The sequence below is a fragment of the Lycorma delicatula genome, chromosome 7 (assembly GCF_047948215.1).
Source record: "Lycorma delicatula isolate Av1 chromosome 7, ASM4794821v1, whole genome shotgun sequence".
Taxonomy (NCBI): domain Eukaryota; kingdom Metazoa; phylum Arthropoda; class Insecta; order Hemiptera; family Fulgoridae; genus Lycorma; species Lycorma delicatula.
Genome location: NC_134461.1, coordinates 122,341,411 through 122,410,745, shown reverse-complemented (window position 1 = coordinate 122,410,745; position 69,335 = coordinate 122,341,411). Strand labels below are relative to the sequence as shown.

Sequence of the window (69,335 nt, the reverse complement as noted above, 5' to 3'; positions counted from 1 at the left end):
CTATTTCTGTAAAAAATGTCTATATAAATAGTTCTACGTCAGGTTAAATATTTACAGACCACCTAATGATTCCTAATAAATATTTTTGTTAGAAAAAGTTCAATGCAATCATAAATGAAATGAATTTAATAACTAAAACAAAACTATATTAATTTCACAACCGTTAATTGAATCTGTCTTATTTTCTTTTGTTTCAGGTAACTCAACGGTTCATTTAATATTCTAAGGGAGAGCTGCCATGTAAGTGGCCCTCCTTACATTGTGGTACTCCCTTTTATTGTAGGATAATTTTCTACTAAAGGTACTTACTTTTGTTATTATTGTTTAATATTATAAATTTGCATGTTAAAAATAAGTTGTGTAGTTTTTAAGTTGATAATATAATATTCTGATAAAATCGCGGTAGGTCCCTAGTCCCAGTAGGGTCCCCTGATAGGAACTTTCCTGTAGGAAATTTTTTATGTCTACTTTTGTGTATGTTTCTGTTTCAGGTTCAACATAAATTTTATATTAAAATTACTTAGATAAGCAGTGTAAATTAAGTTTTATGAAAATAGATTTAAATTTTGTATATGCTGTGTATGTTTTTTCAGGTACAACGTAGATATTATTATTAGTTAAGTCGTGTCTGCAATCCCAATGCCTAGTCCCACTAGGGTCCCCTGATAGGAACTTTCCTGTAGGGAATTTTTATGTCTATTTTTGTGTATGTTTCTGTTTCAGGTTCAATGTAAATTTTACATTAAAATTACTTAGATAAGCAGTGTAAATTAAGTTTTATGAAAATAGATTTAAATTTTGTATATGCTGTGTATTTTTTTTTTCAGGTACAACGTAGATATTATTTTATTATTAGTTAGTTAAGTCGCGTCCGCGATCCCAATCCCTAATAGGGTTCTCCTCCCTAAGGGGGAGGTTTTTAGTCGGTGAGAGCCCGACACTACCGTCTGTTGCGGGCGCAGACGGTGGCTGGTAGAGCTTTTCCTCCTCCTACGCAAAAAAAAAAAAAAAAAAAAAAAAAAAAATTAACAGTTCATATTAAGTGCATTACTAATCTTTTTGCCAAGTGATTTTGAGTTGTAGGTGCTGTACCGGGAGTACGTTTAAATTCATGGAAGCTGTAACAAAAAAAAAATGGTTACTGATTCTCAAATGTAATATTGAAAGCGGAAAATGATTATGGAAGATAAAGAAAATTTTAGTTAAAGTGACTATAAACTGTAGTTTCAAATCTGGATTGAATAAAAAGTAAGTATTGTAAATGTCTAATAGAATTTTTAAAACGCAGCAAAATATAAAAAAACACATCTAGAATTGGGCATGATGATTTTAACAAATATTGGGTGCTGAATTAAAAACTTACAAAATTTTGTGTAATACATTGCATTTTTAGATACATACGATTTATTTACCAATAAATGCATAATCAGTGTCATACCAATATTTAAAAAAAAATATTATTTATGTGTATTCATTTATAATTTGTTTAAATCAGCTAAGTTTTCGTTATTCAAATACAGATGAATTGAAATACATTCAATACAGTTTTTAAACTATTAAATCATTGGAATTAAATTTTTTAAATAAGCTGACAAATGTTTTCTCACTTGTATGATGTTTTATCAGTTTCTCTAAATAAAAATCAACAACAGCCATCGGTGGGACCAGATTACAGTGAGGAAAGTTGTGTAACATGTTAGATACAAATTTTGCATCGACAGTGTTATTTCAACATTTGACAATATGTTTAAATTTTAACAATGTTTTATTTAAATTTTATAAAACATTTAATTATTTAAAACAAATAATTTTAATTAACTATTTTACATCTGCAGTGATAGTAGATCATAAGAATTAATTACATTGCTAGTAAGTAGAAGCAAAGTATATAATGTGCTAACACCAATCGGCTACGCATAATCTAATTACATGTTCATTCACTTCATTCGATTTAATGCTGGTAAAAGAGTAATCGATGCTACTGTTCCCATCTGTGAGGAATGTTTAGCGATTCATTCTCTGTGACCTAGCAGAAGTTGTATCTTAAGTGGTTTAATTACATAATCTGTCGCAATCATAATGCGTAGATGCAAATAAGCACAACAGATGCAAGAGATAACAATTGCTTTCGCTTTCATTAAGAATATTGATTTACATACGCGACCAGTCCCAGTGTTGAACAGAGTGAAAATGTCGCTTGAACAGGTGAAAGATTTCCTGTGTTTTAGTGGGCTTGGCCTACTCTGGGTAGAAGACAATGGGTAATTGCTTCAGCCCTCGTTTTCCTTATTAAGCCCGGCATGAAATGCTTTTTTCTTGAGAACGGCAGTGCTGTTTTGTGGGACTTGTGTCTCAAATCTTGTCGCATTCAATACTTTGTTTATCGCAAATGACATATATAAATGTCATAATTATTTTATTGACTTTTTTCAAACTACAATTTCTTCCTAGGTAAGTAGAAATAAAAAAAAATTACCGTAATAGCTGTGGTGCCTCTATCATGTTCTAAAATAAATATCTAAACTTCAATCAGATTTAATTTCTTAATTACAAAAAATTGTTCAGATCTCCTTATGCAATGTTAGGACAAATGGACAAAAACTGGCAAGTTTTACATTAGTAAAAATCTAAAGCTATTGTGAAAAGTGCATTCTCCACAATGTATAGATAAATATGGCTTTTACATGAATTCTGGTAAGAAAAAAAAAACAGTGTCTAAATATTTTGTTATTTGTATCGCTGTATCTTAAAAACATATCTGCACTAGAGTTTCCTCTAGTCGATTTCCACTCTCGGGCACTTGTACCAAAATACCAACTTTTGTAGAAATGATTTTTAAAATCCACCACCCATCCATTTCTGAGCCCCTTATTAGTTTCATTATACCGATTAACAGACAAATCTATCTTAATAAAGAGAAGGTATTCAAGCAGTATCCAAACAATAGGAGTAACAATAAAAATCTCCATGGTGAACCAACAACTAAAGCCTTTGAGTGGCTTAAAGTGTAAGGTTATGCATTTTCATTCAGAAGAATAACAGCCATTGAGAGCAGCCTGCACAGTTTGAGTTGTCTAACATACTTCAGTTCATAATAAGACTGATATGGCTGCAGTCCCAAGCTCCATCAATTCTGCTAGTAGATTCTTTTGTTCCCAAAATGTTGTGACAATCATTTTTCAGTTCAATAATATCATCTGAATCTGTATGGCTCACTTCTCTCTGATTTTCTGGCATCATGACTATGTCGCTTGCAATATTAGTATAAACATGAGATTATCATCTACAGATTTTAGTTTCACTGTACGCTTGCTCACAAAAAATGAATTACAAGTTGGAAACAGCGATATCATCATGTCTTTCATCAATTGCTGCTTTACCAGCACTAAACAGAATGAAGAAGTGGTTGAACAAGTGATTACATTATAAATTCCTGATCTGTGACTTCTGTGTTATACAAGTCACACAAGATACAAGTGATACCATATAAAGATGATTTCTATACATTTATTATGACACAATATAACCATTCAATGTGATGAACAGAGTAAAAGGACCAATTTCAGGGCTGAATATCAGCTACAGTTTAGTCAACATTGTTCTGGTATGCAATAATTTTGAGGCAACAGCATCAGAAAAACAATTGAAATATCCATTTTCCTCAGCAAGCCTAACTCGTGATGTTGAGTTTTTATTAAGACTGGCTCAGCGTTTTTTTGGGAATAGATATGTGTCATGTCAGGTTATCTGTTAAGTTGTGATACCTTCAGAGACATACAAATATTAATTATTATTATTATTATTATTATTATTGTGAATTAGACTTCTTGAGTCGATTGGAATCCCTTTTCCTCAAATAGATTCCGTGAATATCAATTACATTTTTGAGCTTTGTCCTTGATATAATTCTGGATTTATCTCTTAGACTGAGGCAATAGCTACTTTCTTAATTTCCCCTTAACAGAGTGATATCTGTCTGCTTATGAAACTTATTTCCCTGGAAAATTATTATACTGAAAGCACAACATACTAGACTTTGATATCTTGATGAATTAATTTACATTTCTTATAATTTAATTCACCGAATTTCTTCATAACAGAAAGCATAAAGATAAATTTTATATAATTTATTTGTGGATTGACTTACGCGTGAACTGTATGTCATTAAACAAATAATTATACTAGTACAACTTGTAGATTTGTTTGTTAATTATTTGCAATAATTCAATAATAACTAAACAGGTAAGTTTTCTTTTTCAGCAATGTCAGAAGGAGTACTGAGTTTTTAATTTAATTATTATAATATATAAAATGTGCAAAGCAAAAAGTAAAAACCTTTAAAAAGTTTATGTAGAAAAGTGGTAACATCAACATACATTAAGTGTCCGGAAAGACAGTTGTAACAAAAGATTAGATGGGCTCTTACGAAAAACAAATATTCCACAGGTTTTTTAAGTTCAGAGGAAACATTTAAAAGGATTACGAAAACTTGAGATTAACTCATCGCTTCTTGATTCTATAAATCTTTGTTTATTTTATTATAATATTTAAAGGTTTTGCTCTATATTGAAGCTTATGAATGTAATTAAATTACAATATATGAAAAATAATTTGTCTTGAAGATCAATACAATATTAGTAATGAAGCGATTAATTTGGATAACATCGAAAGTTCCAAGTCTTTTAGATTAGTTCATATAAGAGATGAAGCATATCCTGGCGGGTTTCAATGTATCTACCAAAGAGAGAAACAAACGATCTGCTTAATTTTAAAGGGAAAATTTTTAAGTTTTTTGGGATAAGAGTGACATTTACACTTTCACTGTTGGGAAATTATATTTATAACCACCGATATTCTTTAACAGAATTTACAAAATTTGCTGGAATATTATAATTTTCAAACTAAAACTAAAAAATCACTTATTTTTCTTTGAATAAGTGTTAAGAGAATAAAGCTCGTCAAATGAAAACACCTTTAAATCATTAATTCACTTTCAGGCATGAATTTTATTTGTAAGCTGTAAATTATGGTAGTAAATAATTTACATTGTTATCCACTAAAAATTTCTGTACCTGCCTTAATTTAAAATTATATTTTAATAAATGATGTCATTCTGTCATTAGAGAATTTTTAACAGTTAAGCCCAAAAATATAATACCTATAAATATACCTATAAATATCTTTTGTGAACAAAACCAAAAAAATGTGGATATAGTGGTTGTTATTTTTAAAATATTGTTACTATAAATTTATATGTAAATTATAATACTATCGCAAACTGTAATCCCATTTTACACTTTATAATTTTCACTGTACTTATTCTATCTCTTTTTAGAGCTTATTTATTTTTAAATTTACTACAAAATGAAGCTGTATTTGTCATAGATCTACTAGTTCATCAAATGTAACAAGTACATCACATATTATCAAGATACCTCAGAACTTACTAATGAGAAATAAATTTTTAAAAAACAAAAAAAAGAAGAGAAAAAATTGATTGATAGATAGATAGAGCAGTTGATGGTAATAAATGGACTTTTACTCTGTTTTTCATACACAGAATCTGTTCTTAGTGTTCTGCATTACCTATCCAAATGCTACTTGATCAGAGTAAGATGTGTATTATAACGTACTTAAAATATCATACTCAAATCCATGATAATTAACAGAAAGTGTATACTTATATTACTATGTTTATTCTGGATAGATATTACTGTGCAGTGTACTGACAGGACACTGTCTGTTACTTAACAGGACTGCTGTTACTTAACAGCAAGTGTACTATTATATTTATAAGGTAATTTAATTTTTATATTAGCAAACACGTCTAACAAGACGTCGCCATTTCCCAGTTTCTGGAAAATGTTTTAAATTCTTTAAGATAAAAAATTTCATTTTCTATTTTCTAGAATATTTCTAAAACATTTAGTTATACTGATAAAACAACTTAGTAGCTGTGGTATCAATCAGTATCTGAAAAGAAACTTGCTTTTCAAGCCGTACTTCACAAATTGTATACAAGTAATAGAAATTTTATCATTTGCCAAGAATACACGTGTAAATTTAGGTCCTCGCTTCAAGATGTAGAGTATGCTGGTGCGCCTCGGGGAAAATTTTTTGCTTTCTTTATTGTTTATTAATGATCTGCGCAAAATCTTGATCTTCATTACAACTCTTTTCACAGATGATACCGCTGTAATCATTTCTAAAGATAATTACAAAAATGGATAGAAACTTTCACAATTGCAGCTTTAAAAATTTTTCACTAAATTCATAATTAATTTATTTACCTTAACGTGATTTCATGTGTTTGATTAAATAATTAATATGAACTTTAAATACATCTATTTCGTTTTACAAATTTTATACTCAGTTCCGATCAGAAAAACCATTTATTTATAAAGTAGGAAGTTAGGTTAAATAATCTGTACAAAAATCTACCTTACCAACAGTTTATATTAAATCCCAAACGCTTTGGATCATTTGACTATCCACAGTAGAGAGATTGTTTTGTAATCTAAAACTTAAAACGTAAATAAGAAATTATATATTAACACAACAGGTCTTCTTGGCAGTACAGAATTTAATTGAGTTAGACAACTTGAAAATGATTAATTTAAATAGAAAATCACGATATATAAATTTTTTTTGTTGAGATTCCTGGTTTTATAAAAATTGTTGGAAAATCTAATATTTAAATGAAATTATCCGGGCTGTAATTATGTTTATTTTATAAAATGTGTTTAGCATAATTAGATTTATCGAAACAGCCTTTCTTTATACTATTATTATGTTGTTTAGCTCTAATAGAAACAGAACGGTTGGTCATAACAATATATTTTAGACGGCAGTTTTCGCGTTTTAAACTATACCCATCTTGTCTATCTATGATATTTATTTCATTATTTTAGTAGAATCGCTATTGTGTATAAAATTTATATGTTTTTAAAAAGTTAACTTAAAAAGTAATAGAACTTTAAATACAACTATTTATGTTATTTTTTTTTCTTTAAATTGAGATTATACCAACCGGGTTGGTGAACGTGTCTGCAAATCAGCTGATTACGTAGTCGCTAGTTACAACTTTCAGAGCCTGTTAGTATGATTTGTATTAGTTTGTATTGCTATTATTTCAGAAGTATTACCCTCGGTGATTCACGGAGACTACAGAAAAAAAAAATTAGAAATTGAGATCACGTTATATATGTATATATCAAAGTTTTTTCCGTGATTTGCATAACCTATTCTGCTTCTGAAATGAAAAAAAAAAACATTTTATTAAAAAATGCTAAAATGCTTCGTTTGTAACTAACGGTTAATTAAAGATTTCGCTCGGGTTCAGCAACCCCGGTGAAAGAGGTGGTACTGAAAATTTATAGGACAATAATTAAGGGGCAAAATTAGTGATTTCTGTGGGTTTTTTACCTTTAAAATTGAATAAAATAGCTACCAAAACAGTATCTGCAGTAGTTTTTAAGAAATCTGGGATGAAAATCAATAATTTAGATTAAAAAACCCGTTATTATGTTTGATCTACAACTTTGTTAAATGGGTAATAAACATGTAAAACCTTTAAATAAGACTTTTAGAGAATATAATTCTGAACATAATTGTGCAAGATAAGTCGAATAAACCAAAGAAAGTTTAGAAAAATTAGAATTCAGTTTAGAAACAATACAGTAAATTGTACCTACCAGTTTATAATAAATATTCAAAACCAAGCCCACTAGTTTCATAACTTCCCTTCTGTACTGCTTTTGTAGCTCTTTATAGTACTTCAGGGCTATCCTTAAGTTTCTCAGCAGCATCCGTAATGCAAACAATTAATTTCTCATGAGAATGTATTTTTGTCTTATATACAATATTTTTCACGCGTCCCAGTTGGAAAAATCTAAAGGTATTCTTGGTGGCCAGAAAGGTGGACCTCCACGACTGATCCATTTCTCAGGGAAATGATGGATCCATTAGGTTTATTTATTTTATCAGTTTTTTTTTTAACTGAAGTATTTTAAAGCCCATTTATATCTTTGCAGATTTCATCAAATGTAGGATCATCAAGACAGAAGGAGTACAGCACTTGTCAACTTAAAACCGAAGAATTCAGATTAAATTGCAGCTATTTGAGTCTTACCTTAAATGATGCTACTACTAGCGTCATTACTGGTTGTGTATGCTACTACTCTCATCTGCTGTTGTCAATTGTAAACTGTTCATCCTTCAGTGCTGTATAGTTTCATTCTTTGTAGTTGCATTTTCTAAAATGCCTTATTCAATCAAGCAGTAGATTGATATATAAGCTTAACAATATATAAACTTAAGCGCAATGTGTATAAGCTTACGAGCTTATACACGTTGTGGATCCTTTCAAGAAACACTTCAAATATTCGGTAGAAAAATCTCTGAATGCTAAATTTTATACCAACAGAGTGGTATAGAATACCAGTTTCAAAATTTTTCATGATTTAAATTTGAAACCGTATTGTGCAACAACTTGAGAGAACAGAGGAGTTGAAACATTTTAATTATTGTGACAGGCTTCTCAAAAACAATGTTGAGAGACAGATAGAGCCAAAGCTGTATTTTATCTCAGACAAGGCATGTTTCATTTATCTGGATATGTACAGCTTTGCACAGCATCAGGTATTGGATGACTGAAAATTCTCACAGTTGTTTGAATGTCCTCCTCATGACAAGAAAATTGGTGTATGATGTGCTGTTTTTGGTAATTGTATAATGGGGAGACTAATATTTTTTGATCGGACTGTCATTACAGTAGTGTACTGTACAATTCTGACCGACAGAAGAATGAACTGTCAGCAAAAAGTGGTGGTTTCCCATTTCCCCAGGTTTCTCTTTTTTTTGGAGTTACTTAAAGGATAAAGTTTACAAATAAAATCACTACATTATCAATGAACTGAAGGCATACATTCAACAAGAAAGCATTTTGCAAAAAGTGCTAGGTATGATCACTCGAGCACAAAGATGCAATGCTGCATTAACCATAAAATATAAAACAAATAGTAATAAAATAAATAAGTTATACGGCATTCTGTGGTTGACTTAAATTATTTTAATTACACTACTGCACTACACCTTTCAACAAAATAACTTCTGCCCACAAAATTTTTTTAAATCACTATTTTTTTAAACTTTTTGCATCACAAATTTTATTTATTTTTTTGTATTTATTAATAACTAATAAGTATTACATTTCATAATTTGTTTTCTTCTTTAATTTTTAATGACCTCTGATATCTGTAATAAAAAATTATATTAATTTTATAAAAAAATAAATAAATAGTTTTATCTAAGTATTTTTCAACACAATACTAATCACTAAGCAAATGTTTTTCTCTGAAGGTTACATCTGTAAAACATTATGAATTCTATATATTTCATACCGAAATGAAAGTTGTTCCTACTGTTATTGTTATTAAGTATTAAAATTTACTGAAGAAAATCTCCACAAAATTCAGAAATTATACAAAATGGTACCTTGCTTTTCTTCATTATTATAATTGAAATGTTCTATAACTTTCTTTAGAGGTTTTAATACAAGAAGTAACACTTCAGAATTAAAATTATTATAATAAAAACAAAAATTATTATAATAAAACAATCTATGATCAATTTTAACATGAGAACTATCTGCTTAATGCTATTTCAGCTCTCATTAAAGTAATTATTTTTGTTGCAGGATACTTTTAAAAATACTATCATGATATACAGTATGAAAATAGTTTTAAAGAATTAAGCAAGAATTATATCATAGGAATTGATGAAATACATCTGAATTACCTGTTGGTATATGAAGAAGTAAAACTGGAATTTATAGATTTTAATAAGAATGCAATAGCAAAATAAAAAACAGAGCAAATACAGGTGAGAACTATCACACAATCACTTTAATGTGCTTATAAATCATGTAAGGTGTATTAGTTGAGGCCAGTTCAATCTCAGGAACAGTATAGAGGTACAAGAGAGGTGGTCATTCTAGTCCTTAGACCAGGGGTCTCAAAATATTCTAGCCTAAGGGCCATACTGACTCGTCCACAACCTTGGAACCTTGAGAGCCTAGAGCTAACTAGCTCATGATACCATCCTACCGTAGTTTCGAAATACGTGCAAATTTTCATTTCAGGACTAGCTGGCGAGTGAGATATCTATGGCACAGGGACCGAGGGTGGACTCCACTCCGTTCATAATTTCAATTGGTACTTATGAGCAAGGACATTTCATTGCGGCAGAGGTAGCCGATGAGTGTGCTGTGCATTACGTATTGTTACGACTACTTACGACCATGCTAAATGTATAGTAGTGAAATTTTGTGGAGTAGAGAAATAAGTGCAGGATGTTGAAAAACTACAGTAGTGCAGCGATCTGAAAAGTTATACGTAGTGCGACTAGTGTGTTTTGTGACTATGGTTTTTCAGTGAAAATACAGTGTGTTTAATTGTGGGAGTTTAATTTAATTAATTAATTAAAAGTGTAATTTATTAGTATTAATTGGCATTATTTTGATTTGAAGTTACGTCTCTTTTGTGTGGATTTGCATAAATATGGAAAAGAAATGAAAGATAGAGAGTGAGTGCAGAACATTTAAAGAGCAATGGGGATATCAATATTTGTGATCGAGTCAAGTAATAAGGCAATGTGTATAATTTGCAAAAAAACAATATCAGTTCTCAAAGAATACAATATAAAATGTCATTATGAGACTAAACATTCTCAGAATTACTCCAGATTTACAGGAAGCCTACGGTTAGAAAAATATGAATCTTTGAAATGCAAATTGAAATCTCAGTAATTGTTGTTTAAGAAAGTAAATGCTGAACCAAAAGCAGCAACTTGGTCAATCCATTTGAAGTGACCCAAGAGTCAAAAAAAAATTAAAACTTAATTTAAACAGTACTAAGATTTTTCAGAACTTCAATTGGAAATGACTGATTTGCAGTGCAGCGATATTTTTAAAGAAAAATATTTAAATCATCATTGCTGGAATTTTATAAGCGTCTTCCACTCACACAGTTTGATCAGGTGCATAAATTTGCTCGTGTCTTTTTTTCTGCTTTCGGCACTACTCATATACGTGAAAAAATATTCTCCAAAATGAAATATATAAAAAATATTTATAGACCCAAATTAACCGATTATCATTTGAAGTCACCGTTGACATTTTCCATGAATAAACTCCACAACTGCAAACAATTGTCAGTGGAAAGTTACAGCTACTTAAATCTCAATAATCATAATTGTAATGTTTAATTTCATTATGGGAATTACCTATGTACGTCACGTACTGTTGTTTTGGAGATAAATTTCATATCATTAATTACTTAAAATATTCAATTTCATTATGTATGTTAGTTATTGTATTTCTTAATCGGTCGTTAAATAAAAACATCTGATTATTTTGTATGATTTACATACTTTTTAAATAATTTTACAATGTAATCAAAATAAACTGTAGCCGGTTATTGGGCATGTCGATGGGCTGGATTGGTGGTGCTCACAGGCTGTAGTTTGGAGACGCCTACCTTAGACTAAAAGGGAAGGTTTAAGAGTTATACCTAAAGACATTCAGAGATCAGAGAGGGGGTTTTATAATGTAGAACAAAATAAAGTTTTGTTGATGTACTCATCATGAAATGTAGCTTAATTTCTGAAAATAAAAACTCGTTAAAAAATTCCCTATCATGATAAAACCTATCCTGTCAGTAGAAAATTCAAATCGTTTAAATTTTTGTCCTTTGGATAACCTTTCATAACATCTGAATTTTATAATCAATTAAACATAGTTGTTTTTTAAATGTAAGTGAATAGTTGTTTTTGGAACACTCAACTCTACAGAATACTTATGCGCTGATTTTTTTCAGGCTATGCAAATATTGTTTATATCTGAGTGTAGCTAACTTAAACTTAACAAATCACAAAACACACCAAATATTCTGAATCGTAATCATGGTGACTAACAAGCTGCATACAGCTACTGAGCTTGTAACAAAGCACATATGTGCTGGCATAGAACTTGTTTACGAATCGAAAACTTTGCCATTTCTCTTTACTTTGGCATACAATTCAAGTCATGCTTGTTCCAAAACTGTAACTGGCTGCAACTTCACCATTATTTTACTGACACTGTACAAACCATGATGATAATATTTTTCCCAAAATAATTTAGAACTACATTTTTATTTTATGAATTTTTTTTAAGAACGTTTATACAGATGTAGCAAAATAATGTACAGGAGAAAACAGTAGCACTTAAAATAGTTCCATTTGCTTCACTCTGTTCAAAAGAACAGCCTAATAGTCGCACGTTTTGAGAAAATGTATTAAAAGGTGGAATCGACTGCAACTTATATCTACTAAAAGCAATAAAAGAAGATTCATACTTGCATACCTAAAAAACATCCACAATTGTTTTCCAAAAATATATGGACTAAAATCTAAAATTAATTTTACATAAAATTTGTCTTAATTAGTAATTATTACCTTACGGCTCTTGTAAGTTGATAAAAATTAGTAATAGCAACAAAAACATTCACACTGAACAAACTCCAGTTCTTTGGTATAATGACAAGAGAGTATCTTGACCATACAACACCAGTTGTAGCTAATGCAGATGACTGTGAAACACTCAATTTTTCAGCTGGACGTTGAATGTCACCAAGACCAGCTATTACAAGGCCCTGACAAATAAAATAAAATCTTTTATAAAAATTTACAGTTTTGTGCATGTTTGTATGTGTGTGTGTGTGTGTGTGTGTGTATATTGATATATATATATAAACACGAGGTTTGTTTAAAAATAGACCAATCTTTTTTATTTACGCACCAACAAAGATATTTAATTTAGTAACATTTAGTTGACAGCAATGTCTTCTACATAATCTCCTCTGTAACCACCTGTTTTTGGATTGTTGATATCTCGTTTAGTGTTCATGTTATTGTTATTTGGGTGCAATATGTTTAAGTGTTAATAGTGATTTTTCTAATGTGCAATTTATTGATGATTGAACTTTTGTCTCAATGTCATAGCCGTAACCCCAGCTTTCGTATCCCATTACGATCCTTTGCATGAATGTTTCATCATCGGGTTGTTCAAGGAGTTGCCAGCATTTGTTCACTCAATGTTCTTTCTGCTGTTAGGTCATCAAACAAGGAACAAACTTTTGTAACTCTATGCATGTTCAATTTTTCAGTCAAAATGTCATGGCATGATCCAATTGAGATGCTAACCCTTTCTGAAGTTCTCTGACAGTCAATCGGCAATTTGTACACAAGAGACCATTAATTTCTTGAACATGTGTCATCAGTTGAAGATCTTCTTGGTCGAGGGTTATCTTCAATTGACTGACAACCAGTTTTAAATTACGAAAATCATTCGTAGCATTGCATATGACCCAGAGCATCATCTCTGTAAGCTTCTTTCAAAACTTAAAGGGTTTCTGTGAGTTTTGTCCAGTTTCACGCAAAATTTTACGTTGTATAGTTCCTCCTGAAAAACGCACATTACAAAAATCACTACTAACATTTAAACATGTTGCACTCTAATAATAATAACAATAACATGAAAACTAAATGCGATATCAACAATCCAAGAACATGTAGTTACAGGGGAGGTCATGCGGAACACAATGCTGCCAGCCACACGTCACTAAATACCTCTGTTGGTACATAATTTAAAACATTCTTGTCTTAAACATATTTGTCTATATATATATATATATATATATATATATATATATATACATAGACAAATATGTTTTTATATACATTAATTTATTTACATTAAATATTTTATAGTCCATTTCTTTTTCTCTGTACATAACTATATATAATATAATATTTTTTCAACCTCCACAAAGTACAGAATTACAGAACTACTTTTTTAAATTCATCAAAACGTTTTCAGGCCCAAGCCCTTCTTCGATGATATTTTTTATTTTAATAAATTCTTCTTTGTTTTCATTTAGACATTAATTTTAGCTTTTTACATTTTAAAAATTTCAGAACAATTGTTTTGAAATTTTTAAATGTTTTAAATTTTATTAACAAGCAATTTTTACAAAATAAAATGTAAAAAGCTAAAATTAATGCGTAAATGTAAACAAAGAAGAATTTATTAAAATAAGAAATATCATCGAAGATGGGCTTTGGCTTGAAAACGTTTTGATGAACATAAAAAGTAAAGGTAGGAGTGTTCTCTAATTCTGTACTTTGCGGAGGCTATAAAAATAATATTGTATTATATTTTTACTTTTTCAAACATTACATACCTCTTATCAAATAATTATTAAAAAATAAATACTTAAATCCACTAGGTACAATAAAAGCAGTGGCAGCTCATAGCTAAAATTAGTGGCGATGTTGCTCCAGAAAACTTTTAGCTTTTGTTTCATAATTTTCTAAGAGGAAACAAACATCTATAAAATGTTAAAGTTTTCTATAAAAAAAAGAATCGATCAGAGTAACTAGAAGCAGGATAATAATTTAATTCTACACTATATCACATTCAAGAATAAGGTACATGGTTTTAAGCACAACAGATGCAGAAAAAAAAATACCTTCCACCAGCATGCAAGGGTCAGCACTGCGGGAGCGACAGTGCTCTCTCTCCCTTATAGCCTTGTGTGTAACTTCCTATGTGTGCACATGCAGAACAACCAAACACCACACTGCTGGAACTGTGAAAAGCACAGTTTCATACAAAGATTTTTGTATCTTTTTCATAAGTTGTGAAATGGCTACTAACATTAAGCTCAGGGATTATATATTGTACAAGTACATAAAAAGAATTAAAGAAAAAAGGAATTAATATCTAGTGGAAATAGGAGTGCTGCAGTTCCTAAGTGCCTATATGCAAGCCGTCACTGAATAAAAGGTACGAACACTCATCTATCTATAGTGATTTCAGAGCTTTAACTCAATCATCAGCAGACCAATTTTTTGTAAAATTCACAATTATAAATAAAATATAGTTATTTAAAAAAAAAAAATAGTTAAAATTTTAGAATCATTAGTAAAAATTTCCTATATCCCATGGTAACATAGGAGTTTTCATGGTATGAGGTATTTAAAAAAAAACTTTATTTATAACTATGTTCAGGTGGTCAGGAAGTCACCGTACCCTTAAAGTTAATGAAAAGTATGAGTTAGGAGATTTGTTTAGAACATATGGTATTTTCATTGGGATCAGTTGGCAACAGTTTTTTACGTCACACACTCTGAGCAAAAGACAGTTGTGCAAAAATGGTTGACATGAGTAGTTACAGCATCGAGGAGTAGTTAATGATAAGTGTAAGAGGTTCATGAACAACATATGAATCAAACAATGAAGCTAATTAGCGATATGTTTCGGTAATAAGCCGCCATCACAAAACAACAATGTTGGCTTGGGTAAATGTGCATTTGAAATAGGCAGTGTTAAAGGTAGACCACAGAGTGGATAAAAGTTAATGCAGTTGGAAACACGCATTGCTGTTGCAGTTTCCATTGAACAATTCCTAATGAAATCAACTTGTAAACGGTCAGCTAAACTTCATATACCACAGACAACAACGCAAAATCATATGAAAAAGGACTTGAAAGTTAGGCCATTTCGTCCAATGTTCATCACTGGACTGTCAGACTGCAAACATGGAACGTCATGCTGCATCCTGTTGAGCTTTATTAGAAAAATTCCCTGCTGCAGTGCACCGTGGAAAGGTGCTTTTTACAGACAAATTTGCAATCTATTGCAGTTCATATGGCAGAAATGTGTTATTTTGGGCGAAAGAAAATCCTATTATGCAACAGAGTTGGAAAGAAATCCACCGCATGTCATGATATGAGCTGGAATGACAACTCGTCATTTGCTTGGTTCATATTTTTTTGATGGGCCAATGAATGCACAAACTTAAGATGTTGAAGGCACGATTAATACCACAACTTCAAGAGAAGGATCTCATGGAACAAGTACAGTTGCAGCAGGATGGAATACCTGCACATGTTGCTAAATCAGTCTACGTGTTCCAGGATGTTGGATTGGCTGCGGTATTCCAGTGTCACCAGCTCCATTATCATGACCACCATGAAGTCCTGATTTTAACACACCATTATTTTTAGAAATTCTAAAACACCAATAGAAGATGACTTTTCACATTCGTTTTTATTTTCAATCTCAACTAACATACTTATACGGATAGAACATATTTGCATTTGAGTGGAGGTTACTTTTTGAATACATAAAGATTGACGGTAAATACAAACCCTATTAATTTTGTGTGAAAAGTTGTCTTTTGTATTCTGCATCTTATAGATAATGGTTCACTTTTTTTTCATAAAAAGGTGTGATGAATGGTTCTATAGTCACCACACTCCACAGCATTATTCTTTTTTGGCAATGCAATAAGCATTGATTTCAGCCAATGTGTTGGAATTTCCCCTGAGCATAATATGAGTTGAAAAACTGGCCAAAACACAATAGACAATTGATCGTCCTTCAGTAGTTTTAATAGTGTGCCGTGCATTTTTTCAGGTCCGACAGCTTTACTATTTTTCATATTTTTAATTGCTTATATCATATCTTCTTTCATTTCATCTTCATCTAGACTTTCTTCTTGACCAGAATTGACATTATCCAGCATACGCTGTGCAGGCCTTGCATCACCAAATAATTCTTTGATGTATTTTTTCCATTTAGCATTTTTGTCATTCTCCTCTAGTATCATATTATCATGTTTGTCTTTCAAGTTATTTAGTACCACTTTACAGTACAAACCAGTGAATACTTTCATTTTCTTATGGACATTGAAAAAATCGTGTTTAGTCTACACCTCTTTGATTTTTTGACACTTCATCTTCAGCTATTCATCTTATGGATCTTTCTGCAAATAATTCTGCCCAGTCTCATGCACTCATTTCCATTACCTTTCGTCATTCTTTATCACTCGTAAATTCTAATATTTCAGTGGTCATCTATGCATTCCTTCTACTACATTGCAAGGCAAGGTGCCTCATTCTGAATTCTAGACTGCCCTTCCTTCTACTTTTCCCAGATGACATTTGGGTCTGTTACAGACTGCAATTCCACCATTAAATCTTTCATTTCTTTCGTAGCATGCATATGAATATCTGATTCTAGCAGCTTGCGATCATTAATCAGTTGTGGTGACGGTGATTTGCCCATCTGTGGAAAATGTGATTTTAACATAATAACAACTAGGTTGTAATCAGAATTCACATCAGCGCTAGGATATGTCTGCTCACATTTAACATATTTCTTCATGCTGACCTCTACTGAATTTTGCATTCCAATCGCCCACCCAAGACTATGGTGATTTCACCTCTTAGTGAGTTTTAATAATGTTGCAATCTGTTCATAGAACCACTCGATTTCCTTGCCATCCTTGTCTGCAGTAAGTGCATAAACTTGAATAATATTCAGAAGTCAAATTAGTTAACTTGATTCTTTCCAAAAACAGAACGTAATCCAAAACCCCATTACCAATGTGTTCAACCATCAAAACAGGAGCACCCACTCTGTGACTAGGATCATTCAAACCGGAATAGAAAATCACTGCTTTGTCCAGCTTCACACTTCCGCAGCCAACGCCCTCACTAAGTCCAAGAATGTCTGTTATATAATTGCTTCCTCTCTACATCAGTGTTATGCAGTTTACCAGCTTGGAACAGACTGTGAATGTTCCATGTGGCTAATTTTACGTTCCTATTGTTACTGCAGCTTTCATTTGTCAAGGAGTCGGTGCAGCCCCATCTGGAAATCCAATTGGGGGCTGTTTTACTTCCAGCTGATGATTTTACAATAACTCATGCCATGTTGACTGTTGACAATACTCCACTGGTTTCCCGATGTCTTTTGGGGGATTTTCTATCAGGGTTTACTCCTCTATAGCATGGTCTCATTTTGAGACCTTGGAGACTCTTCTACACATCCAACACAGCATGTACTTGGCTGGGGTACATAAACGTGCCACAGGTTCTGATTGCCATTTCATTTCTCCTTCTGTGGGACTAGCACCATATGATGGTTGAATTCAAATAAGTTTTCTCAAATCTAACTTCAACTTCATTTATGTAAGCTATTTTTAAAGATTGAAGAAGTATGTTTCATAATATTTGATACAAACATCTCATCATGTAGTTCATGATAATTACTGATCTTAGATTGATTTTTAATTTTTGTATAATTAGTGTTGTTTTTTTTTTAACAAAAAATAATTTCTGAACAAACTGAAAACAGTAATACAAGTATCATCCTACTTCTTGTACCTTTGCCAGCCTGAGAGTTGAGATAAGATATTGCAGTTCAGCCAAAGTAATCATTACGGTATCACATCCTTAGACGGCTCAGCAGTTTATAAAGAAATTCACCCCTCATTTGAAATGATATCAATAGGAAGATGACACCCAGCTATGTACAGAGTTTGTATGTATCTAAACAAAAAAATATTCATTTTTGACTACATGTTCAAATAAAACGAAAATGACAATTTCCCTTTTGTTTTCCTTCTGTCCCCTATTTTGTGTTTTTCTTCAGAAATACTTATATCAAGATCAGATTTTATTCTCAATACAATGAAAGGCTTATCATGTTTGCTAATAAAACATACTTTTATAAAGATATTGAAGATTAAAAAATTGACATCACCACCATTTTAGAATTAGTAAATATGATTACAAAATAGATGATAATTTTTTATTTATTAATTAGAGAAAGTTGCTTAAACATATCTACCCTGTACAAATGTTTACATATTTTTGTCCAAAGAAGAGATGGGATGGACAAAAAGTGGTAGATCCAGAAATTAATGAATTAGATACAGCAGAAAGATGACCATTATGAAAGAAATAGAAGAAAAATAATACAAATGATTTGGTTATGACTAAAAAGAGACAGAAAGAGAAAGAATAAACCAAGGTCAGAATGGAAAAGAGACATTTCAAGGTAGAGTCAGAAAAGAGCATAGTGGCCATGATGAAAATAAAGATTGAAAATTAGAAAAATATTAAAATGATTCCTCAATCCAATCTTTAGATAAAATTTTTTTTTAGCAAACACAAAATGGATGGCAGAAGAAAAACGAAGGGGAAATTACCATTTTTTTATATAGAACTTTTTTTGTTCATTTTGAAATGTAGAGGCAAAAAAATGAATAGCCAGATACACGTTTTTGTTACACATTCCACATTTTAAGTGGGCATTTTCAGTGAAATATTACCTTCAGATAAAAAGCAGCATCAAAAAAACTTCCTTATTTTTGTGTCATAATACTCAGCATAACTGTTGTTTTATGGGTGGAGCAAAATGTTAGTTCTTATCTCTAATTTTGTTAATGCATTATAAATTTTAGATACCACATTTATAGTCTTTCATCATATAGTATGTAATCAGATTTAGAAAATGTAATATATTTTGTATTGTAATTTTGCATGACCTGGTACATTTTTTAGGTTATATTTGTTTATTAGATTTTATCATTTATTCTCATCGGTTCATATTTTAATTTATTACTTTTATTTGTTACTTTTTCTTTAGTGTTTTTATTTTATGCACTGCTTGCTCGGTACTGATTTTTCATGTATGTACGTCTTGTGTATGTGTTATGTAGTGACCCAAGCATCAGTACAGAATAAGGAAAATTTGAATGCGGCTGCTTCCAGATCAAGTACAGAAGCGACTGGCACTAGTCATTCTGAATCGACCTCTAATAAAACATCTGGTACATCTAATTTTATCAGTAATGATATCGTTAATAGCAGTGAAACTGATATTAGTGATGGTAAAGTGCCTGATAGCCCTTTACATGAATTTATTTCTGATACTTTTACGGCAAGTAAACAAGATTTAATAGAAGTTGAACAGAATATGAAGAAACTTGGAATAACTGATGATGCTCAATCAAGATCAGCTAAAAATGGTTTGTATACGGTTAACTTTTTTTATATTTTTTTTTATTTATTTATTTTCAGTCATTTATTTACTGAAAAATCATTTTTAAGTATCATTTTAAGTTTTCCTCTGAACATATTAACTATTTTACAGGTCGTAAATATCCATTTATTTTATCTTAACAATTTGCAATACTAAGAAAAATTAGCGAAGTCCAAGTATAGCGCAGGCTACACTTTGTATTTAAATCCTTGCAGTATTCTTTTTATTTCAATGAATGAATCGATCAGTCAATATTTACTCCCTCAAAATAATATATTTACAGTGGGTGTACATAAATATATTTAAAGTATACATATCAATCGCTTTACAAACTGAATTATGCAAGTATAATAATTTCAATTAGGGATCACTAGCAGAAGAGAACTTGAATGCTAGTGATGGTGCTATTGAGTGAATATAATTACAATCATTCTATAGTTACCACTCACAGTAAAACAATTGTAAATTAAACATAATATTGATTGTAAATTTAGACAACATAAAAATTTTCACACAACAATAAAATCATGAGTTCAAAATAGATATAGATTGAATAACTGCAGCGCTATCAAGATAAATTTACAAAATTTATTTTGAAATAAATTTTATCCAGTATCTATTCAGTTATTTTCCTAAGTTTAAAGTTACTTAACCTCAAAAATGTAAATTCAATATGTATCCGGTGTACTAGTTTGTGACATGCACAATGAAACTGGTCTCCTACATGTAATCATGTAAACCCTCAAAACATTGAAATACACATCACATCATAAATAATATGTTAAATTTTTGTATAAAATTCTTTTTTGTTTAGATTAATATAGTTAGTTAAATTCTTTACATAAGTTAGTCTTATTATTAGGACACCCATTTCCTTAAAAATTTACTTGCTAGACTATTGATTACACTTAACCAAGGCTACTTTAAGAATATATTTTTGTATAGTAAAAAGTTTATTTAGCGAGTATCAAATGCCCCATTCCAAATTTCTATGGAATAATTTAGCAAAGAATGAGCATATGCATAGTACATTTATTTATTTAGCATATGGCACTAAAACATAACACTAATTACAGTCAAAATTACAAACAAAGATTTAACAAACTAATATATGCTACTGATTCTGGAGTCGCCATCAGGAAATCTTCAGGATTCCCTTTATACGCTGTCCTAAGGCAAACTTCTGTGATGTGTCTGACAGTTTGATTTTCACCACACTCACAAAGGGGCTTCTGTGTTTTACCCCATTTATACGTAGTACATTGATTTAATGATACAAAAAGATCTGATTTTATTGTTCAAAACTGATAAAATAAGTGTCTTTTTTGTTACTTAAAAATTTGACACGAGTTTGCTATTTCAGACATGGCATCCAGATATTTTACTGTTGTAGCTTTTATTATTAATTCAGAACTGCAATTACTTATAGTATCATGAACCACCTCACAAGATGTGTAAATTCTGATCTAACTGTTATCTAATATTCATACTGGCCAGCAGCATTTGTAGAAAACTTTATATATTTGGTTTTATCCTGGTTTAAAATACATTATGTTTGAACTAACTTCCAGTTTATCTCTTTATAATCGTTTGTTCATTTTGATTAATTTTATTTTAATTTTCAGTGTAATGTAAATTTTTTTTATTTAAGTGAAGGTATAGTGAATTTCTTTTTTTGAAGAAGTACTATCATTGTAATAAACATCGCTATTGTTTGTATTTATAGGTTATTTTATTTTATGATATCTTTTACTTTTTACTGTCTGTTTTTATCATTATATCATCGCAGTTCAGCATTGGTGTATCAAAGGCTTCACTTTCTTTCCATTCTGGAGTAACTTCTTTATTTTCATCATGGTCACTGTTCTTTTCTTAATCTACCTTGAAATGTCATTTTTCTGTCATATTTTTGGTTTTCTCTTTCTTTTTCTTTCTCTTTTTAGTACATAAACAAATCATTTTGAGTTATTTTTCTTATATTTCTTTCATTATGTTTATCTTCCTGCTGCATCTAATTCATTAATTTCTGGATCTAGCTCTTTTGCCCGTACAATTGGAATCTTTAGTCATCTCATCTCTTTTGCTACATTGCTTTATTGGTATATTCTTACCGATTATCCAGTTTTATTACTGTATAGTAATGTTAAGCAGTATAACATAAGGGAAAGTCAGAAGTAAAGAGATTTATATTTCTAATCCAATCTCTTATCTTGCAACACCAACTTCTATTGTAAATCATTACCTCATAGAGCTGTTTGTGGTTGTGATAAATTTCAATTTAAAATGAATGCTCCCCTTGTCCAATATCACTAAGGAAAAAATACTGACAGCGATATATTATCTCAATATGGGAGTGAAACTAGCTGAGGTTATTTATAGAATGCTACAGCAATTTATAGAGTGGAATTTATACAGCAATTTATAGAGTTTGAGTGGAATAAAAATCTACATAAGGATAGATCACTTTAAAGAAGGTAGGATTTCTCTCTGCGATGAACAACAGAAATTTATGCTTGCGGTCAAAGAATAGTGTCTATATCAATGCAATTATCCAAGTGATTCACAATTAACAATGAGTAAAGTTGATAAGTTGTAAGCTAGTTAAATGTTAGGCTGTGGCCTGGCATTTTTAATCCATTGTTCTTTAAACTTTTGAGAAGTTTGCCTTCTTTGGTTTCCATGTCAATTAACAGGACTTTACAAAAACAATTATCTGAAAATTTCCCAGAAGCTTTTGAAATATTATGAAGATGGTTAGACTGATGTGAATTAACCTTTGGTAAGATATGGGCTTAAAGCTCGGACCTGAAAGTAAGCAACAAAGTTTAGTTTCTGAACACCCTTCATCTCCTACAGCAAAAATTCAAAATTCACATGTCTGCGGGTAGGTTGATTATGATAATATTCTGATTTATAGAAGATCCAGTTTTTATTCGCTTCACAGCTAAAGGTGAAACTGTGAATAGTGAAAGCTACTATAAGATACTGTGATCATTGAAGATAAAATTAAAGTCCAAAAGGTGCAATTTGGCTTCAGTATAGTGCTTGATCACAACAAAACAATCCTTTATCTTCATATTCTCTGCTTTACGTTGTTAGACCACCTACCGTTAAATCTCACCTGGCTTCAAGCAATTTTGATTTTTTTTGATCCACTAAAAGAAGATCTACGACAGAATAATTTCTGTTCTGAGGAAGAGCTCATAGAAGCAGTATAAAATTGGCTACGCACCAGATTGAAATATTTTTTCAGGCAGGATTTCAAAGACTTATTAAGAGATGTGCTAAATGGTAAAGAAATAGTGGAAGATTAGTTGAAATATAAGCGTATTTCATTTATATATGTACAAATAAAAGTAATAGTTTTTTTTAAAATAGTTTACTTTTTTAGTTACTTTTATATTTGAATATTCTCATTTTTATGTCCTTAGATAATTCTATTTTCCCAGTCATGAATTATTTTGTTCAGTATTATTCTTCATTCTTTCTCTTTCTTCTGTTGTTATAAATGTTCATACTGTCCATTTCCTCAGTGTTTTGTTCTCCACAAGGAAGTATTCTAAGTGTTACCTTATTTGTCATAAATAGTATAACAAGTTATGTGTGAAAACCCGGTATGTGTTCTTTATTTGTAGATGATTTTTCAGTTTACATGGCATCTAGAACTTTAGCTACTAATGAGAGGCCGCTCCAAAATAATAACCCGCTAAGAATTTTGGTGTAAAACAATTGGATTCACGTTTTCTCCAGAGAAAACAAAATGCATCTGCGTTTCACGCTTGAAGGTACATGTTTTTACATAAACGTGTTTTACCTCAGCTGTTTTTACATAATGAACCGGTTGAACTGTGCACACGGATTAGATTTTTAGGATTGTGGTTTGACCATAGACTGATGTGGGTAACACATGTAAAAAAGCTGAAGGTAAAATGTCAAAAAATGCTAAACATGGTGAAAGCTTTATGTAACAATCATCGGGGAGCTGATCAAATATACATGTTGTGCTTCTACCAAGCTCTGCTCCGTTCGCACTTAGACTAGCTGCATGGCTTATTTGTGTGCTCGATCCACCGCTCTCAGAATACTTGATGCAATCCATCATGCTATAGGAGCATTTAATTCAAGCTCTGTGTTAAGTCTACCGGTGGAAAGTGGTGAGCCATCCCTTTGGAATAGATGAAACCGATTGATTTGCTCTTACGTATCTCATATTAAAGTGCAATGAAATCATCCAACCTTTGATGCGGTGTTCTCTAACCTGTATTGCTACCAGAAACAGCTGAGACTACTGCTTTGCTAGGCACCTCAGCTCAGCACCTTTTCGTACCACTAAGTATACAATTACCTCAGTCTGTTGTTCCATGTTATTACCCCCATTGGAGCCTTCTCTTGTTAATTACTACTTTAGTCTTTTATCTATCGTAAGAACACAAATCTGGTTATATTATGAGATAATTAGTCCAAAATTCTGACACATACTTGTCTGTTCAGATTCCATGAGTGCTGTACAGGCAATTGGAGATGTGTACTTCAGACGAGGAGTACATGAACATCGACATGGAATTTTTTTGACATACAGTCTGTTATCTCTGAAATGACTCTGGATTAAACAACTGTGAGCTTCTGCTGGATCCCCAGCCATATTGGAATTTCAGGCAATGAGCACACTGATAGTGCGGCAAAAGAGGCTTGTTTCCATCCTCCTTTCACTAATTATGTTGTTTCCAATAATCTTGTCTGTTTTCCGAAGAGGGTGATCCGTGATGAGTGACAAACTGAATGGAGTACTACCTTCAACAATAAACTTCATCCTGTTAAGAATACTGTATCACTGTTGAGCTCCTCATTCAGGAATAATCGTAAAGAGTATGTTATTATTTGCTGTTTGCATATAGGGCACGCTAGGCTAACTCATGAATATCTCATGACTCAGACTGATGCATCCATTTGTATTTGCTGCGACTACCAACTAACACACCACATCCTTGTGGACTGTCTGTTATATGTCATTGTGTCAAAATTTTAAACCAGGGGCTTACTTCCAAAATATGTTAGGAAACAATGAGACAATGTTATCAAATGTTTTACGATTTCTTAGGGCTGTCCGTTTATATTCAAATATATATTTTTTTACTAATGTATATTTCAGCTATTTACACCATTTGGTCATAGTAGATGGTAATTTTATTGTTTTCATTTAGATTATTAATGTGGTTTTATCTGTTTTTAGCGTACATCATAGATGCTTTCTATTTATTTTTTGTATTTTTGTTTTTTCTTTCTGCGTCTTGAATATATAATAATGGACGTAACTCCAAGAAAGCATTCGAAAATTGTTTTTGTTTCTAAGCATACCAGTCTGACACAATAAAAAATAGCTTCTGAGTGTGGTGTTGGACTAGGGGCAGTGAATGATTTTAAAACAGTATAAAGGAACTAGTTTTGTTTCACCTCAAAGGAAAGGTAAATGTGGCCGTAAAAGAAAAACTACCACAGGATCCATAATTAGTAAGAAAAAGTAAACTTGGTCCAAAAATATCTACTTTGGACTTAAATCGAGAATTAACAACCAGTGTTACAGATTACGCATGACAATTGTTAGTCATGAGATTCTTGCAACAGGACAGAAAACTTGCTGGTTCACTAACAAGCAGTATTTAACACCAGTAGTATTAAAAAAGGCTATAGTGGGCCAAAGCAGACTGGAAAAATATTTTGTTTTCTGATGAGTCACATTCTTATGTTTAGGGGCAAACAGTTTCTTACGTTAGAAAAGCATCAGATGAGAATACATCACTGCGCTCATATCCAACAATCAGTTCAACATTCCCAAAGAAAAAATGTTTTGGGGTTTCACATTTGTTGGCCCTTTTTCATTACTTCCAGTAGATCATAACTGGTAGCGTCTCGGCCTTTCATCTGGAGGTCCTGGGTTCTGCCATGCCTGACCTCCTGGTCAGGCATGGCATTTTTCACACATGCTACAAAACACTCATCTCATCCTCTGTGGAAAGAATTGCTTGACTGCGGACCCGGAGGTTAAATAAACAAAAAAAAAAATTAGATCGTACATTATAAAGTGATGGATATATCAAGATTCTGAAGGAAAGGGTTGTGACACAACTTCAAAACAAATTCCCACAAGACAGTGGAGTTTTCAAACAATCAAACAAGATTTGATGCCATGCCATACTGCTAAAAATGTCAAAAAAGTTTTCAAACAACGAAACATTAAGTGCTCCTGTGGCCAGGCAACTCCCCAGACTTAAATCTAGTTGAAAATCTTTGGACAATAGTCAAAAAGCGACTCTCAAAAATGAATTATACCACAAAATTTGATCTCATTAAAGCAGTAATATCAGTATGGTGTCGTGATAAAGAAATTAAAAAAACGTGCAGACACTTATTGAATCTATTCCAAATCGTATACGTGAAGTGATTAAGAATAAAGAACATATTAATTACTAGATCTTCACAAATTGTAGTTTTGATTTTTTTTCTCATAAAGTTAATTTTTATTAAATGACTTATGTGTTGCATTAATTTACGCTCTAGTGTGTATGTATATATATATATATATATATATATATATAACATTATGGTCAATTCTTCTCTTTATATTATCAAAATTATTTATGTTTTTCGTAGTCACTGCATATAATTTATTAATAATCTCTAGCAATGATGTTCTGAGGTTATTTTCCACTGTGTAATTCAAGTGCTGTAATTCAACTGATCACATTCTCATGCAGCTCAGTCTCCTCGCTTCTCTAAATCTCTTCATACTGTCACAGATGTGACCTTATGTTAGTGTATTTATCAGTGGTATTACCATGTTTTAATTTTCTCTTTGTCAATTAATTATACACTTTTATTATTTAACAGCCTGTTTCTAAAAATATGTTGTCCTATGAAGATTGCATTCATCGTAAATGATAATCCATGAGTGGTAATTTTATGATAGTCTGAATGTTACTGGAACATCTAGTGGAATATTAGTTAATATTATATTTATCATACATAAATATAGCTTTGTCACTATGTAGTTTTCACCAAAAGAGAGTACATTGTTAATAGAAAGACAATGAAAAATACCAGCTAAGAGTTGAAACCAAATGACAGGTTTCATTTTTTAAACCAGTATGTCTAGGCCATATTCTGCTGATATTCAAACATATTCTGCTGATGGAAAAACAAATAATTAGTTGTTGTGATATTATACTATTAGAAGCTTGCGGGATCAATGGGATTTACTATTGGAGGTAAAAACTGCAAATATAAACATCTATCCTTAAAAAGATTTATTATCAAACCAAATTACATGTTTACAGCAAATAATATATAAAGTCTGTTCAGAAAATAACCAAACATTTTTAATTACACGCCAACGAAGATATTTATTGATATTTTGTTGGCAGCATTCTGTTCTGCATAACTTCATCTGTAACCACATGTTCTTAGATTGTTGAAATCTTGTTTAGTTTTTGTGTTATTGTTATTTGAGTACAATGTGTTTAAGTATTAGTAGCGATTTTTTGATGATTGAACTTTTGTCTTGATGTCGTAGCCATAAACCTGGCCTTCATCTCCCAGTATGATCCTTTGGGTGAATGTTTCATCGTCATCAGCTTGTTGAAGAAGTTGCCAATAAACGTCCACTTGATATTCCTTCAGTTGTTCAGTCATCAAGCGAGGAACAAACTTTGCTGCAACTTGATGCATGTTCAATTTTCCAGTCAAAATGTCACGGCATGATCCGATTGAAATGTTAACCCCATCTGTAAGTTCTCTGACAGTCAGTCGACGATTTGCACACACCAGATTGTTAATTTTCTGAATACAGGTGTCATCGGTTGAAGTCAAAGGCCTTCTTGGTTGAGGGTCATCTTCAGTCAACTGACAACCACTTTTAAATCATGAAAACCATTCGTAACATTGCATATGATCCAGAGCATAATCTCCATAAGCTTATTTCAAAATTTGAAAGTTTTCTCCAGTTTCACACAAAATTTTATGTTGTATCGTTACTCTTGAAAATCGCAGATTACAAAAATCGCTGCTAACACTTTAAAACATGTCACACTCAAATAACAATAACAATAAAACTAAACGAAATATCAACAATCCAAGAACATGTGGTTACAGAGAAGGTTATGCAGAACACAATGCTGCTAACTGATCATCACTAAATATCTCTGTTGGCGTGTTCAATTATCTTCCAAACAGACCTCGTATATTGTAATTAGGAAATTCATATGATTGAAAGTTTACTGCCATTAATTTTTTCCCCTTATCAGAATGGTTTATTATTATTTTGCACTTTTGTGTGCGTGCGCGTGTGTGTGGAAATGCAAGTGTTGATATACTTACACATGTACAGTATTCATATTATATATTTAAAATATATATATATATATATATATATATATATATATATATATATATATATATAATGTATGAGTATTGAAATAGCTATTTTAAAGTGATGTGAGTAGTATATTAGTATATATTTCAAGAACTTCTATTGTCTATTTAAACGTGAAATAACTAACCACCTTAATGTGTTACCAAAATTGGCATATTTTATTATGAGTATAAATAATTACATTATGTTCAGCTAAATCGTACCAGACATCTTTCTTGTAGTAGAGAGAAATAATGCAACATGTTTCATTTTGGTAGAGTATGAAAGTACTGGATGACCCTGTGGTGATTATTAATATTTGACTTCTGTTAGCAATTTTTTCTAATCAAAATAAGTAATTGTACAAAATATTGTAATACAGATAAATTTTGAGAAAGATCACAGTATATGTATTGTATTAGACCCTTTCAGCTCATCAATCAGGTACTGTATATAGCACCTATTATGACTATTATTATTAATTTAGTTAGCAGTTAGTTAAATTTTTTTTAAGAAAAGAATACTATATTGTTTTACTGTTGTGTAACTTAGAATCATATTACAATTGTGTTGCATTTCTGTATATTTATTATTTTTCTTTTCTTTATATATATGTAATGCATCCTTTCTTGACAAAAGGGTTAGATTAATTTGTCGCTACCTGCACCCGGCTTTCTTATGACTTTATGCGCATCAAGACCACCTAAGCAACACTAGTCGAAGTTGAATTTTATTATAGTAGTAATTTTCATCGCTTCACAGCCAGACCCTATTGTGAACAGAGTGAATTGTCACTCGTAGAGCTGAACATATCTTGCACTTCAATAACCTTAACATACTAGTATGAGATTGTATGTTCAGTTTTGTGAAAAGGCAACAGGAACCTGCTTCATCATTTTTTCTTTCCTTAGGAAGTTCAGTTTCAGAATACTTCATTCTCGGTTTCAAGAGTCACTTGTACCTAGTGTCGGGTCAGTCTTTTTTCTTATGGCATCTAAAATTCAAGTATTTTTCTAAAAAAATTAATATTTTAGGTTTTGCTTAAAATCTGTCATCTGCTTTACTGCATAGCATAAAAAAATTGGAAAAATTGATAATCTTCTCTTTTTGCATAATTAGTTATTTCTACTAAGAAGAGATTTTTGATTTTTAAAAGTTTATTTGTGTTTGACTTACCAGTAAAACTTTTCGTACTTTAGAAATTGCTTTTCTACAGTTAATCCAACGGCATTGATGTTATTACATTCAGTTAAACATACTACATATAAAATTTTAAATGTTTAATCAATTTGCAAGTATCTTTTCAATACTTTTTCACTTTCATATCGTTTGGGGATTTTTTTACACACTATTTAATGCCAGCAGGATGCAGTAAAACTACATATTTATATTAAAAAAAAAAAAAAAAAAATAGCGCAGCTTATGTTACTTTTTATGTGTTATAAATTAATTAATTCTTCCTTTATGTTAATTAATTTGTTATTATCTGTACAATTTATTAGATTTAGCTGTGTTATTGTTTGTTATACGTTTGTATCTCTCATTTATTCTTTATTAAAATGATTATTTACTTTAAGTTAACAAACAGAATTTGTTTGTTATTGATATATTTTGTTGTTTATTATCAAATGCTTTTTTTTAAGACATTCTGTTTTTATTCGTTGTGGTTATTTGTAATGAACATTTCTTTCTGTAGAATTGTAAAAGTTTACTCGTAAAAAAAGTTTACTTGTAAAATGTTTTTTTTTATTGATTTTTATCTGTTTATTTTAAATATATTATTTTGTTTCATGTGTATTATTCTGTAAAATTATGAATGCTATAAATGTAGTACATGCAGAAGATATTCATTCTTTAATAATAATAATTTTCTTATTCTTTTATTAGTTAATAATACTTTTAGTTTTTTATTGTTAGTGATTTCTTTAAAATTTTTTTTTCACGATGACAGTTTAACCTCAGAATTTCTATTATTTTAAATCATGATTTATCTGTTTATACTTTAAAGCCATCTTTCCCTTTAATTTTCATCTTATAAATCTCATTAAATTATCAAAATTAATAAAATCTGAGCGCTTAACATATGACAGGTTGAGTTCAAATTCTTTTTTACACGATCTGCCTCAGAGTTCTCTTTTTCAGTGTATCTTAAAGTATGGTCTCTTAAAACTTTATGAATTCATCGTGTTTTTAACACTTTCCTGTAACAATATTCCATTCACATTAAAATCATTGTTCTTCATTATTACTGCTTTCGTTTCATCTATATTTTACCACCTAAAAATGCATGCTGGCTTCAAATTATATAATTTAAAGTATTTATTACTTACACTGTATTGATTGTTATTTATTATTTATTTAATGTATTCAGAATGTACATCTTTAAAAACTCTCGTGAGATCGTGTGTTTTTTAATTTAATTTGTACTTAGTACTCTTTTAATTTAATTAGTAGAAGAGATTTTGACCATAATGTACCATAGTGACTTTCAAAAATAACAAGCATCCCTGATGGAGTTCTTGGAATTATGAAGATTAAGAAGTTTCCTGCTGCCTTTTTCATGGAACTGTATATACTGTTGCTTGCCAATATACTAGTTAGCCTATTGAAATTCAAGTGATATTCAGTCCTGTAAGTGGCACCCTCAATTTGTTCACCGCATGGACTAGCAGCGTAGTGAATGTAATTCTCTCAGAGAAAAAAATATTCAACTGGTGCTGCTTTTACTTAAGATTTATTACAGTGTCACAGCTATATAAAAAATTGGATAGGTGGTATAAAGCAACTCTGATAGGTTATGCGGTATGATGTGTCATACTGTCATTTTTCAAGAGGGAATTTAAATCTTTAAATCGTCATCCTTTAAACGATTATTATTGAGTCAGGCAGCAGATCATGGACTTAGGTTTTTGTTCCCCACTATTACTCCTCAAAAACTTTCTTCAACTCTGTTCTCTTTTTTAGTTATTTTCTTAAATAATTAAGATCTAAGATCTCTTTCTTGGTTTTCTCTATGTCTTCTTCCAATTATAAGAGAAGAAAAGATTTTAAACTTACATTCTTTAAATACGATTTAAAAAATAAAAATTTTCAAAAATAATTCAATAAATATATTTATGTTACGATTAACAATTAATAATATACAATCTACAATAAAGAAAATAATATAAAAATCTTCCCCCCAAAAATTGCATTACTGTAATAATCACGATAACCAAAATTAGAATTAAAATAAAATTCTCTTTATGTTAATCTCATGAAGTTTTTTAGTGCTTGTAAATATTTAAAAATATATGAGATTGACAGAGTTTGCTGATAAAATACATTTAACAATAGGAAAAATATAATTTGAAATTTCCCATGTAATATAAATTTTGATTTTTTATAATTGTGTAATACTCATAGTTTTTCAATGTATTGACCTGAATGTGTTAAATTTTATGTCAGAATCTTGTATTTGTGTACATATAAATAAATGCTTCCTGTTATTTTCATGATCCTGGTTTGGCTAATGTTTTTTTCTGTTATCTATATGTCATAATGTTATGTCTTGGCTGAAATGTATTGCAGTTGCCCATAATTTTCAACTGAAAAGGGATAGTGAAACGAAACAAATGTGGCATAAAATTACATTTTATTTGCTAAAAAAATTTATATTTATTTTTCCCTTTAGTCACCATTTACAGCTGCCAATTTCTCCCGACCGTGAACCAGTTCAGTCATTCCATCAGTGAAGAATGCTCATAGTTTTTTTTTTTGATCCACGACCTCACTGCATTGTTCAGTTCACCATCTTTGGTGAAATGAATACCCTTAATATTACGCTTTCATTGCACAGAAAGAAGTGAAAAGTGCAGTACACCAAATCAAATGTTTCTCATTAATCATAGAAACCGGTCGACCAGTGTGAGATTTATCCTCAAAATTCCCTTACCAGCCTCTGATGGACAAATTTTATTACTCGCCTACTCACAATACTTCATTCAACAGTTTCATAACCATAAACAGCTTTTAAACAACAAATCTCATGATGTTCACTTTTTTAGCTGTTAAATAGCAGGCATACTTGAGTCCATAACTAAGGCGACTGACAGAATATGAGAAAGCATTGGTCAACGAGTTTTGGGGTGTTAGTAGGAAAATGTACCTGTTGCTTTGTGAAACATTTTGTTCTCCTCTTATATTCAGTGTGCATTTACATGTATGTCACTTTTTAAATTCAATTATTGAATTTTGTTTAATGAAGTAACATTTAATATAAATGTTATATTAATTTAACTTTATATTTCATTATTTATATAAATTGTTGATTACTTGAGTTTTTTTATTGACTGAATCATAACTTAATTCAAGCTTTGTTCAGGAAACTAAAAAAAAAGAAATGGTCTACACCACATGTAAAATAAACAGATCTTATATTACATAATAGCTTAGATAATATTATTTAAATTACTTCAGGGAGACTATACACTTTCTACTAGAGGCGCAAAATAGTTCATGTAAAGGGAAGTATAAAATCAACACTATAATTTTATTTTCTGATTTTCTCATCGTTACAAGTGTACATGTTTTTGAACTTCAACTATCTCATCCATCCAGAATAACAGCAATGCTCTCTATTTGGGTAACATTATACAAGAGCTGATTAGAGAGTTCTTGGCCTGACAAAGAAAACACCATATGTTTCAGAAATTTATTTTATTTTTCAACACTTTCAATACTCTCAGTATAATGTGATTTGTGTAACTGCAAAAGAAGCAGTTGTCTCAGTTTAACCTCATCATTTGAAGTGAATCTTCATCTACAAACCATATCTGCTGATTTAGGAAGAGGAAGTGATTACTATGAGTCGAATGCAGTGCATGTGTAAGCACTTCAAAGCGTAGGTAATAGAATTTTGCAGCAACAACACATTATTGTCTTGAAAGAACACTTTCTTTTTGGCCAGATGTGGACGTTTAACCTGAATAGCACTCGTCACTTGGTCCATTAGTAGACTATTCATCAACAAGGCATGATCTTGTGCTTTTCCAGATAGTCTATAAGCTTCACACTGAAGGAATTCAAAAAACCATAGCTGTGACTTTTCCTACAGATTGAACAATTTTCGCTTTCTTTAGCGGCGCTTTTCCATCTGTTCCCACCCGCTGTTTGAACTGTTGTTTGATCTCTGGCATGTAATATGGATGAATCCATGTTTCATCTACTGGTCGTAAAATTTGAAAAGAGATTCAACAGAATTCCATTTAAATAGATCTAAATACAATTAAGAAGTGTTCAGTCTCATTCGTTTTCAGTCGACAAACACACCACCCATTGAGCAGAAAGCTTTTTCGTACCCAAAAAAATCATATAAAATGTAGTGCACTATTGAGATGTTTACATCAGTAAGCCGCATAACTTCTGTCAGCCATCATTTAATATGACATTGTGGGTTTTTATGATTTCATAGGTTGTAGCTGTTTTTTTGATGTCCCAACTATTGATCATCTTGAATAGATATACAAACACGGTTAGATTTAGAAGCCCCCTTTATCCATTAAAAACAGAAGGGAAGAATCCTTTAAAATTAAATTATCTTATTTTTTTATGTGCACATCAAGGTTGAACCTTTTAAAACAAAGTACTTTGTAACAGCTCAAACTTCAACTTATCCATTTTTCAGAAAATTTCAAAACTTGTTTGTTTTACTCAATTGCCACAAACAAGCAACTATGTACATGCATCTGCAACTTTGCTACATTCCACCTTAAGGATCACACTTGAGGATAATCATCATCTTTTAAGGATCATACTATTTGGTCAAACTTGCGCTATCTCTTTGTCAGGCCGAGAAGTTTCTGAATGACTCTAGTAGTCTTGTGTTTCTGAAACACAGTCATTTCTACATTATAATTTCTTATACTACACATATATATATATATATATATATATATATATATATATATATATATATGTGTATCCATCTTTTCCACATCTGTTTTATCAGTTGTTTTAGCTTGTTGGTTCAGTGCTTTTATAAGAGGAATAAAGATTGCAGTATAAAGACTGCTTGATTTTTATTTAATATTATTCTTGTTTATCGTTCAGCTCAGATTCCATATAATTAAAAATTTTCAAGGTAGAGAAGAAATCGTTACTATGAAACAAGAAATGCTTACTATGCAGTGGTGGTGACTCATTTTTTCATTCACAGTTTGGTAGTTAAGTAAACAAGTAAGAAGTCAAGTAATCATTGTCGGGTCTAATATTAGCTATAATTTTTTTTTTCCTTACTATTAGCTATAAAATTAAGAAGCAGAGTGTATGTGTTTAACATGCCTCACATCATCATGTCACAGAGTAATGAAAGAATATTCAGATTATACCTTTATGTCGTATTCCATGTCAAATTTATCTTAAATTTCATCTTATTTTTTATAATGTTGATGATAATTACAGTCTACGTATTTTTACTGAATAAAGTTTTAAGTAACCAGTTAACATCTACTTCATTAAACGTTATATATATCAACTGATTGTATTTATATCTTGATTGATTAATTAGTTATAATGATAATAGTTCCAGTGAAGATTATGTTTATACCAGTATTATGAATATCTTTCTTTAATTTGTCACACAGTCATCATTAAAAACATAGTTATAAAAAATGTTTCCTTATTGTGATTATCTATTTTAAATATTTAAAAAGTCATTCAATATAATAATATTTAATTAGTTGAAAGCAATTAACAGTTATTGCTATAATTATTCTACTATTTAATGTTATTTTATCTGTTTTTTTGCGATGTATTTCTGAGCTATTCAGTTTTAAACAAAAATTTCATAATTAAAATGTTTTTTTAAAAAAAAGTCAACTGAGTCTGTAACTTTCCCTGCAATCAGAAAAAAACTTTGTGCACTCTGGCTTCTGAGGACTTTGCCCTTGCCAGACGAGTACTTGAGAGGAGAATTAAAAAAAGGATTGGAAAAGTTGCCGCTGGAATAAGATAAATAATATTCACACTAGTATAGACTACACACTGCTTACATCGATTGAGTATTCTGAATGCAAGTTGCAGCAAAGTTACCCTTTGCCTAGCTGCTGTCTGTTTATTATGTGACATGAGTAATCTTTATATCAATACAGTTTAGGAATAAAATTAATATTTTAACTCCATAATAAAAAAAAATAATTTATTTAGTTATTTATATTTTAATACTGTTGAGTAAATAAATTAACTTTTTTAATTAGTTAATATAAATTTTAAGATAATTATAGTACATTTTGAATAGTGCTGTTTGTTTATCTGGTGGCTATTATAGTTGGCTGCTTGGTGATAATATAAACAGTAGTTTCTTATGTAAAAATCAACGTATCTTGGCCTGTACTGTACATAATCTTTATAAAAGATTAGTTAGCAAACTATAATTAATTTTGGCTAAAGAAAATGTAATCATAAAGAATTTAGGTTTAACTGTATTTTAATTTTTTTTATTTTTATTTTTTTTTTTGACAGTTGATAATTTGATAAATGTACAATTACATCTACTTTGTCTTGAATTCCTTTTAGAAATACTTTCTGAAAGCCCATCAAAACCAATTTGTGTTCTGAATTTCTTCCATAGTAAGATAATAGAATTGCTTTTTGCTTAAATTATATTTATGGTTCAAAATTACTGATTGAGTAAGCTGATAAATATATAACTTATAAGAAAGCCTGCACATATTTGCCAAAAGCTGTCACCATTTCAGGAAAATATGAATAAGTCATATGCAAAAGCAGATTTCATTTGTGAGTGCTTTATGCGCTTTGAAAGATACCTCAAACCATTTGTAATAAAATTCACAACTTCACAAACAGGAATAAATTTTCAGTCAACAACCCATAATTCATTTTTAGAAATTAAAACGATGAACATATTGTTTTTATTCTCATGTCTTAATGTATATTTATTGGATTATAGCTGCAAGCTTATTTTCCAGTATCTTTCAATAACGTTGGATACAAATAGCTAGATATTCTTTATATTAGCACATGATGTATCACACCTTTATAGGTGGGACAAACTTTATGGCAGGAGTTTTCAAATTGTTCACTAGTATTACCTAGGAAACCTAATAACAAATCCCAATTGCCAATGACCAATCATGTATCACAAATTATTTGCACAGTCGGGCAGTGTTCCTCATGAAAATAGACAAGTTTTTTCAAAATTGTGATATGGTAAATGATCATATCTGTTCTTGATCTTCAGTCAGTGTTTGAAATGGAATTATAACTTGAAATGTTTTGTTATTTTCATGTTATGAGTATATTTATATTAATAAATTATAAGTTATTTTCACCAACTTTGTTATTTTTTGAAAAGTTAGTTCTTTCTAGTGTTTCAATTGCTGATATTTAGTGCAAAAGTTACTCATTTTCTATATTCATATCCTGTTTTACGGTCTTAAAATGTTGCAAAAATGTAATTACTTCACACCCAGCACATTATGTAGTGTCATGTATGTGAGCACACAAGTCTTGTCGGCAGTGAAATGTGTTAATATTTTAAGAGTATGAAATCATTTAAAATATCTGGTGGAAAAATATAGCGCAAGGAACTTATAACCAGCCTGTTACAAAAAGCCCATCCCATAGCACAGCATTCTTCTGGTAATATGTAGGCTTCTAAAGATGAAACAAAAAGAGGGAAGTTAAAAAAAAATTTATATTTACAGAAGAAATACATTAACTTTTACAAAAGATGCTGCAAGTGACCTCCTCATTTTCGAGATGTTGGATGTACAAAGGCATGATTTTTATCTTTTGAAATCATATCGAGCACATGTATCTAACATAAAACAAAATCAGTGGCACTTCAAAATATTTTTTGTGTGTTTAACATACTGCTATATTACTGGAAAATGTAGATCTTGCAATCACTAACAGTCAGCTGGAATACTTTAGATACAGGTTAGAATACTTTGAAAATTGTCAGATATACTGTTACATTAACATCATATCAGAAAATATTGGTTCTAGAATACAATTATAAGAATCAGCATGTTATATCTGATTTTCTCATTGTGAAGTAGTTTCTCATTCTCCTGGTCATAAGGGTTTTGTTTGTGTTTTGTGAGTCGCATAGCCAGATAGATCAAACAATGATTTATTACTTTCCAAATACTAAACCAGGACTAATAGCTTATTGTTAACAGTTTATTTTTACAGAATTCAGTTACAGTAATTGAAACAGCTGCCCTGTCTAATTTAGTTTTTTGCAGATTTTTCATAATACTGGTTCAGATTTAAGGAATGTGTCTTTTACGGTTTGATTTGTATTTTACACCGCTATGCTTTAATCTCTTATAATCTTGGTGCAGCCATTTTCATTCTTTACAAAAATTATCTGTTAATTATTTATAACAGTTTTAGAAGATTTTACATTTGCTACATTTCTTAGACCATTTTGTAACAAAATTCAATGACTGTTCATCTGTAGTAGAATGATGTAATTAGAAAATTATCAGCAAAATTTCTCGGTTTTCTTAAAGGATACATATACACATGAAGTAAGTTTCGATTGTAGCGATCATAACTTTCACACAAGACAATAGGGAACAGCATATTATAAAATAATTACAATACAGAATGCACTAATCGAAAATCAAAACATATTTGATCGATAACAGTAGAAATGTCCAGTAAAAGCAGTAACAGCTTAAAAGACAGGACAGATGTTTTAATTACGATTTTATTATTCCACTAATCACATTAAATTTTAACAAAATTTTTGGATTTTTTCCTCTTATTTATTTTATATGGTAATAAAAATGGATTGTTACAACTATCTTGAAAATTAATGATTTTGGCAACAAAAAAAATAAGTAAATAAACAAATAGCACTAATGCACTGTTTTTCTCATAATTTCCATTAATTTGAGTCTAGTTCAATTTAATTAAAATTTATTACAATTTTTCAATGTATAAAAAATGTTTTATCATCTTAAATTAAAAGGAATTAAGTAAGCTTTCATTTTTGGAAGAAGCCTTTTTTGCTTAACATAAGTTTTAAGTAAAATCTTACTGTTTGCATTAAGGTTGGAAAGTATGCTCTGTTTAAAAAATTCTTTCTCTGCTTTTTATTAAATTGAACGCCTTAGATCTGTAATTAAAGAATATTTATAAGATTTTAATTCATTCGCTTCGGTTCTATTTCTTCACTTTATAATTATTTTTATATAAAAAAAAATTGTTGCTTTATCACTTTTGGGATAAATTAGAAGGTAAAAACCACATATATATTTTTTTGGATACTTTAGAGGTGTTATAGTAAGTCATTTATTACCTGTTACAACATTTAAACTCTGGTTTAGAAAAATGCCTGTTCTTGACCTCAGAAATTTTATCAGTTTTACTGGATTATGAAATACGTCATTAAAGTTCCAGATAGGTTTAAAACAGGCTTAGATGGGGGGGGGGGAGTAATTTTAACTGAATTTTCTCTTTTTCAGGCATTTATTTTTCTTAATGAATTTTAAACAAAATTGTCATTGAATATTTCAGTGATTTAATGATTATAATATTGGTATAAATATGTAAAATTTATTTCTTTATTATTTCACTATTAAATTTTATTTATTATTATTTTTGCTTTTTGTTTTTTAACAGCTTAAGGAACATCAAGGAATGAATGACCTAACACGCATGTTGTCATTTTGTGCAGTGCATTGCTGATTTTATATATACATATAAATATATTTATTATGAAAAAATATATTATATACATAGAGAATATTATTATTGTAAATGAAATTATACGCATTTATTTATTACTATATATTTATATTTAATGATAATAGTTTTGGGACCTGAAATTTTGTGAATGATGTTGATATTCCTTCTTCCCTGATAATTTTATCATCCCTTAATTTACCTCATAGTGATTATTATTACCTCACAATTGTCATTTTATAGTTAATTACCTGTTATCATTAACTCCCTGCGTTATTGTGCAGTATCCTTAAACGATCGGATGTAATTTCATTATGTAAATACCTCCCTTCATCGCTTTGTTTAGTGTTCCTTTTAGTTTATTTTATATCACTTGTTGCCTTCATGTTGTTTTTTTAATGTTGTACTCTGTGGATTATTTAAATTTTTTTTACTTTTACTTTTACTTTTTATCCCCCCATATTTAATGTTTAATAAAATGCTATTTTATTTAGTGTTCTTCATTATTTGGCTATGTTTGTATATGATTATTATTACTATTAATCTTTTTACCGTGTGAAATACAATGTTTTACACTGTATTACAACAATTTATGTTAAACAAATATAACAATTAGTTTGTAAATAAAATAAAATGATATCACATATACACTAACATAAAATAATGATCTTGCTTTATTTTGAAGAAGTATTTTCAAGATCACAAATCAGCAATCAAGTCTTATGAAATTAATATTGAAAGCAAACACCATTGAAAAGATTTTAAGATTTACAACAAATATCCCTGTTAAATTTATATGGTATGCTAAAAAAAAACCTTTTCTCTTTGGATAATGCACTATCTCAAAACCATCAGAACAGATTGGAGAGTAGCATCTTTGAAATTGATGAGTATGTAAAATTTCAATGGCCAAAGATAATGTTAAATGAACCTATTCCCATTTGATCACTGCAGTTGTGAATGTTGAGTGTGCTCTGTGCTCTTGGCAATTTTTTTTAGTAACTAATGCATGTTTAGAAATCGATGCTGTTTAATAATGAGAAATTACCATTACCTGTTAGATAAAAATGTACAAAAAAAAAATTTAATGAACTACATAAAATTGAAAGCAGTATATCTGTAGGGATAAACCTTCAGAAAAATGAAATCCTTTTTTTCTTTTATTGAGAAATAAAATGTTATGAATTTAAACCTTCTAAAGAATAGAACATTAATATATAAGTTTAATAGTAAGTATTGAACAAAATATGTGTACTTCAAAAATCATTTTGACACAGTAAATGATTCTTATGAGCAACGGATGCTAAACACAATTTTTTTTAATTTGTTGCGAATTAAGTATAATTGGAAATGAGTTTTTCAGTTTTAAATGGGCTATTGCCGGTCAATAGACTTTGGGTATTAAGATATAATTAAATTTATTGATATACATTGAAAGTTTAAACTATATCTTACGGAATTACCATCTGTTCTAAGCCTGATGAGCTTTGAAAGTCAGGCAATGAGAAACCAATAATGCAACCAGAGTGAACCCTTCCTGGTGCATAAAACTGTAATTATATTTTTGTGTTGTCTAATCGGTAATTATATTAATTCTTCAACATCCTCTACTTAATTTGTATTTTACACTTAACTTGTGTTAACATCTAATAAATAAATAAACGTATATCTTTACAAATATATGAAATAGATAACGTACAAAATTATTTAAGCCGTAAATAATTATGTTATCGTATAATACAAGAAAACCTCTCCTACAATACAATCTGAACGCATTTAAACTCTCAGTGAAAGTAAAAACCTATTTAATAAACTTTTAATTCTATCATTATTTGGTTATTTTTTTTAACTATTGATATTTGATACATTATATTTCTAAATTTTATAAATTACAAGTATATTACATTCAGATTGATTTTTACTCAGAGCTGAAACATCATTATTTTAAGAATTTGATTTTTTTTAACCAAACAAAGTAGTAATTAATAAGAGCAACTCTAAAAGAAAAAGAAACTACCTGCCAACTATGATCTGCCATCATAACGATGTAAATATTTTATATAAACATTAGGTTTTTATGTTCGAATACATCACATTAATATAGATATTATTCATTAGTTACTGAATTGCTAAGATAATGTTAAATTACTAGCATATATCAATAATATATATATATATATATATATATATATATATATATATATTTATGGATAAAATTAAACTAAATTAAAAATGCAGTTCTGTACACAAATCATTTAAATATCTTTATATTTAGTTACAGAATTCATTAAGTAATAATAGCAAAACTTTGAATCATAAACTTTATTTTTCTTTGTAATGTGTTCCATTAAAGTTTATTAGCGATTGAAATTATAAAATGAGAAAACTGCTGAAGGGTTTGGTTTCTGAAGGGTTTTCTATCATGAATGATAGTTCTATTAAGAGCAAGGTGCGATTGCAATAACTAATTTGTTAAGAGTTAAGATGTCATTGAACTGTGATCTTAAAAATTGTCAGTTCTTCAAACTGATGTGAGATCGTGCTTAATTTTTTATTATTGTTTTGATGTTGATAATTTTATTTTATTTTATTTATATAAATGTGAAGTATATCCATTATAATTAATTCCAAATCCTTTTTAATTAATCAATTTTTTTTATAACAATCAGTTTTTTAACAATTATTTTTTCTGTCATGTGCGAGTGTGTTTTTCTTTCTCACAGTCTTGTTTTTTTTTTGTTTGGATCTTCTTTGATTTATTAAAATTACTTTTTATTTCATTACATCAAATCTGTTCATTTTTTTTATTTTTAAACTCTTAAGCAACTACACTGGTAAATGAAACTGTGATGTTACTGTCATCTCATTTGTATTATTAATGAGTTATCATTAGTAGTCGTGGTCAGTTAATGAAGCAGACTCCAATTAATTTTAATTAAATGGGCTCTGAGGAAGATAAAACAATTTTTTTAAAGTAATAATTTGAGAGTTAAGCCATCGCTTCAGTTTTATTAATTATTCAGTTTTTTCTGTATGTTACGCATATAACTTTACTAACTAGTTTATCGTATAAATTTCAAGATCATTATGAAAAATTACAGTTTATTAACATCATTAATTAAAAGGAATTTTTGTTTGTTTTAGCCAGGAAATGAAACGGGGTATATTTTCATTAAACTTTACTGTAAAAAATTATAATTTCCTTTTTTTCTTTGAATGAAACATCCCTATTTTATTTCTTAACATCGCATTAAAATAGTAGAATAAGTAAAGGTACATTTTTACTTTTCAGTTTGGTGATCGATGGAATTGATTTCCTATCACCCATAACCTCACACAGTTAGCGTGCAGTAATTGTAATGATTCATCATTTACCTCTCTATAAACATGATACTAAGCTAATTTATTATAAGAGGACTCTTCTTTCTTGTCAATCTTTATCAAGAAAGAAATCCAAGTAGTAAGAATACGTATTCATTTGTTTTAAATCATTGTATTCTTATGCATATGTAACCAGTAAGGTATAGACTTTTTGAAAATTTGAATTCTAATGAACAGTTTAAAATGCATAATCATCACTTATGTTCGATTTGTTTACAATTTAATTAATTCTGACTCAATCAGCAAAATTTATTCGATCAACTTTTTTAGTATCAATTATCTATTAAGTATATAGCCTAGAATGGACAGAAATCTTGCTAGTTTTAATACATCTCACTAATAGATCGTATTTCAAATCAAACAATTAACATAATTTTGTAGGTTAACTCTGCAAATAATCTGCATATTTTGCTTTTTGTGAATGAAATAAACTGATCACATTTTTTCCATGTTGTAAAAACATCAGAAAATTCATTTTAAATTACTTATCAGAAAATTGAATAACGGTTCATTACCTTTAAAACCACATAGACTCTGGAAGATGATAATGATAATAATAATAATAGAGAATTTGTGTTGCTATTACTAATCAGTAAAACAAAAATCCTTTTAGTTGGTTTTTTTCTTCATCGTATAAAAAAATGTTCACCCAAATTAATTATGTAGAGATATTCCATTGACTCCAATTTCTTATTAATTATATCCAGTTAAGCATAGATAACTTATGTAAATTAATTTTTAAACAGTTTATGTATTCATAAATAAAATAATTTTCAAAATTTGTTAAATTATGTGTAATTTACCCCATTAAAAAACTAAATTAAGATGTAGGCCTTATCCTACCCTATTAAAGGGCATTTGTATGTGTGTCTTGTCTGTGTGTGAATCCCCCTTAGCTTAGCATCGGAATGTACCAATCACTGGCGGAAAATCCCAATTTGTTAGTACCTGTCTCATGGTGGTCAGGTGTACACTTGTTATATTATTATATATTACGTTGTCATAATAATACTGTATTTGCTAGCAATACAAGAGCTAACGTTTGCATACAAAAGATGTACTCTCGATGGTCCGGTTATCCAGTCATTCTCTTTTTCTAAAATTTAGTTATATCTCCGAAACGGTATGACCAATTTTAAAAATTCAATTTTGGACATACACTATAGGAAATATACAGTGCGTGAAGTTTCAATTTTGGACACCTAATAATCCCATTCTAAGACACCACCTGCCAGGAAAACCTGCTCAGAGGGCCTAGCTGTGGAGGCATGCCGTAGGCACACTCTGCAGCTAGTCATGAATATAATCCTTACTTATTATTTTCAATATGTTTGAAAAAATTAATAAAATTTTAACTTCTTTGTAGTTTCTACTTTTCTTGCGATGTCCTATAAACAATATGCTCAAGTGATTGCACTGTATATAGTACCAAATTGAAACTTTTAGTGTCTAAATTTGGGGATAAAAAAAGAATTTTTAATTTCTAATACAATTTTTTTTTTAATAATTAATTTTATAAGCGCACATTTTAACAGTATACAGCAATATAGTTGCATTATTTCCGTCTTGCTCTGCTTACAGTTTTCATTTACCTTTCTTCAGCGACTGCACTAAGCATCAGATGAGACAAAATTTGCTCTAAATCTGTAAATATTACAGAAAATGGACAAAAATTGTTCTTGGAAGTAGACAATTTTTGAAAGATATTCTAGATCTTTTTCTAAAAATGTATTATCATGTGTTATTATACCTTGAAGAAATTTTTCTACAAACTTTGGTCTGACGTAAAATAGTTTTACATTCAAATAATGTTATTCTGTGAACTTCCTGAAACTTGTTTTGTTCTGTTTCTTGTATTATAATGTTATGCTTCCACTCACAGTTATTCATAAATTCAAAATAAATAATGAAGTACTGAACCTTCAGCAATAAAATTGAAAACATAAAAAATTGCCTGTGGTTTCTTATTTTCCTGTCTACTGTATTTCTAACCTGAAATTTTGTTTCCTAAATGTGCTTAAATGATCTCCTGAATAGTATTGAATAAAGAAATCGTTGTAAAAGTTTATCATTTACTAATATCTAAGAATTTCACTCACTATATTACACTAGTTTACTACTATCTCTTCCTAACTCAGTCGCCTGATTTTTTAAACCATTTTCTTAACATAACTACCTACACCTCGTTAACTTTCAGCCCATTTGTAAATTATTTCCTTTCCATAAAACTCCCTGACAGTTTTAAAAGTTATTCGATATTTTAGAGGACTATGCAGATGGATTATAAAGATAACTTTAAATTTTTTTTTTTTTAATTGACCAGTTATAATTTTAACATAATTTTTTAATAAATTTGCTCAAAAACTTAAGACTTTTAATTTTTAATGAAGAATGATCTGCTAATGTTATTGTTATAAGTTTTATATAGAAAAGTTTTTTTTTTAGATTTGTCTGCTTTTTCTTTTACGGCATGTACTGTAGTTGTGATTTATTCTATAGTTTTAACAACCATCATTATATGAAAATTAGTTTTGACTTTGCTATAAAAGTTTGTATAGTTGCAGTTAGATTTAATTTTATTTTCTCTTTCTGTTTTAAAAAAGTATAATTTCCTTGGTTACAGGCGATAAAAAAAATTATTTCTTTTATACGTTTATTCTATTCACACTTTTAGGACAGCACATTTTTTTTTCATTTTTGGAGCTTTAATAGTGTAATTTTCAATACCTTATAAAAACAATGCTATAATTTGCAAAATTTTTTACACCTTCATGTCAGAATAAGCCCACTCACCTGCTGGGAGAGACTGCAAGCAGTTACAAGGTTACACAAGTACGTATGTTGTAGTTCATCTGATCCCGATCCAAAGTGCTGCGGAACAGAGTCCATTGCAAACAACCAACTAGTGTGACAACCTGCCGCTCAAAGTCACTTGCAATGGACTCTGTCCCATAGCATGTTTGCATCGTGATCAAACGCACTACTGTGTATATACTCGTGTGACCTTACAGCTGCTTGTAGTCCCTTCCAGTGGACAAGCAGCCTAAGAGATAGAGAGGCTTTTCCTTCCACAAATTTCTGGATTTAAATTCCATTTATGTTTGGATTTTTCATGTATTAAAAAAAAAGTCATCCATCATTAAGTAGCTGAAAATAATCATCATCTCACGTTTGCGGAAGAAATTAAATTGAGTTTGAATGAATGTTTTTGAGTATGTCAAAAATATAAGTTTTTGACACCTAATTTTTTAGGTTTTATACCCAAATTTTTTTTTTCTTTTACTGGTACCTTACTGTCATAAATATGAATGATTGAGTGTATGTGAATACATATTAACAAGGATACATAAATTCAAAAATTTAATTTAATTAAATGGAATTGAAATTATGCAGTACAGTTATTAAAATCTCATTTTACATCTTGCTCGTTTTTTTATATTAATGTCATTTATGTAGTATAATTTATTTTTAGTTAGAATCAGTTTTTTTTTTTATAATATTCATCACGTATTTTTCTTATTGCATGTTAAAATACCACAGTCCTTTTTATAAACCCATTTTCAGGTCTGCTACCTATTGCTTTTTTTCTCTTTATTATTATTATTATTAAAACAGTTATTTTTTTCTTTATTTATTTTTTTATTTAAAATATTTATTTATTTATTTTTCTGACCCGACCACCCTTATGATCCCCAGAAGAAGAATGGGAGAAAGAATTGGAGGCTGAGCTACAAGATTATGAGGTTGTCGCTGACGATGATAATTCAGGAAGCGGTGCCAGAGTACATCGCAGTAACAAGTCTAAACATGTTGAAGATATACCTGATGTCGAAGATGATCTTAAATAATAAATTAAAACAAAGGAAAAGACTTACTTATTTTATTATTATTATCGATATACTAGTGCGTTATTGTTATTAATATTATATATATATATATATATATATATATAGTTAATTTAGTTATGTACATTAATTATTATTTTTTATTGATATTTTTATCGAAAAAATCACTTACACAAACATACACAATTGCATCTATACAGTAACAAACTGATTGTGGAATATTTCTTTATTGCCCTTGTTGATTTTAAGTTTGAGGTGAGTATAGGTAATTAATGACAAGTCCATTATTAAAAATGTTAATCTTGTTTGTTCTATTTTTTGTTGTCATTTAAATCAATAAATATTAATAAAGCAGTTACTTTTAAGTTTTATAAATAAAGCATTGTTAATTATTTGGTGATTCTTTAATATTATTTATTTGATTGTAATTCTATTTTTTTTGTTTGTAGTAAGTTATACAGCAGTTTAGTTTATAGATTATATTATTGTTATTATAATTTATTTATATATGTAGTACTAATGTAGAAGACTGATGCTGCACCATGTTTTTCTTTTAATATTAAATATTATTAATTATATGAAAGTCTTTTTTTTTCTCTGTGGTGTTAGAGAGAGAGAGGGGGGTTATGTAAGCAAGGAGTCCGGAGTAATATTCCCTCATCTCATGGAGTGAACAGCTGTCATACTCTTAAACATTACAGTGTTCATGCACAGATCCAATGATATAAGGAGGACAAGTAAATTTTGCATTAAAGGAGAATCCTGAAGCGCCTGGCTGATATTATAAGGTCAATTCACTGATCAAAACAAAACTATTCTATTAAAATTTATAAATCCATTTACATAGTGTTTTTGCTGTATATTTATATACTCTGATAAAGCCAATAATGGTTAGGAACAGAGCAGGTGGTGTAGCAACCGAACATGTCACAAGGCGGTTGTTCTTCTCCCTCGGGGGAGAATTGAGATGTATATTTACATGTTCTTGCTGGAGTTTTATAATATCTTTGTTTTATCCTAGACGTTCTGTGTTCAAAACCTTATCTGGCCTTATTTTTTTTTTTAATACATAACATGTATCATAAGTAGAGTAACTAATTACATGTAAATCTATAGTTACATAGAAAGCAACCTTTAGAAAACATTGTTTCCTAGATACGTTCACAAGTGTTTTATTCCCACTATATTTCAAGGAAAAAGTAAATTAGTTATAAGATAATAGAAAATTTTAATAAGATTTTTACCTACAAAGTTGTAAGGTAAAAGCCACATCTTCCAGAAGTACACGCTTTATAAAGCAGGATTGAACCTATCGGATCATATCCATTGACATTTAAAGAAATCAAAAGTATTTCAAAATATAAAGGGTGGGTGCAGTATGTTACTTTTTAGCTGTGTTAACTGTCTAACAAACATATTACTTTATTCTAGAAATAAACAGTATAAATTAGGTTTACGTTTCCTCGAGGATATGTCCACTTCTGCTCTGTGCAATGTAGACATCTACTGAAGAAAATACAACATTCAGTGCAGTTCACGACTAGTTTATTATCAGTGATATAAAACGTTATAACGTAAAACGTAATTTTTGCTTTTAAATTCAAAATAAATTATTCATATTTAATTGATATATACAAATGCATAGACATATTCAGTACCAATAAATAAAATTGTACTGTAATGTTTATTACTATATATTATATATATATATATATATATATATATATATATATATAAAATAAAAGATTTAATATACCATTAGCGAACTGTAGATTTAGTTCTCGAATTGCATTGAAATTTTATTCAGTTATGATTCCTTGCCCTTTCTTTTTGGTTATGAAAAAATATATATTTTCATTTTCACATGGAAAGGTCCAACCTTTTTATCTGTGCATTTATTTTAAACAAAATTTTTATATCCTTTATTTGATATTATTATTCTTCATATAAATTTAATTAGTGTGATCTTTTCCAGTTTGAATATTTATCAAACTGGAATTCCAAGTATGCTCAATATTATGTGCTGAACTCGCTATGAAAATTAGTTTCAAATATTTGTAGTAGTTTGTAGTGTGAAGTTCTGTTTTTATATATGACACACAAATTGTTGTACATTGTAGTAAAATAAACTGTTACTAATTTTAAAATGTCTAAAACTGATCTTTTGTCCTCAGAATATGATAAAAATATTTTTTAACAGTAATATAAATATAAACTTTAAAAACCAAAAAATAATGTCCCTCACCTATACAGTATTGGTAATTTTGTTTTTGTTCATAAACAAAGTAGTATCATTAGGTGGCATGTGAATTGGACCACATCCATAATTTAAAACAGGCATATAATTGTAGAATGCATCGAAGATGTTAAGTAGTCAAAAGCAGCAAATGAATTATGATCAAACTGTTATTCTGAAGTTTATTAATTCATTCCCTTAACTGCTTGAGGAATAGGCAATGAAAAATGTCTACTTTTGTTGGCAATTTGTTATATTTTATCAGTTATTCTTATCGGCTAAAAAGCTAGTAGGTTTACAATACTAATAAAATCTTATAAGTTGATTTTGACAAATAATAATGTAATATAATGCTCTCACTCTCTGATACCAGAAAATTTACAAAAAAAAATGATTTTTTTCATTAATATCTAAAAAAAAACATACTTACAGTTGTTCAAGAAGCGTGTATCTTCCCCAAGAAATGTGTTCCCTCTTTGGAAACCATACTATTTTATGTATTTAAAAGAATCCATTATCAATATTTAAAACAAATATAATAATTGATATAATGCCTGTTTTTAAAATATAAACTGTTTTTTCATTTTTGTCTTTTTATAAAATTATTATTAGCGAAGTAAGTAATTTGATGTTTTTTTTTGTAGGATGTGTTAAATAGTAAATAAATACATAACCAGGTTGAATGTTTTTTTTTTTTTTTTTCATATTATATGCTTTATTTGAAATATTATTTTTTTAAAAGCAGTTAAACAGAATCAATGTAAATGTGTTTGTTTATAATTATATTTGTGTTTGTAAATGTGCATAACAGTCACAAAATTTAGACTAGCTAAATTCATATCAAATGTTTCTTATCATTAATAAAATCATTTTATTTTCTACACACTTTTTTTTAATTCACTTTTCTATTCATGATAAAATTTACTGAACAAATTATAAAAACAATTGAAGTAGTTTAAAATTAAAATATGTTTCTTTTTTCATCCTATGTCATAGAATCGGGCATTTATGATTTTTCATTAATTTTAAAGGCAGCTCATTTTCTTTCTCAACATATGTATTAGTTGAATGGTTCCAAGCGTGCCTGTTTTTTTTTTAATATGATAATAAATTCTTAAGTTAGAAGTAAAAACTGTATCATTTTTTACTGAGAAAATTTTCTTTTTACTATAGCTTCTATAATAGTATTTTTCTTGTGAACAGAAAAAATCAAATAAATAAAATTTATTTCAGTTTTTTCCCCAGATATATTGAAACGGAATGAAGAGTATTAAAAAAATGAGAAATAGATACTCTTGTGATAACTTTTTCTTTAAGTAAACCCCAAAAAGTAATAAGCGGAACGTGTAGGAAATAATTTTTCATAAAATATATTTTTAATGTTCTTTTCCACAGTCTACTGGCTGTTTATAGCATCATATATATTCTGCTCGACTGTTGATTATCAAAAGTGATTTATTATGAATTTTTTTTTTTAATTGCTTTTTGTAAGGATTTGTTCTTCACATACATCAAATTTAGGAAATTCATGACCGTGTTATAAGCTAAAAATAGAAATTGCAAATACAAAATGACCAAATTCAATCATTTTCTATGGAAAGAACCCTTTTTTCTTTTAACCACTACTTTTCCTCAATTAAAGTTTTTTTAAAATTACTTTGATAGTAATTTTAAATTGTATTACCCCTTTTAAAGCTGTCTGAAAATGAAAAGGTGCAGAAAGAACTATTGTTTTAAATTGAAACTGAAAAACACGCAATAAAAGATTTATTACAAAAAGAAAATTATATATTTTTTCTTTACTACTGTAGATTCTATTATGACTGGATTGTTATCGAAGAAAATAAGCATAATTTTAATTATAAAAAAATAAATTTTAGGTAATTATGAGTAAAACAAACAAAAATTTGAATTAATATATATTTTTTCATTATATTTTAATTTTATATTATGTATTTCTACTCGTAAACAAAGTAAAAGATTGAAAAAATTTATTTAATTACTAAACTGAAAAAAATATCCATGTAGATAAAAATAAAATCAAACGTGTGTATTTGATAAGGTTGTAATATACATAATCGTTAATGTTGTTTTATTTTATTTTTTAATTTACATGTAGATAATGATTTTCAAAGTTGTTATCAGTTGCATTTGTTATTATTATTAATTATATTGTACTGCATTAATGCTACATAAATAATATATATTTTTTAAATCATATTAATTATTAACTATTATTAAGTATTATTGATTATTGTTTGTTTTTATTAATTTTAATTTTTTTTTATACATATTCTTGCAGAAGTTAGATTTGCCCGTTATCCATATTGTTTATTCATAGTATGTTACAGACCTTTTAACCGATTACTGAATATCCGTTTTATGTATCAGGTAATATGAACCGGTTATCAAATTATAGTAACCCGCATTTAAGTAACCCCTACCTATAAAATACATAAATAATTTGGTCGTTGTAGGATTGATTCTATAACATAGAATTTTTTTTTTAATTTTTGTTACTTATGTATACTAAATAAAACCAAAAAATGCAGAACATGAAGTAATTAAATGCTTTTAAAATTGCGTATGCCTTTAATTAATTATGAAATTAATATTCTTAATACATGTGATTTTACTTTTTATTGCTACTGGTGTAAAAGAATGTATTCATCTCTTAGGTGTAGATTTACTGACTATTTGCATTATGAAATGAATTAATCATCTTCTGTTTCATGTAAATATCACTTATGATTTAAAATAAAAATTACATGCATCTCATTTAAATTAAATTTCTGCTATAACCTGATTACAGACAATCTGTTAAATTACAACGATCCTATTCTATTTCTTTATGTAGAATATTCAATTAATATTTATTTACAGATTCAGAGGTATTACTCAAAATCTTTACAGTTGAAATTATAATCGAGTAGAATTAATTATTTATACAATTAATTATTCATTCTCTACTTTTTCACCCGTTCCACGCTTTGAATTACGGTCAATTTCTTATACTAAAAGTAACCATAGATGCTGGTAATAGCTGTTGTTAATTTCATGGCATGCTTAGTTTTTTTTTTATTAGTTTTTTTTCTAATGAGAAAGAATGGATGGATTTGTTAATATTTTATTTCTTAAGGTTGTTATATATTATGATGGAAATTGATTGATATGACTTTAATTTACTGTTTTATATATAATTAGATTATTGTTTACTCATTTTAACTAAAGTAGAAAGTTAATGTGAAAGTACTTATAAAAAAAAGGGGTATATTGGTAGAATAAGGGTCGGTAAAGTTACAATAAGAATAAAGTATAGGTGGTGGTATGTTTTGTCCTGCCACAAAAGCAGAGAGTGTTGATGAATAATCTTTGGGCAAGTCTACCAGACCTGCCCTGATGCATTTAGTAAAATATTACAATCATTTTCACTTCTAGATTAACACATTTAGTGGCAAATTTTACTCTAGATGCATCGTAAAGAGCAGACCAGCATTCAAAATCATAGCGAAGCGATCGTAAAATTGGCAACCGACATGTTAATGAAGGTAATATAATGTATAATTAGTACATTAATACATTAATTCCAGCACCTGTCTGATATTATATCCTTATTGTCCATTGTATCTGTTTTTTTGTCATCCATGTTAAATTATTAGTAAATGGTTAACCTTTTTAAATCATTTTATGGCATTAATAAAGGGATGTATACATTATGGATGATTTATTACCAAATATTACAGTTGGTAATTCATATATAATAGTAATATGTAACAATTTGACAAATAATCGCATAATACAATAGAAAAAACTATTTAAATGTTTATTCAAACTTAGAGTATCTATCTATCTCCAACCTAATCTACATAATATAACCTCTGCTGTGGAGCAGTAGTACCTTTCATTTAGAAGATTCTGTTGCATTAGTCATTCTTAATATTTTTCATACACTACAAAATTAATTTTTTAACATTGACAAAAAAACTGCAGATAGATTTTGCAAGTAGTACTATACAAAATATTAGTATAATTAATTATTGATTTTCTTTTATTTATTTGTAAACCGGGTTTGATAACAAATAAATTAATAATGGAGTATTCTCATCGATTTATAAAACTCACAGTACAGACATATGCTGTTCATGTTATTCTTTTAAAGCTTGTCATCGCTCATTCAAGGATAAATTTAAAACATGTTTCCACATTTAAATAGTTTGTAACTGTATATTTATCTGTTATTTATGTTTTGAAATATCAAAATCATTATTAGTATTATTATTATACAAAGAGTAATTATCCATTAAGTTGATAGTTTATCTTTGCTGTTTGCATGTTTGTCTCTGTGTAGTAAATTTCAGTCATACTATATTAATATTTGAACAAAATTTACTGTCACAAAATTTGGCACTAATGAATAATATGTAAAATTTCTTGAGTTTTTCTGTAACAGTAGAATAATGTAATAATACTATTACTTGTTTATAATTTATTTTTATTTCCCTTTTTTTGTATTAATTTTAATGTAAGTTGTTAAATAAATGTTTGTTAAAATTTCTATTAACAGTGGTTAAGACATATAGATGTAAAATAAGTGTTTTTGAACATATACATGTAAATGAATTATATATATATATATATATATATATATAATAAAATGGTATTTATTATTAGTTTTATAATATATATTAGGTGAACAATAAATAATTGTAAATTATAATAATAATAAACTGAATTGATATCATGCATTTACAGTATCCTGCAATTTATACACTTGTACAGTTTTAATGATTTTAATTCAGTGTATCAAAGTTATAAATATATTCCCATTTTTTAATTTTAATTTCACTTTTTATTTTGTTTTAAGTTGTGTTATTTAAAATTGCTTGAATTCATTATATTTTGTTTTTTTTTATTATTATTAGTGGTAAATAGACAGACCTCTTTGCACATTTAATTTCATTGGATTTTAATGTTCATACAGTAAAAATATAATTCTCTATTTGTGAGTAAGCATTATAGCCTGTGAAAATGTTCATTATTGATATCGCATATGAAAAATAGTATTTTCATTGATATTAGTAGTTGAAATAATAAAAGAAATACATTATGTCAAAAAATAAGGTGTCTTGCATATATATTTAAATGGAAATGAAAATAAATAGTTAATTTAACCTCCTAAATGCTCCTATTCACTAAGGTATTTAATGAATATCAGATAACTAATATAAAAAAGAGAAAACTTAACATCCATTTAAAATAATAAAAAAAGTATGAGAAATAAAGTTTAAAGAGAAAGTGTATTATTTCAGGGCTCTCACTTGAAATGAAGCTTTTTCTGTATATTAAGTGCAGTATGTTTCTGCACATTAATCTCTGTTCCATTATTTATTTCAGCAGATAACTTAATGAACTTAGAATTTTCTATTATGAATTAGAAAATTGGCTTAAAAAATACAGCCCTTCTCCATCCCATAAAATTTGCATTCAGTCAAGATAATAATTGTCTTTTGTATATTTCTACCTTAATAGTAAATATGTAATATTTTAAAGTAAAATTACTTAATTCTGAGAGAGAAATAAAATGTATTATTCATTTTCAAATTGGTGAATATTTAATCTTTTTTTTTTAAATAGACATCTACTTTTTTGTAGTTTTATATTTTAATAAATATTAATAATTAAATAAATAAACAACTTTTGTCATGAAATTGTTTTATTTAGTCTATAATTTTAAAGGTACTTAATAAATTTCAAGATATTACTTTAAAGATTAATTGTTAATAATGAGAGTTATGTAATATAAATACAAATAATAGTAATACATTTTTTTCTTTTTAATTTGTTATTAATATTATTTTATAACAAGGTTTTTATACAAAAATATTTTGATATTATATTTAAATATTGTATTGTAATAATTTTATGTATTATATTTTTCTTATGCTTTTTAAAATACTTACTCTGAAATATGATAATTTATGAAAAAACAAATTAAGACAAAAAGTGATTTTATTTTTCTATTGAATAAAAATAAAAATAAAATGCAATTTTAGTGCTAATATTAGTGTAAGGTATGAAAATTATGATAATATGTTATGCTGTTTTAGTTTTATAAAAAAATTAAATTTGAATCTCAAAAACGACTGCACGATTTAAATTATTTTTATAAAAACTGTAATTTCAGGATTTCTGTCAGAATATAAAAAATTACATTATGCAGATTTAAATATGGTATGCATTCATAGATTCTATCGGAGCAACTTAATACTGAAACAAGTATCTCACTACAACCGCTTGGGATGGCATCGCTTTATTAGTTGAATGCTTGGTAACATATTAAAAAAATTCACAAAAATTAATTTTATAAGATAATGGTTGCTCTAAAATTAAAGCTAGATTCAGGAAACATGTGAAATTTTAATGAAGGTTAAAGGTCTGTTCAGCTTAGATTAGTTACAGAACAATGATAAAACTAAAAAATCAAATATCTATATTCTGACTGCAAGGTTGAATTCCGTAATAAGCGGATGGAATATTTACGAAAGGATACATAAGCCGTAAAGAGAAGAAGGCTGTTAGTAGGTCGCATTCAAGTAATGCATTAATTGTACAGTTGTTTATTAAATTATACATTTCCTTGAAAGAATCCTTCATCTATATATAGATATGATTTAAGCCTAATAACTGATAGTACGTATACAGTAGAAGAATATAAAATATGGCATCTGAATAAAATATTTAGTTGAATTTGAAGTCATCCACCAAAGTGACAATTATATCTTTTCTTTCCTATTTAAACTTAAAAGCTTTAGCAAAAAACAACATAGAATTTGCAATGGTTCTATTTAGATCTATTATAGATTAATTTCATTTGTGAATTGCCAAATTTAATTTTTAAATTTTATATACTGAAAAAGTCACCAGATCAGAAAAATTTATATGGTAGTTTATTCCTTAATTTAGAAAAAAAAGAAAGTATAGATTTTTGGTAAATGAAAAGGTAAAGAACAGTAGAAAGTTTTATTGTAATTCATATTGCAAATCAAAGTCAAGTTTATATTTATATCCCCAGTAAGAGGATTTTTTCTTAAAATAATTTTAATAAACTGAGAATTATTTCATAAATTTTTTTTATATTTGTTCCTCTTCAGTTCTGAGCCTAGGATTTTTTAAATTATAAGTATGGCCGTGAATGACCGTAATACAGTACATGCTAAGTAAATCTGAAAAGACTTACAAGGGAAAATAAATTATTTATGGCTATAATAAAGGATACTTTAAAACCCAGTTATTATAATAAATATTGGCAATAAATATTTACTGGCCTTTTTTTTATTTTATTGAATGTAATAAAATAATTAATTAGTGTCATTTATATTTTGTAATATAATTAATAATTTATATAATATGTAATATTTAAAATAAAATATTTACATTTATATGTGTGTGCTTATAAAATGAATTTAATGATAAAAATAATTTTTTATAAAAATATTTTCTGGTGTTTTATTACATAAAATTACAATTTAAAATTATATGTATGTGAAATTTTTATATTATATATGTATAGGTGTGTATTCTCAGAAAATCTGTGTAATGCAGTCATCCTAAGATTTTATAGTCAAATCTCATTTTTTTTAAGTACAATTACCCAAAATAATGAACTTTAATTAATTGCAGGCCCCTTATATGAGCCCTTTAGGTGGTGATAATTATGCTTATATCACCAAATAAGCCTACAGTGAAAAATATAAGAAGTGCAAGAAGAATAAGCCTACAGTGTACCCCATCACTTGTACTATACAAAGCTTGTTGATTATCCAAGTTTCTTCTAGATTCAAAAAACTTATGATAGATTTTATCATATGATGTCCTGCCTGGTGACTGGTTTCTTACACCACTGCTATCTTCATTCATCCCTGTTTGCATTTTCTTCTTCCTCCTTTTACTGACCTTTCTGAACAGTTGTCAAGATTCCACTTCCTCTAACCACATTTCCTAACCGGTTTTCTTTTCTTTTGTGTACTTCCTGCATAAGTTCCCTTTCTTCTTTAATCCTGTTCATTATTTCCTCATTCCTTACTTATCTGTTCTTCTTCCTTTCTCCATATCCACATCTCAAATAGCCTTAATCCAGTTTCTCTCTCGGAAGCAAAACATGCTTCGCTTCCATACATAGCATTTGGCTAAACTCTTGCTGAACTCTTAAGTTCATACTTTTACTACGTAGTAATTTCCTCTGGATTACTGGAGGCTTCCTTTGCCATCGCTATCCTTTTATCTGAGTTGTACTCTTCAGTCTTCTATCACCATATCTGTAATTTTTTACTTTTTCTATTCATCAATTTGCCCTTACTGCCTTTTAGAGTAAACTGTAGATTTACTCTTAATTATTTTTAAATTATTCTATTGAAGTAAATTCACTGTCCTGGGACATATTTTTTACCTGTATATTAATCGGTCTTGCTAACTGTTGATATGTGGTTTTATTTAGCTCAGTCACTTCATAGTCGCACTGCTTACACATAATGAAAGAAAATCTTAAAAAATACTTGATAAAAAGTATAAACTGATCTTCAAGTGTTGTGCACATCTTCAAATCACAAAACTTTGACTTTTTTTTAAAATAAAATAAAATCTCACCGTTTTGTTGATCACTTTATTAATCATAGGATGACAATATTACCAGGCTTTGCTGTTAATATATATCAATATTTATAATAAAATATATATCAATATTGTTATATAGCGTTCTAAAAACAATTGTGTAAATGTTCAAATAATTTTTTTTTAAATTCACAGATAATATATATCTATGTGTGTATAATATAATTTTATTAGAAGATAAACTTAATAGTGTTTACTGTTTGCATTTCATATCCCATATTCTACTTACCTGTATGCCCTGTACCTCCCTTTGTTATTTCCTTGTACTCTTTATATAATTATAATATGCATAATATATTATGTTTAAAATTAATATTTATGCTAATTGCCTAATAAATAAATTGATTATGTTGATGAAGACGAATAATGTTATAAATTATAAAATAATACTTCATGTTGTGTCAATTGTTAATAAAAAAAAATGCAACTTACAATAATAAGTATAATCGTCTTAGAATATTAATAAATACTGTTATAAGATATAATATTTATTATTATTATTATATGTACATTGTGTGTATTGTATAAAGTGTATGAACTGTAATAATTCATTTTAATAAAAAAGCACTAATAAATATATAAATTAATCACTAATTAATTATTGGTTCTGGGAAAATGTTGAAAAAATATACTATTACAATTATATGATATTAAAATCCAAGGATTTTTTTCATTATTCAATGGATAATGTATTAAAAAACATTTCTACACGATTTAGAGCTTTGAAAACTAGGGATAAATATTAACTGGTTATAAAATGTATACCTTTGTGTTAGAAGTGTGATTAATGCTTATTTTAAAAAAAGAATGAGATTTTTTCAAAGTTTATGAATATCCAGTCTGACGAGTACAATTTTGATGATGAGTTTTGTCCAGCATACTAAATGTTAACGCTGAAAAAAATCTTTTTTCCTATTTTGTTTTTAAAAAAAATTATTTTGATTAAATTTCAACTTTTTGAAGTCTTAAAAAGAGCCCTTTTTAAGAGATTATATTACCCCATTGGTATGTCCCATGGCCTGGAGGAATTTCTTTGTTGCACAATTAATTAAATTTTATATAAAAATAAATTTTTTATAATTTGATGTGAAAATACTAAAATAAAATATAAAAATCTAATTTAAATTCTCTTCTAAGGGAAAACAATTATCTTTAATTTTTGAAAATTTTAACATCAACTATTGTAATATTAAATAATTAAAATGAATAAAAAAATAAGTATGTAAAAGTTAACAGGAATTACTCGTGAAATGATGTATTTTTTTATTACATTAATTTATTAATTTTAAAAGACCATGCATAGATAAAACAACAGGCTAAATAAACTCAATTTTTCCCCAAGATAATTGCTTTTGAAAAAATTATATATACTGAAACTTAACATGAAAATAAATAGCGAGTGACATGACTTATCGAATCACATGATCCAGTTGAATATGACTCATAAATGTGACATATTCAATATTAACATTGATGATGCTTTTGTTTACAGAACATCTTGCTACTTTTTTCTTATTTATTTTATGAGTTAATTATCTTCATGAATAAAATGAAAGTTTAAATGCACTTCTTCATGATATTAATAATTTATATTAAAAACTAGTTTTATCATAAATAGCTTCTTCTATACTAAATAGTTTAGTATGGAATCTCTACATTTCAAATTAAAGTGAATAAATTACTTATTTTCTAACTGCAAATACCTAAATTTTGATAGCATTCACAAAGTTATTAATATAAATAAATAAAATAAAAATTAAAAAAAAACATATATATATATATATATATTTAGTTAGTTACTAAAGTAACTTAACTACCTTAATGCTAGTCATAGATAATTAATGTCACTTGATACAAATTTATTTACCTTCATGTACTAAGATATACATTTCAAAGTTTGAGGAGTTGCAGTCCTTAAAAAATAAATGCTCCCAGTACCCATACCTGTTGAAAAAAATTACAAAAGCTAATTCATACAAAGACAAACTAGAACAAAAAAAAATTCTAAAAACTGAAACTAATCAGCCCTGCATATTTTGACAAATTTACATTTAAATATATTATAAGATTAATTTTATCATTTTTTACTCGTTTTACAAATGCAGATGGAAAAAACAAATACATCGACTTAATAATGAACTAATAGGGTTTATTAAATAAGAAATCATAAATAATGCCAAAAGAAGGTTCTCACAACTGGCAAAGAAACTGTAAATTCTTTTACCTTCCCGGTGTAGCATTCCATCTCAGCTTTTCATTCAGAAGATCCTGGTTATGCTTGGAATTTTTGATAAGCTACAAAATATTATTCTGGATTGTTTATTTTACAAGAAACATACAACAACAATTGTTCACTTAAACAAATCTTGTATTTGGAATGGATGGAGATTGAATTGTGTTATATGACTTAAAAAACTTACAATTTCTTTCCCATTACTACAAAAAAGAGTAGCCTATTAACCCAGAAATATAAAATAATATTGTCATTGTGAAGTTATACTTTCGAAAAAAAACCAATAAATATCTTTTTAATGACTTACTCCAATTAAAAGTTTTGGGTCATGTTTACCATAAGATTAAGTAAGATTTCCACAACTTATTCCCAAACACAAGCACTTAGCTTACGTAATGAGATATTCCCATGCATAAAATTAAAACTAATACTATTTACCCGATCAAGAAAACATATAATAATTTTCCATGATGATAGATATACCCTGGCTTTAAATAGTGTAGAAAACACAGTTTCTATTCTTTATCTGGAATTACAGTAAGATATGTATGTATGAGATATATATAAATTTTTTAATCAATAGTTTCCCGTGGAAAAATAAACTGATATTTTAATGTGTTTTTAAATGACATGAATGAATGTTACATAGTTATTATTTATTAAATTTAAGTTAAATAAATAGAATTGAATGTAGATTTACATTGTAAAAGAACAAAAAAATATATATATTTATTACAAAACTTTATTATTGTGTTACGCATTATTTTGAATGAGTTATATGATAATATATGTTAAGGAATTATTCAATTTATAAATTACTTATGTATATGTATATATACATTAATATAAATAACATTGCTTTATATGGTGTGAATATTTTAAAGATATTAAGTTCATAAGAAAGTAAAAATAATTACAAAATGAATAGTATTTTTAATGAACAGAATATTACTATTATTATTGCAATGTGTAACAATAAAATTATAACGATGAAGTTATTGTATAGTTAACATTTATCAACAAATATAATAACAATATAATAAATATCATAATAGTAGATGCTAGATTGTCATAAATAAGTTGTATTTACTTTCTTATTTATTTACATTATCTTTTTCCTTGCGGCCTCATCTACCCATTATAATCACTTTATTCTGTATTTATAAATTGTTTCTACTTTCAGTTTCTTTTTGTCTAACATTTTTTTCAAAATATTTATTACATTGTTAACACTAGTTACGCTGTTGTTTTATTTCAGGTTCAAATACAGCTCAGATAGATTGAAATTTCCTTTTAATGGACATTACGTGAAAAGAGATGATTTTTGATAGACATGTGTTTTCATCGATTAGTCTACTTATACTGTTTTGTACTGAAGTACGTTACTAATAACGCTAAATAAACCTCCAGTTTTTACAATTTCCCTATAATTAGTTACAGGAAAATCTTATAACAAATTTCTAAAAACCAAATAGATTAAACTTTATTTTAATTTAAAATGAAATTTTATATTATTTAAGAATGAATTATAATAATATTTAGTAAGGAATTAAGTTATTAATTTATTTATTTTTCGTAAAATTAGTATAGCGCTCCTCAATTTTGCACAGATTCAAATATATTGCAAGTAAATTAAATATCCATATTTTTTTTATATGGAATGTTTTAACTTTTGTCATATTAAAAAATGTTGTTTTGTAGAATCGCATAGAAAAACATAAAAAAAGACAAATCAAAATCGCTTTGAAAAAAAATGTTAAAAATATTTTTGTATACAAGAGGAAGATATAGAAATAGTAAATAAAGAATATTATTTTGGTTTGTTAGAATAGATAAATAATGTTAATAAATTAAGATTCACTTTATGAACTGAGTTTTACATAACTTTTACGATGGAACGGATGTATATTCTTAGTGACCTGTGATTTTTGTGTTTTTCATAGCAGACAGGATAATGCATTATTTATTTTTAAAACATAATAAAAGCAAAGAAATATTAACAATTTAGAAAAACTTTGAAAGGTCATATACCTTTCAAAGTTTTGAAAGTCTTGCTTCATGATTTTTCTTGTAAATTTTTTTACTGAATTAATTACAGGCAATGAACATGTCAAAATTTTTACATTAAGCGAGAAAAAAATTAAAAATTTTTCTTTAGCCACAGTCCAATTCTAATCAACAGCAAACCGTACTGCAGGGTTCATTCAAAAATATTTAGCAGCGACTTTAATATTAATGAATTTGTAACTTGATCCATGGGCTTAGAAAATTTTAAAATTGATTGAAATATTACAAATTTCTAAAAACCAAATAAATTATCTATTAATTTAAATTGAAAATAAAGTATACTATTTAAAGAGTAAATTATAATTTAGTTATGAATTAAATAATTAAATTTATTTATACATTTTTATATAAGCTTTCCCAAAATCAGTTATAAATTACTCTTGTAATTGTTACATGAAATTAGTTTTGCATTCTGCTGTTTTATAATTTCATATTATTAGTCTTTTTGTTACTAAGACCGGAGGAACTTATGTACTGCTAAAAAAATTAACTTTACAAATACGTAGCTATTTGTACTACACTACTAAAAAGTGAAATATATAATTATATAGAGGATTTTCTACCATTTTATAATCATAGTTGATATAAATTTCTATAATTCAATGAAATGTGAAGGATTATGTAGTTTTCTTTTTTCAAGTTTTCAGTTTTTTATCAATTATTAACGTTCACAAAAAATAATTTTTCTTCACTTAGTTGGCTTGAAACCATTAAGAAATTATCAAATATAATGCTCACTGTAATATGAATTAACTAATTTTACTAATTTCACATTTATACCTCGTTAAAGAATAGAAAAAAGTTTAAAACTTACAGAAAAACATGAGCAGTATTTAACAGTTATAATTTATTTTGTTGTTACAATTATAAAATTTTAAAATATATAAATTAAGAAAATAATAATGCATTTACTTTAAAGTATTTAAATGATTTTATGAAAATTGTTAACCATAATTTTATAATAATTTTTATTTTATAATTGCATTGTAGTTTTCAAAATTTTTTTAACTATATATTTGATGTACTTACAATAACTATGCGTACCTGTTTACTTACCAATCTAATTTATCTCTGTGTACATTTAATAATTGCAATTCCTGCCCGTTAGTTATACATTTACGAAAAGTAATAAATTATTTTATTAGCTTATGATTATAAAAAAAATTCTTTATTATGTAAAATATAATTTTAAGTGTGTCAAAATATGATTAATAATGTGAATACCAACTAGATAATGAGTTATATATATTGTTAATAAAAAAATAAATATTATAAATGTACTAAATACATCATTAAAAATAAATTATTTTAAACAAACAGTACATATTTTTTTCAGCATATGGTTTTTACTGCTGAGGAAACCTCAAAGTATTTCATTGTGAAAATCCAGACCCTTGTTAAATTCTTCTGTCTGGAAATTTGTGATTTTTATGGACAAAAGGACTTCTTGTAAATATATTCAGAAAATATCTTTCTGATTACAGCTGCAAGATTAGTAACGGCATACTGTAGAGTATGTCTGAGAAGTCCCCATACTGCTAGACAAACGTGCAAATGACTTTCATATATATTTTGAATATTTTTGTACATTTGTAGTTATGAATTACTTATTCACTGGATCTATGCTAGGATGTCATCATGCTGAACATAAGAGCTATGCATCTCCACATTATCCTCAAAATGTCGCGAAGCATCTCAGCTATTATAATTCAAAATGCTTCCTCCAAACTGTTCGGCCATCCTTTAATTGTTCCGTATCGACACATTGAAATATATAGGGCTTGATTTTTCACCACAATGAGTGTTTGATGTGATAGCGTTGAATCTTTATGATGGCTATTGCACTGAATAAAGATAATAATTAAAAGGTTTACATGGTGTTCTGTTTTTATGCAATTAAATTTTTAGGTACCCTAGCAGCATATGAAATTTCAGCTCCATACAATTAACCATTCCTGAAAAATAAATTTATGTTAAAAATACAAAATGGTGGATAGCTGGTAAACTAAGCATTTGCGATTTATGTTGACTTAGAAGTTTTTTTTATTTTAATTTGGGGGATCATTTCCTGAATTCTTGAAACGATTTTTATAAACAACTGTATATAGAGGTGTACCACAAAGTCCTTCCGGGACTTTCATAACCTATTGTACTTGTGAAAATAATGGGTTCATGTAAACATAGTCCTAAAATGCTCCATTTATGAGTTACGGCTAGTGAAAGATTTCACTCGGATTTCAACTACCACAGTGAAATGAGATTGTACTGAAATTTTTAGGATATTAATTAAGAGACAATTAATGATTTCTTATGGTTTTTGACCTGAAAAATTGAATTAAATAGGTTCCAGAACTGTCTCTGCACTATTTTTTGAGAAATCTGGGGTGAAAACCAATAAATTAGGTAAAAATACCCTGTTTTTTTTATGTTTTAACATACAATAACTTTGTTAAATGGATAATAAATACAAAACTTATATAGAATTTAATTCTGGACAAAATTGTGCAAGATAGGTTGAATAAAACAAAGAAAAGTTAGAAAAATTCAAATTTTATTTAGAAACGGTACACTAGACCAAAGTGCATTGTATGTACCAGTTTATAATAAAAGTTAAAAAATGAGCCCGCTATTTTCAACAGATTTCTTGTCACGCTTCTGTTGCTCTTTTTAGTTCTTCAGGGTTGTCCTTAAGTTGCTCAGCCACATCCACAATGCAGGCAATTAATTAATTTCCCATGAGAATGTATTTTATTTGTTTTGTTTACAATATTTTCCATTCATTCCACATGCAAAAATCTAAAGGTTTTAGATCAGATGATCATGGTGTCCAGGAATGTGGACCTCCACAACCATCCATTTCTCAGGGAAATGATGATTTAAGTGAGTGGAAACAGTGCAAGAGAAGTGGGGAGACGCACCATTGTTCTGGAATCTTCAAGCAGCTGTGGCAATTCTTGAAGAAAGTGCAAGCAGACCTAAGCATTTAAGTGGCTAGGTAAAATGAACGGTCCAAACAGCTGATTGCGAAGAAGACCAAACCATACACTGATGCTAAATCAGTGTTGAAACCTTCTTTCTGCCATTTCATAAGAATTTACTTCTGCATGTGAAAGTTGTTGATGCCATTTCAAGTGAAATTTGTCTCGTTTGTAAAGAAAAAAACAATTGTAGAATTGACAATTTGTATTCCACCAGCTGCAGAACTCCAAGCAAAGGAGACCAACTCCTGAGTGTTTTTTGATAAAGATAAAACTTGTTTTAAATATCCTCCAGACATCATGTACTGATGCCTGGACTATATCAGTAATGATTTCCTCATAACAGTATTATGTTGGACAGATTGTTTGTAGTTGGTATGAATATGAGGAAGTGAACTGTTTCCCGAAGATTGCGAAAAATTTAATTAATTATTTTGGGATCTGGAATCATGCGATTTGGAATTTAATGTATTTCATACATTACTGCAGCAGCTGTAGCATTACCATTATTACACACACCCAAAATTAATACCTTATCAGCATATTTCTCTGTTGTACGTAAGTACGGCATTACCTCAATGGCAACCTGATTACTTAAAACTAAAATTCATAGTAAACCTTTGCTAATGACAGCTCAGTTCACAGTACCTGATATTCTTAATGTACCTAACAAAATGATTTTAACACAAATACAATATTGTATTGTGCATTGTTGATCAGCTGTTATTTTATTACCAATTTTGAAATAATTTTTCAAATAATTTATTGCATTTCTATCATTTATAAATAAATTATCTGAGTAATTATGATTGCAGTTTTATTTCCAGTCTATTTAAATTTTTTAACAGCATAATTTGTTTTCACAAATTTTTCTCATTACCAAAAAGAATTTGGTTTTTGTTTATTACCCATTTAACAAAGTTATTGTATGTCAAATATAAAAAAACTGGAGTTTTTACCCCAGTTTATTAGTTTTCACCCCAGATTTCTCAAAATCTACTGCAGACACAGTTCTGGAGCTTATTTTATTCGATTTTTCAGGTCAAAAACTATAAAAAGTGACTAATTCTGCCCCTCAATTAACATCCTAAAAATTTTAGTATGACACATTTTTTTCCTAGGCAAAAAACACTTTCGTGTTATCACCCAGACATGATAAAAATATATCTAAAAAGAAAAAGCCTGTAATGTACGCTAATGCAAAATAAAATCACAAAGATATATCACATTATACATCTCAATTAAAATAATAAAATTACCATCTACTTTACAAAAAATGACATAAATGGCTGAAACACACCACAGTAATTTCAAATATTTTAATATAAATGAATGGCCCTAAGAAATCATAAAGTATAACATAATTTAATTATCCCCTAGGATAGTTTGCATGTTACTCCCTAGTTTAAACTTGCAACGTAATGTCGCATAACACATACACTCCACAAGGTTGTGGTGCACTGTTAGCTGCAGCAAGTACAAAGGGGTGCATCTGTTTGTGTCATCAGTTACCCATGATCGACCTAGTGTGCCCTGTTCGCAAATGACAAGTAACTTCTTCTTGACTGTTATTTCTGCATGAGGAGCTCCAAGGTGATAAAATGTTCTTAATTCAATCAAGTTTATTGTTAATAGTAGCATCCCATTCACTCTGTCATTCATCATGAACCACCCTCTTCAGAGTACAGACAAGATCGTTAGAAACAATGCAATTGGTCAAAGGAGACCGGAAACAAGCCTCTTTTGCCCCATTACCAGGGCACTCATTGCCTGAAATTCCAATATGACTCGGAATCCAGTAGAAGCTCACATTTGTATTACATCTATTCATTTGTGAAATAAGACAATGAATCTCATAGACTACAGGGTGTCTGGAGTACACATCACTAATCACCTGTAACGCATTCATAGAATCTGAGCAAACAAGTACATATCGAAGTGTTGGCCTAATTATATTTAAGACCTTAATAGCAAACAACTCTGCAATAAAAATGCTGGGGAGGCCAAGCATGTATTTTCTGTTGGCAACCACAAAAGCACTTCATTTAACCAGGGTAGCTAAAATCTTTCACTAGCTGTAACTCACAAACAAAACATATTAGGATATATGTTTATGTCAACTTTTTCCATTATTTTCATAAGAAGTATAGATTATGAAAATATAGGGAGAACTTCACGATTCACCTTTTTTTAGCCTCCAAGATAACTATTAGGTATTGCTAGTGGATGAAATGAAATGACAATTTTGTAAATGCCATGCCTGACCGGAATTTGAACCCAGGACCTCCAGATGAAAGGCAGAGACACTCTCATGGAAGTCAGCATATATATATATTATTTTTCTAAAATCAATCCTTTCAAGACCCACATCACCTCTGCACTAATAATCTAAATATATAATATAAATCAACTCAATCCACCCGAGTTCAGAAATAAGAAAACTTACCTTATTTTCTTTATAATTCTACGATGGTACTTTCATAGGATCTTGCAACATCAGTCGTATATAAAATGTGTATACCATTACATATTAAACACAAAAGATTAAAATTACATATACATTTGCAAAGACATATGAAGTCATTAAGTAAAATAAAATAAAATAAAAACATATAATAACCTGTACGTGGCTAGCCAAATATGAATACTGTGCTATTTGAATACATGAAAATTTCATGTATTATCTATGAAAGTGCTGCTATCTACTGCAGCTTTTATGAATATATCTCTTAATAATCTGTACGTAGGTTGATCAAGTTGAATCTTTGCTTATATTTATATAAACAAAATGTTTTTCCAAAATATCTAAATTTTTATTTATATTTCCTTTTTTAATTTCAAATATTCTTAAATCGGTATTAACATCAGAAGAAATAGTGTTTATTATTTATAAGGTGATCTGCCATATTAGGAAAGCCCAATTTTTTATTTTTATAATACCTAAAATGTTCATAAAATCTGGTTTTAAACACTATTGGTTTTACCAATATAAATATCCTCACAATCACTACCATTTTGTCTTATAAACCCCACATAAATTGTATAAATCAGTATTATTATTGTTTTTTTAAATACACAATAATAATATTGTTAGCTTGTTGTTGTTAGTTTTTTATGCAGGTTTAAATTTATCCTTGTCATAAACTTTGATTATATTTTCAACAATACTATTGGTGTATGAATATTTTAAGTAAACATTATCAACCTTCTGTGTTATGTATCGGTTTCAAAATTATAGTATTATTAAGTTTTTATATTTGTTTTTTATATATATTATCGATTAACAAAGCACTGCATCCACTTTGAATTGCAGTTTGTTTTATAGTATTTATTTCTTTGTTTAATTTCTCTTTATTATTTTGCGTATAATAGAAAGCTCTATTAATCATATTTGTATATATGTAAATTTTATGAGAACAAGGATAATTTGATTTTGTATAAATTGAGGTTTTATTGGCTATAGGATTCCTGTATTTTGAAACTTCAGTTGGATTATATTTGTTAATTTCAATATAAACATCTAGAAAATTGATTGTTTTGTTTATACCTTCAAGTAAAATTTTAATTATAATAATATGAATTAAGTTTATTCAAAATTATGAGGTGTTCATTATTTATAACCGGATCTAAATGACAAAAACATCAACATAACAAGTCCATAATAAAACCTTATGAGTGTGAATAATGCCATAGGCAACTTTAATCTCAAAATATTGTAAGTACATCTCTGACATAATAGCAAATAAAGGAAATCCCATAGATAAGGTATTTTCCTGTTTATAAAAATTTGTTATTAAATTCAAAGTAATTTTGTTGACATATGTTCCTCATAATAGTGATGCTGTTATCAATAAATTCAGGGTCTTCAGGATTATTTATTAATTTAATTTTTTTATATGAATTGTTTTATCAAAAAGTACACTAGGATAAATGTTATGTATATATCATAACTCGCCACCCTAGTGTTCCTGCTAATTGTTAAGTTTTTAATTTATTTACAAATTTGTACCCATTTTTTATATTGTAACTGTAATGTAAATTCATTTTTATCCTAAGTATTTTATCGATAATTTTGGAATAATATAAGATGGAGCAGATGTAAAATCAATCAAAGGTCGCTTCTTGATCTTATATCTGCTCTATCTTATATTATTTCCAAAATTATAGATAAAATCCTTTCGGATCACCTTATAAATAATAAACACTCTATTTCTGATGTTAATACTGATTTAGAAATTTAGATGCAGGATCCTGTAAAAGTACTATCATAAAATTATTAAGAAAAGAAAAATAATAAATAAAAAATTAGGTAAGAGTTTTCTTATTTCTGTACTTGGGTGGATTGAGTTAATTTATTTAATATATATATATATATATATATATATATATATATATATATATGGTAGTCCAGAAAGTAACTTACGTTTGTGCCTAGTGTTTCATGCCATCTTGGCATCAAAACATTTCTACACTCAGTACGCATCAAGCTGTCGTAGTGTGTGGACTGTGATTTTTCTACTTTGTTCAGTAGTATAAAATGTTCATATACTGCGTGAACATACCATCTGATTTGGAAAGTCGAGAATTACAGCGTCCTAGTAAAAAGCCAGTTATTTTTACACGGATTTGAATACTGGATCGTGGATACCGGTGTTCTTTGGTGGTTGGGTTTCAATTAACCAGACATCTCAGGAACGGTCGAACTGAGAATGTAAAAGACTACAATTCATTTACACTCATACATATCATCCTCATTCATCCTCTGAAGAATTATCTAAAAGGTAGTTACCGGAGGCTAAACAGGAAAAAAAAAGAAGAGATATGGTTAGTTGCAATTCTTTCCTTTGGGCTCTTTGAAGGATGAAGTTTATGAATCAAATGCCC

The 69,335-nt window shown here is 28.5% G+C and overlaps 2 protein-coding genes across 2 annotated transcripts; one reads left to right on the top strand and one right to left on the bottom strand.

Moving 5' to 3' along the window:
• Positions 1-8,997: 8,997 nt before the first annotated feature.
• Positions 8,998-16,176, bottom strand: LOC142328368 (mitochondrial pyruvate carrier 2-like). Its single transcript, XM_075372075.1, has 3 exons — positions 16,099-16,176; positions 12,496-12,692; positions 8,998-9,255 (listed from the first exon to the last, which is right to left on the bottom strand). Exons 1-3 carry the CDS (start codon positions 16,174-16,176, stop codon positions 9,213-9,215), a joined length of 318 nt encoding a protein of 105 aa, XP_075228190.1. The 3' UTR covers positions 8,998-9,212.
• A 3,686-nt stretch (positions 16,177-19,862) lies between these two features.
• Positions 19,863-46,277, top strand: LOC142328172 (synapse-associated protein of 47 kDa-like). Its single transcript, XM_075371722.1, has 2 exons — positions 19,863-19,925; positions 46,122-46,277. The coding sequence occupies exons 1-2, from the start codon at positions 19,874-19,876 to the stop codon at positions 46,271-46,273; spliced, it is 204 nt and encodes a 67-aa protein (XP_075227837.1). The 5' UTR covers positions 19,863-19,873; the 3' UTR covers positions 46,274-46,277.
• The last annotated feature ends 23,058 nt before the right edge of the window (positions 46,278-69,335 follow it).

What these genes read in the sequence shown, in the direction of transcription:
- LOC142328172 (XM_075371722.1), top strand. Translation starts at nt 19,874, where the DNA reads ATGAAGAAACTTGGAATAACTGATGATGCTCAATCAAGATCAGCTAAA. An exon ending in ATCAAGATCAGCTAAAAATG is followed by an intron (nt 19,926 to 46,121) that starts GTTTGTATACGG and finishes TATGATCCCCAG; the next exon opens with AAGAAGAATGGGAGAAAGAA.
- LOC142328368 (XM_075372075.1), bottom strand. Translation starts at nt 16,176, where the DNA reads ATGTTAGTTGAGATTGAAAATAAAAACGAATGTGAAAAGTCATCTTCT. An exon ending in TAGAATTTCTAAAAATAATG is followed by an intron (nt 12,693 to 16,098) that starts GTGTGTTAAAAT and finishes TTTATTTGTCAG; the next exon opens with GGCCTTGTAATAGCTGGTCT. An exon ending in CAACTTACAAGAGCCGTAAG is followed by an intron (nt 9,256 to 12,495) that starts GTAATAATTACT and finishes TTTTTATTACAG; the next exon opens with ATATCAGAGGTCATTAAAAA.